This window comes from Onychostoma macrolepis, chromosome 23 (assembly GCF_012432095.1).
Source record: "Onychostoma macrolepis isolate SWU-2019 chromosome 23, ASM1243209v1, whole genome shotgun sequence".
Taxonomy (NCBI): domain Eukaryota; kingdom Metazoa; phylum Chordata; class Actinopteri; order Cypriniformes; family Cyprinidae; genus Onychostoma; species Onychostoma macrolepis.
Window position 1 is genome coordinate 28303044 of NC_081177.1, and position 72089 is coordinate 28375132.

A 72089-nucleotide genomic window follows, 5' to 3' on the forward strand; every position below is an offset into this window, starting at 1 on the left:
ACATTTTTAACAATATTTCAAGTGTAATTTATGAGATTTGTTGTATTTTGAATCCAATTTTTCTTTGTAAAAGGCAAAAAGTTGATCACACTGATTTCAAAGTTAAGGATTCATTAGTTTGGATATACATAGAACCAAAAACATCTTAGTTGATAATTCAGTATATTTATTTTTGACAAAACATCCCATGTTTCGTTAATGACAGCATATGTTTGGTAGTGACATGCTTTGGTAGCAATCACATCACATTACAGAATTTTAACTCGCAATCTAAAACACTACTAAAACATACTAAAATACTAAAAATGTGCATAACTGTACAAAAATTTTGTTTATTTCCCACAAATATGATGAAAATGTGTTCCCTTTTGTCACTACCGAAACAATGATGACATGTTTCGGTCGTGACAATTCTAAGGGATAACCCAACATTTATGGGTTTAGTTCAAATCAGTCTCAGCCAATGGACTAAAACATACACTGTTTTGGTAGTGACGAAAAAAGCAGGACACATTTTTTACATAAAGGTTCATAATTTACAAAGAAAATATAAAATAAATACTTTTTTTTACTTCACTTTTTAAAAGAAACAAAAATATATTTTTAAAAACAACAATGAAAAAAAAATACAAAAATTATTTCAATATCATTTTCATAAGTTGAAATTTAGGGGTTAGGGTTAGGGTTCAGGACAGCCACCTCCCAATTGAAAGTACCCAATAAATGCTGATTTCATATACAGGTGCATCTCAAATAATTAGAATATTGTGAAAAATTTCATTTTCATATATTCTAGATTCATAACATGTAAAGTAAAACATTTCAAAAGTTTTTTGTTTTAATTTTGATGATTAGAGCTTACAGCTCATGAAAGTCAAAAATCCAGTATCTCAAAATATTAGAATATTTCCTAAGATCAATCAAAAAAAGGATTTGCAAAACAGAAAAGTTAAAGTATGTTAATTTATGCACTCAATACTTGGTCGGGGCTTCTTTAGCACAAACTCCAGCATCAGTGATGTGTGGCATGGAAGCGATCAGTCTGTGGCACTGCTGTGGCACTATTGAGCCTTTAGCTCGTCTGTATTGTTGGATCGACTGTTTCTCATCTTTCTCTTGAAAATATCCCATAGATATGGGGTTCAGGTCAGGCATGTTGGTTGGCCAATCAAGCACAGTAATATTATGGTCAACAAACCACTTAGAAGTGGTTTTGGCACTGTGGGCAGGTGCTAAAGTCCTGCTGGAAAATGAAATCAGCATCTCCATAAAGCTTGTCAACAGATGGAAGCATGAAGTGCTCTAAAATTTCCTGGTAGATGGCTGCGTTGACTGGACATCAGAAAACGCAGTGGACCAACACCAGCAGATGACATGGCAGCCCAAATCATCACTGACTGTGGAAACTTCACACTGGACTTCAAGCAACATGGATTCTGTGCCTCTCCACTCTTCCTTCAGACTCTGGGACCTTGATTTCCAAATGAAATGTAAAATTTACTTTAATCTGAAAAGAGGACTTTGGACCACTGAGCAACAGTCCAGTTCTTTTTCTCCACAGCCCAGTTAAGATGCTTCTGACGTTGTCTCTGGTTCAGAAGTGGCTTGGTAGCCCTTTTCCTGAAGACATCTGAGCGTGGTGACTCTTGATGCACCGACTCCAGCTTCAGTTCTCTCCTTGTGAAGCTCTCCCAAGTGTTTGAATCGGCTTTGCTTGACTGTATTCTCAAGCTTGCGGTCATCCCTGTTGCTTGTGCACCTTTTCCTTCCCAAATTCTTCCTTCCAGTCAACTTTGCATTTAATATGCTTTGATACAGCACTCTGTGAACAGCCACACCTTTCAGTAATGACCTTCTGTGACTTACCCTCTTTGTGGAGGGTGTCAATGTTCGTCTTTTGGATCATTGCCAAGTCAGCAGTCTTTCCCATTATTGTGGTTTCAAAGAACAAGAGATACCCAGAATTTATACTGTAGGGATGGTCATTTATTCAAACTCAAATGTAAATATTCTAATATTTTGAGATACTGATTTTTGACTTTCATGAGCTGTAAGCTCTAATCATCAAAATTAAAAGAAATAAACATTTGAAATATATCAGTCTGTGTGTAATGAATGAATATAATATACAAGTTTCACTTTTTGAATGGAATTAGTTAAATAAATCAACTTTTTGATGATATTCTAATTATATGACCAGCACCTGTATTCTAATATTTAGAGATACTGGATTTTGGACTTTCATGAGCTGTAAGCTGTAATCATCAAAATCAAAACAAAACAAAACAAAAAAACTTTTGAAATGTTTTACGTTACATGTAATGAATCTAGAATATATGAAAGTTTCACTTTTTGAAATAAGTTACCAAAAACTTTTTCATGATATTCTAATTTTATATTATATATATATATATATATATATATATATATATATATATATATATATATATATATGTATGTATGTATGTATATATATATATATATATATATATATATATATATATATATGTGTGTGTGTGTGTGTGTTCATTTTAAGCTCTTAAACAAATAGTACAGTATGCATGTTTCGACAACAGCAGACTATGTTTTCACCTCCAGAAAAGTTCATGTCATTTTTGCATCTTATTCTTCTGGAGTCTTCAGGTTTTATTCTTATACTGAGAGTGTGAATGCAAGAGCATAGATGTTTTTGTGTGGATGGCTATATAAATATTTATGCATAATCATACACCCATGCCTGCCCTTCAGGTTTGCCAAACATTCAACAGTTATATAATCTTTGCTCAGAGGATATACATATTATGTAAAACACATTAAATGTGATGTCAGTAAGACTGACAAGTACTCTTTCACCTTATTGCATCTTACCTAAAAAGCGTTATATGAATCTGATTAAAATGTAATATTCCTCACACAAATACCTGTGTGGGAGTACAGCCAGGTGACGCATTGTATATTTCTCAGAAACTGAAGCTGTTACAATTCATGTTGTTGTTGTTGTTGACTTTTGTTGACTGACCAAGGAACATTTAAAAGAACAACCACAAGTTCAACTGTTATTAACCCACTGATGCACATGCTATGAAAACCCCTTCTAATACACAACATGGGTCTAAAATGACCCGTATTCATTTCCAATGTTAATTCATGCTTCACTGGGCATTTTTTTGTTTGTTTGTTTTATCTTTTGAAATCAGTTTATTTCAGCATTTAATATTTCCTGATCTATAAATTCCATGATCCATGAATATTTAAAATATATTTTTACAATGACCACAAATTAATATTTTGGTTTTTCCTAGGTTTTGTGTTGCAACTTCAAGTTTACACACACGGGTCAAAAATGACCCATCTATGCAAGCATGAAAAAACAAAAGAATAATTATTTTAGCAGTTATTTAGACCAACACAATTAACACTTTAAATATGTTTATTTGCCATTTTGTCACATATAACTTACACATATCACTGATAACTGATAACACTGAAAGTGAACTGTCTGTAGTGAATTGTAGTGAATGTGATCGAATAGATGAAAATAGAACTAACAAAATAGACGAATTGTTGAATAAAGTCATTATTTTAGTTTTCTTTGCATACAAAAAGTATTCTCGTAGCTTCGGAAAATTACGGTTGAACCCCTGATGTCACATGGATTATTTTACCGATCTCCTTGCTACGTTTTTGGACGTTGATCGTGTTGATTCCATTGCTGTCTATGGGAGGGTCAGAGAGCTGTCAGAATGTATCAAAAATATCGTAATTTGTGTTCCGAAGATGAACGGAGGTCTCATGGTTTGGACCTCATTCCCCTTTTCCTGTACAGGATATCCCTGGCATCTATTATACCTTGATATAACTGTCGTAGATTTGTCTGAGATTTTTCCTCTCCTCTGTCTGAGGGTCAGATGCTCACAAGCATTGTTAGTCCCTGACAGCCCAACTATTTGATCTCGGTTCAGAGCTGATCCTCTTCAAACTGGCAGTGAGCACACCACCTCCTGCTTGCTCATTATCTCTCTCTTTCAGACCTCATACCTTCATTCTGACCTGAGAACATCCTGTGCCAAATATTTAACCATGACCCATGAGGCCCAACAAAGCTATTCTCCAAGTTTACAAGAATAACTACGTCAAGAAACAGTGGTTGCAATTTATTTTTAACTCTGTTCCTGAGCATTATAACCCCATTCTGGTACTGTGTGCTTCGCATTTTACTGAGGACAGCTTCCACAACATGAGGGAGTACAGTGCTGGTTTCGCCAAAAAGCTTTTGCTGAAAGACGGAGTAGTTCCCACTTAAATAGCTGACAGTACAATACTGGACAATGATGTAATCTGCAGAATTTACTATGGTATAAATAAATTCAACTGTATAACAGTTTCACTGCAATTCATGTTAGAATTAAAGAACAATAAACATAATACATATTACCGTTGCACTTATCTGTACATAGTAAATGCAGTTATTTTAAGCGTATCTAAAACATGATTTAGCCAAAAAAAAAAACAATAACGTTACCACTCTAATGTGTCTTGAAATATCTGTGCGTGCAAAGGTTCTGCGCGATCCTCTTGTTCAATATTCTCGGGGTCTGAATCCGGCTAAATTGATATAGAAATATTGACGCCATCCTTAACTATACCGGAGCAGACAGAACTTGCTGCTTTGGCAAGGGGCGGGGCAGTACTGAAATGGCATCTAAGCTGTTCACCAATCACAACGCACTGGGACAGCTAACCAGAGGTGTAAAATACTTGAGTAATTTTACTTGATTACTTTACTTAAGTATTATTTTGGGAGATTTGTACTTTATTCAAGTACAATTTAAACTGACTACTTGTACTTTTACTTGATTACATTTCTGAAGAAAAAAACTGTACTTTTTACTCCTTACAATTTTATTTAATCTTGAAAAGTACATTACATTTTTATTTTATCTTATGCACATTAAATATGGTAAACGGAAGCTCAAACGTGTGTGCTTGACATGAGAAGCAATGATCATTGTTTCATGCATCAAGCACACATATTTCTACTTCATTTATGACTTTCATCAGGTAAATGTCTGGCTTCAAAGTTCACCATCAAATCCGAGGAAGCATATTGAGGTAGGAAAGTTGCATTTTCCCAAAAAATGTTTATTCATTATTTGTTCTGTATTGATAGAGCCATTAGCTGTGTAATATATTAGCTGAATGCACAAGATTGAGTGCAAATAAAATCAGTGATGAGAATTTAAATACCATTAACATTTTTGTGTAAATATTTTCTTAATTAATTAAAAATCTCCAAAAGTGTTTAAATAAGCATTGTTTGTTAAATTAATTGTAATTCATGTTTAGTGATGTTCTTACCAGGTAGTGGATAAGTTGTATTTATAATATGTCATTATATGACACATTGAGTAGGAATCAGGACTGTCAATGTTTTTTTGTTTTTTTTAAATCTTTTTAATTACATGATTTGCTCATTAATTAATCTAAATAGTAACAAATAATTATTTATCAATATTTGCTGAGAAAAAAAACTCTAAAAGCCCCAAATAAATAATTAAAAGATTAACAACACAAAAACGTTAATGTTGTATGTTTTAATTCTATGACTCTCCTCATTAATTCAACACATTCTAGTATTCTGTGTGGAATATGTTTCCATCCTCTGCATCACATCTTGCTCTTCAAAGGGATAGTTCACCCAAAAATTAAAATTCTCTCATCATTTACTCACCGTCATGTCTTCCCAGATGTTATGACTTTCTTTCTTAAGAAGAACACAAGCACATATTTTTAGTCCAGATAATGCAAAACAGAACCACTTCAGAACCCACACAAAGTGAACACGATGGTCAAATTTAAAATATTAGTATTTGTATCCTTCTTACATAAGCCTATCATTTCACTTAAGAAGACACTGATTCATTAACGGGTTGCATGCATTACTGTCATATTAACTTTGTGTAGTTTTTGAAGTGTCATTTTTGGATGTCCCATACACGTGATTTTTTTCCCCCTAAAACTCATCTGTTTGTGTTCATCTGATAAATGAAAGTCACATGGGATGGCATGAGGGTGGAAAGGATGGAGTTTCGTTTTAATCCCTTTCCCTATATTTTTTTTCCCGGTGTTCCGCTGTGCTGCATTTTAATTGTCGTTGCACTAGATATACATGTTTGACCTGTAGCATTGCATTTTGTTTCGTTTTCTCCCTTTAACCAAACTTCTGAATGTCTGTCAGAAAAGAAAGTACTTCTACTTTTTTAATACAGTACTTTAGTACAATTTAAAGTTGTACTTTTTTACTTTTACTCAAGTATGTTTTTGGCCAGATACTTGTACTTTTAATTGAGTAAAATGTTCACTGAGTATTTGTACTTTCACTTGAGTAAAATCTTTGAGTACTTTTTACACCTCTGCAGCTAACCAATCACAACACAATTTGTTTTTCGGAAGGCGGGCCTTCATCAAACCCAGAACTAATCGAGCCGTTTGTGCCAGGCTGGGGAGAAAGGTATTGTAATAAAGGAAATTATGTGAAAAATAATTAATTTTTCGAACCACCAAGCATGAGAGAGCATGTTCTAGTACACCCCCAAAACAAAATCAAGACTTTGTAAAAGAGCATAATAGGACCCCTTTAAATAGCCTAGTGCTTATATACACTTGTTTGTCATCCGAACTTCTCGAGATATTAGAATAAATATTTTAATAATGAAGTATCACATTTGCATGTTACGTTTCTCTGACATTGGGATATGGTCACATGGCATGCAGGTAAACAAATAAAATATTTAGTTTTTGTATTAAGTGTTTTATTTTGATTTTAAATTAGTTAATTATTAGCTTTTCATTAAACTCATGAACCCCCAGCACTTACTTCACGAATAATGTTTAGTAATGTTTAATCCACTTCATGTTGTTAATTACAACAAATGGAATATATTTTCTTACTCTTTGTATTTTTATATTAATATTTATACAAGATTGTCCTATTTAAAATGAGTTAAGTAATCTAAAAGTAGTCTGATTATATTAGCTAAAATGTGTATTGATTACATTTTTGCCATATATAGAATCAGTAACAGATTACAATTTGTAAGTCACTGTCAGTGGGAGTTTCTTTGGCCTGCCACTGATTCTACTGAACTGACAACAACTGCACCTGCAATTCATGATATGCACGTAGCATTTTTTTTGAGTTTTTATTCATAGCTTGTTGACACAACTGTTATACAATCTTGGGTCAAAATGTCTTTTCCCAATATCAGATACAGCAGAGTGATACAGGGTAAACAGTGTGCTTGAAGCGTTAGAAAAGGGCAACAACTGAGGAACGACATTGAGATTCTTGAAATGTTTTCAGTTTACTCAAGAAATAATCAATACTTTACACCAAAACATCTCGATCTACAACACCAACAATGTAGCAAGTGTAAAAACGCCAACATTTTTTTCTTTCAAATAATGTAGCATTTACAATTTAAGGACAAGTCTGTTATTAGACCTGCATAGAAGTGATATGCAAAGTGATTTGATCATTGCTTATTCACATTCCACTAATGATTGCAATAAATGTGTAGAGATTGATCACCATCCTCTGCCACGACCGCCATAGGTTTTGAGTTTACTACTGAAAAAGAAGCATTTTATACAAACATTGGAGGACCAGCTTTGGATTGGGTTTAGCTAACTAATCTTATTACAATAACACAGGCCATTTTTCCTGTTTTAGCCCATAGAGAACAATTTAGATTTGGTAATTTTAGAAGTTATCCACAATAAACTAACTTTTGTGCTTTCTGATTTAAGAGAAAAACATTGAAATACTGATAAGACAAGTTTTCTTGAGACCTAAACAATTCTCATTTGAAGTACATGCTTGTGACAATTTCATAAATCATAAACAAATTTAAAAAAAACCAAATGAAGCATTTTATAATTAGGACAGACTAAATTGTTTAAGACCTAGAAAAGTGCATTTCAAAAAAGAAATGACACCATTAACAGTCATCTATAACAAATGAACAGAGGTCAGTGAATATCCAGTGTCTGAACAGAAACTACAATCAAGCTGTAAACATTTCAAACGAAATCGGTCCTCTTCCATGAGAGGCAGATTATTAGGCAGACAGCTCACCTTGGCATCAAGTCCTTTGATTATTCACATTAATTCACACGTACAAACCCACATACTGTACACAGATCCACACACATACACAACTGGTTATAGTTTATGAGCGGACAGACAATAAACTGAGATTATCGCAACTAAAACTGAGAAATTGGTATATTGTTGCCATTGTGCTATGAATACTGGTGCAAAACCCTCAGATAAGAACGGTAAGAATGAAGAAGAATCAGACATCAACAGCTGCTGAGACGGTGCTGTGTTTGACCACTGACCGTGAGATTTATGATACTGATGTCCTAAACAGGCTCAGAATGTCCTTTCACATCCACACCTCTTACATTAAATCCTGTACCACAGCAAAACCAGTGCACTCAGTAAACTGGACTGCTTTAAGCCATTTATTTAAATGCTTTCTCACATCTGGGATTGCAGACCCAGAAAAACCACCACACTAGACGCCAAAGACGATCCTACACTCTCGATCAAAACCACCTTCAATGGTAAAAGCAGTGCACTACCAAACATTAGGACTAGCTCTATCAAACGATTAATCGTGATTAATTGCATCCAAAATAAAAGTTTTTGTTTACATAATATATGTGTGGGTTGAGTATATGTATATGTAAACACACACACATACATGTATACATTTAAGAAAATGTTATGTTTATATATTAATATATAAGATAAATTATATGAATGCAAATATATGCAAATATCTTCAAAAATACACTGTGTGTGTGTATTTATATATAAACAGTACACACGCATATATTATGTAAACAAAAACTTTTATTTCGGATGCGATGAATCGTTTGACAGCACTATTTAGAACATTTTGAAAATGTGCTCTTCACAACTAACTTGACAGTAGCTGCATTTGAGAAAAAATCCCAACATGAGTGTGTAATATTGGCAATAAGACTACGATTTCAACTACTTTGATCAATTTAAGACATAATCTCTCTTTTGTTTAGCAGTTTAAAGAACTAAGACTATGAATATGCGATTCATGCAAAAACTCAACCAACTCTATATAACAGCATATCCATAGAGGCTAAAGGCAAACACTGCAGAATGAAAGGGCCAAACGTTTACCACAACATCATTACAAACACTTCTGACAGCTTTCTCTTTAAACACTACTTATTTCAAGACACAAGAGTAAAGTGTAGTTGCATTCAGTAATCCTGGCATTAGGAAAAGAGAATCTCATGCAAGTATTCCTTAAAACGCAAGAAGAAACAGACAAACTGTCATTTGCAAAGACTTTTATGTCACATGTCCCCAGACCGTGATCTTCATCTGAACACTAAAAAAGGCTGGTAAGGCAATCAGCTTTCATGTGATGCAGCCATTAACGCGCTGAAATAAAAAAGACGTGATAGTAGTTGCAGTAGGAGTTCAGTTGGGTAGGAAAAGGTAGAAAATGATGGAGAATTTCGCCCGAGGCTTCTGTGTTTGTTGTGATAGTTATCTGATGCTGGACAGAGAGTTCTGATTAATGTTGTAAGTGGCCACCAGAGACGTGCCGTTGCTGGTCATGCAGTCCTGCTGAAGGGCTTCGAAGTAAGATGCTTGCACAGGTTTGTGACACTGCAGCACACGCCGGGCATCTTCTGTCTTAAACCACTCCCTCTTCCTACCTGAAAACAACAAGAGGCACCAGAAAACCAGTAAACATAACAGCACGACCGCACAGAATTACGGTAATTAGCAGCAGATTTTGAGATTGTGCTCGGAGCTGCTCTTATTTGTTTCTATGGCAATGCTTGCAACTGCACAAATGGATCCATGTGCATCTTTGACGTTGATTAGAGCAAACAAACAAAAAACTCAAGCAAGTACAATTGGATAAAACAAAATTGCAAAAACGTGCATATCTAAATTTCAACTGATGTGGTTGCTGCCACTTTCTAAATAAATTATGTAATTATGGGTTTTTGTTGTTGTTGTTGTCATATTCTTACCAATATTTACTGAATCCTCCCAGTCCTCCAGAACTTCAGTTACGATGAGAACATAGACATACGTTCTATGCTTCCTGTCTCTGTTCTGTAAAGAAGAACAACTTTTTTTAGCAGCCTCATGGGAAACACTAAATCACAAGCAATAACTGCAATGGTGTTTTAGTGACACATTTTTAAAAATATGGCTGCAACTAATGATTATTTTGATAAATCAATCTATTATTTCTTTGATCAATTGGATGTAAAATCAAATTATTACAAATTAATAATTGTAATTAAAATAAGATTTTAATTCTGCCCAATGTTGTTTCCCAACAAATAAACTTAGTGCTTGTATATATGTAAGCTATGTGCTACATAATGTGCAAAAGGGTGTTAAATGTAAACATTACATTCTAAACAATTATAAACATATCAATTGCTCATAGCTTAGCTCATATTTATTTTTATTTTTTTTAAAAAGCCTCAATTGCATTAAACAGCAGGCTTATGTGTCAAAGCACCTGACGAGGCAAACTATATGCATTTATTTGAAGTGCTGGATATAATGCATTCTCATGTTTAGCAACTCTGTCATCTGCTCCATTTTAGATGCTTTGCCCACAGCAGTGGTGGAGCCAGGATATTTTCATAGGGGTGGCCAGGGAGGGGCCAGCAACCTTCAATAATGAAATCTTCATTATTTTAATACAAAAATGTGTTTGACCATAAAGTACTGGACTGTTTAGCGCCTACAACACAACCGAATACAATTCATTTCTACTTAATTGTAATTGAGATATTTGTGAATTAGACCGAGTAATGCTGAGTGAATATGACAATTTTTGTATTATTCCTCAACTCCAGGTATTTTAATAAAGGGGCTCACTAGCTTTATTGCTCAGTCAGTTTGGTTCTGGTTCTCAAAACCCCAAAAGCTTGTTCTCTAACATTGCATACTCATGGATGAGAAATGCAGACAGTGATAAGATTGTGAAAAAGGCCGGAAGTCAAAAGCACATAAATGCCAGAATGTAAAATGAGTTATTTTATGCATTTAAATGGTTTCATTTTTGTTTGTACTTCACAAATTAACATTAAAAAAAAAAAAAGTGTTTTCTAGTATAAGTGCACTGTGCTCACATTTACTTGTGCATTAAATTACAAATAAAAAAATTCATATCAGCTTGCACCTTATATTGTGATCTCGAATATTTTAGAATATGCATTTGAGAGACGTTCTGAAATGTAATGCATACATATATGCACCGTTTGCAGCTTTTATTGCCTTTTAACTACACTGGATGCTAGTTTCTTGTGTGCTTTATTTATGATGAAGCAATATAGAGCATGCGCCTCATATTCGCGTAAAATTAAAGGGGTCATATGACGTTGCTAAAATGAACATTATTTTGTTTATTTGGTGTAATGCAGTGTGTTTACGTGGTTTAAGGTTAAAAAAAACACATTATTTTCCACATACTGTACATTATTGTTGCTCCTCTATGCTCTGCCTTTCTGAAACGTGTCGATTTTTACAAAGCTCATCGTTCTGAGAAGCGAGGTGTGCTCTGATTGCAGGGTTGCTGCAGGATTTTTAAGCTCACATTTAAGAATTTTAAGACCTTTTTTTAAGACCTGCACAAATAAAATTAATACCATATGAACAGAGTAGGGCAATGTCTATGGTAAACTGTAAAATGACTGTAAAAAGCATGATTTACAGTTCAGATAGAAGTTTTCACAAAAATGAAATTTTTATAAAATTATACACTTCACATTTCAGCCTTTAAACCATTTTTTAAGAAAATGGATGAGTCAAAAGTATTAATTATTATATTAATTTAAACAATTATCAATAAATTATTATATTAATTAAATTACATATACACACACTTTACTGTTTAGATTTTTATAATGAATTATCTCCGTATCGATCCACCAGTTCACATTTACAGCTCTGTGTTTGCAGGGTAAAAACATGGGTCGATTTTTGCATTGGTCTGAACAAAAACAACCCAATGTTCCTGCAATACTGGAGACTGCAGTTCTAGGACTGCATAGGACCCTATTTATCTATTCCAACAGAGGAGATCTGGGGCCTGTTTCATAAAACAAGTTTACCAAATAAGCCAGGCTTATTTCAGTTAGTCTGATTTATTTTGAATCAAATAAACTGACAATAAGTCAGACTAACTGAAATAAACCTGGCTTATTTGGTAAACGTGTTTTATGAAACAACCCCCTGATTCAAACATCAAACAAACAGCGCATCAGACGTGAAGCTCTGCGGCACAGACAAGTCTTCTTTCCAAGAAAACTGAATTTTAAACCAGAATATATTGAAATAAATTAGGTTAAATATTTCAAGAGGGTTACCAACGGGTATGTTTAGGGTTAGGAGTTGGTCAATTAAATAACTACATAATTCCTTAAAAATAATAATATACAGAATTGAATAGAAAGTGCTATAAAATAGTATGAGCCACTAATATTCAGTTATTTAGTAGACGCTTTCATCCAAAGCGACTTATAAATGAGGACAATGTAAGCAATCAAAATCAACGAAAGAGCAATGATATGCAAGTGCTATAACAAGTCTCATTTAGCCTAACGTAGTACATGTAGCAAGAGATTTAAAAGAAATATATATATATATAATAAATAAAAAGAAAACATAGAACAGAAAAAGAATAGAGCAAGCTAGTGTTAGAGGCCTTTTTTGCTTTTGTTAATTGTATAATAAATAAAAAGAAAACAGATAGAATACAAAAAGATTAGAAAAGCTAGTGTTAGTTAGTTTTTTTTTTTTTTTTTTAGAAAACAAGCAGTAAATGAATAGAGTGCAAGTCTAAAAGGACAAGTTTTTTTTTTTTAAATAGAATTAGAATAGAGAGAGGTGTGACGTTCTTCATTCTCTCTTACATTCTTTTTGGCTCATTAAACATTAATCTTGCTGCCGCGTTCTGGATTAATTGTAAAGGTTTGATAGAACTGGCTGGAAGACCTGACATAATACATACATACAAAAAATAATAATAAATTAATTAAATTAATTAAAAAAAACAAACAAACAAACAAAAAACCCTAGAAATCCAGTTCTGAAACTACAGCCTCCGGTATTGCAGGAATACCCTACTCACAACAACAACCTAATAGAACATGCTCATTCATTCTCTGCCAGCAGGAGGCGCTTTCGGAACAGTTTCCCCGGTAACGGCAGAACACAAAGTAGCACATCACCAGACTTTGAAACTTGCAGCGCTCACATTAAGCTGTATCGCGATTCTGGTCTGTTCCCAAATTTAAGACCTCTTGAAATCATAATTAAGACTTTCTTGTACAATTTAAGACTTTTTAAGGACCTGCGGGAACCCTGTGATTGGCCAGCTACCCAGTGCGTTGTGATTGGCCGAATATCTCAAGAGTGAGACAGAAATGTTATGCCCCTTACCGTATTGTGATGCTGTGTCCCGGCGCGACAAGACTAAAACAATGAAACCCATTATAAACGAGGCATTTGTTGCATCCAGTGAGGACATAATTACTGATTATAATGACTTATACTGTCTTTTTAGGCGTCACGTTGCATCGCGCCGTGTTAACATTACCACGTCTGCATTTGTGATCGGAGAAATGACAAACAACAAGCGCTACTGCTCAAAACTCGCGTTTGAATAGTCAGTGGCAAATTCTTTAAATATGAAAACATACTTACAGGCTGTGAGTCAGAAGCGCCAGACTGTCCTTGCAAAGTTGGAATTGCCCCACTTTATAGAAACAGCCTTTGAGCAGAGCTGGCATTGTAGGCTACTCTATCAGGTTCAGGAAATAGTCCTCCGAAAATGTGCTGCACACACTTGAATATTTGGGTTGAACTGTTCTGGAACAGTGTTGTAAATACAACTTAACCACTGATTTCTAGTTGTGTCCTCTTTTGGAAGCCCAAACAAAGTAGTTTCACTTTCACAACGAAACACAGCATCTCCAGGACATGGCGCCGGCAGCAACAATACTACAGCGAGAATAAACATTATGCCCTCTTTCTTTGCATATACATTTGGGCGGTGTTATGCAAATCTTCCCACACAGTGACGTAGACATGTGGGGGCATGTTTGAATGAACCATTTTAGGAAGGCGTGGCAGAGACTTAACTTTTATAAAGAATATCTCTTTGGGTTTTGAGACTTTAGTCTTTGTAACTTCAGGGATCTTATCTATGCACAAACCGCTTGTAACACTCCAAAGAGAAAGGACAACTTGAAATCGCATCATACGACCCCTTTAAAGCACACACTGATAAAAATTATTTTGTGGTGAAGTAAATAATACAGAAAAACAAATGTAATTTCTACATTAAATAATTTAGTTCAGGCAAGAATGAAAAAAAAATTAAATAAAATAAAAAATTCAATATTAGTACTCAATTTAAGCTTGTAGAATTTAAACTTTGAACTTATAAGTATATTTTACTTGGAATTGTTTGTTATTTTTACAAAGATTGTTTAAGTAAATATCAAAGTCATGATCCCACTGTTCCCATCATGCACTTGGGCATGAATAATTAATAGGGTTAATATTTTTGCTGTTTTCGAGGTGTATTTACACTGTTTTATGTTGCTTTTGTTGTTAGGTTAAGTAACTTGCTGTTTTGTGACATCTAGAGTTCATTTTGTACACTATTCAACTATTCACTGATTTTTGCCGTCTTTGTGTATCATGTGCCAAGTATTGAGGTCTCTGTGTTCATTTGGATACCTATAGTAACTATACTGAGTCAACATATTACCTTATAGAATAAGGATAAGGAATAAGGAGCTATATAAATAAAGAATAAAGAATAAGGAGCTGAGTACTTGCTTACATACATGTTTGTAAGTGAACCACATGCTTTAACTGAATTTCTTCAGTGCTTACAAACCGTGATTGAAATGTACTTGAGTTTTGCAGGGTAACCTTAAAATAATTACTCGTCAAACTCTAACTGGACACGTTAAATTTACTTATTTCCTTTGCTAATTTTACTTAACTTAGTTAAGTAGATTATACTTAATTCCATACTTAAATTTTACTTAAAAATATGCATGCAAAAACTTGCAAAATAAAAATTAAGTAAATGTTACTTATTGCACTTAGTTTTTTTCAGTGCAGTAAAACAGCTGACAGATCGCATTTCTCCGTTGTTCTACTGAAGCTCATCTGGCACTGTTTCCACATCATTTGATTCGCGCCTGGCGCTGAGGTGAAGTTGAAGTAGGCTATAATGGTCTCCCATTTGATGTGGTCGTAAAGAGATAAAGCGGATCCGAGTCTTAATGAATGCATTTCTTGTCAAAACAAAAGGGTTGTGAGTACAGTAGTGAGTGGGGTGGCCAAAGGGGCAACCTCCTGGCTCCGCCCCTGGACCATAGAAATTCATAATTCAGTGTAATGTATTATATTGTCATACTCTAAAGTGATGTGACTGAAGTTTTCCCATTTAATCAATAATCAAATTTGTCATTTTCATTATTGCTTATTATTGATTAGTGTTTTTTTCTTAATAAATCAAGCAATCTATAAAGCTGCAACTTTATTTACTTTATTCTCTTACTTTACTCTACTTGCCTACTTTATTCTCAAAATTTTGACTGTTCATGTAAAGATACCTATTATAAAATAATTCTCAAAACATTATGAATTTATTCTTGAAATTTTTTTGTACCGCTAATACATTGTTGTGGAGTCAATTTCTATTTAACTTTGTTGATTACCATCAGAAAACACTCACCTCAAAAACGCCAACCAATCGTCCTAATGTACCTTTTACTCCTGCCTGCGGGAATAAAACAAAAGTGTGAAAAACTGAATTCAGGACATTTATAACATCCTGCAACATTTTAAAACATCTTGAAACCTCTTATTTCAGCATAACCAGTTCTCTGCAGATAAATATGAAATAAGGTGGCACAGAAATCTGTGGAGTGGAGGATGGGAAGAGAACAACTGTCTGATCAAGCCCAGTTTTAATTCGCTGTAAAAGGCTGGAATAACCTCCAAGAAAGAATAACACACATACAGAAAATATTCAGAAATGATCTCCACATCCCAGTGAGTGGAGGTTCTTTGTCATCTTCCTGTACTCCACATGTATCCCTGATCTCTGTCATGTTTGCTAGGGCTGAGTGCTGATATGCTCGCAGGCTAAATCAGAGCGCCATATAGACCCAACACATAATAAGAGTTTCTGAGGAATGCTTACCTCCTCGCACACCTCCCTGACAGCAGCAACACTGGGCTCCTCCTCCGGCTCCATGCCTCCTCCAGGAACGATCCATCTGTCCGGATGACTGCTGCTGCTCACCAGCAGCACCTGACACAGACACAGCCGTCACAACACTGGACGTCACACACGTGAGCATCAGGGGAATCTCTAGCCACCTTTCTCCTACGCCTCATACGACGCTTTGTGCAAGTTAAGGGAGCAACTTCTGTTTACACTGTAAACAATCAGCAAAAGGCTTGCTCTATGAACGCAATAAGTATTTTAAAAAACTGGGTAAAATGAGGTGACGTTACTTTACTCAGCCTTCAACCATCGAGCATTAAAAGGAAATTTAAAAGTGTAAAAGCATTAACAAATAACTTTCAGCACACCATGAATAACTCCTAAAGATCCTCCTTCAATATTACAGATGTGTTAATATCATTATAGTAATATATGTCTATATTTTCGCAAAAATTACATTTTAAAGCATCCATGTGAAAACACACCTGGAAAGAGACATGAGGATTCTTAGTGCATTCCAGGGAATTATGCATGGTTTATATTGTAAATTAATTCAGGAGAGCAGACCACAAATGCACAGTAGCCTATAAGTTGTCTTTTTTCATTTTCTTACAGCGGAATACAAAGGAAACATGAAAATAATCAGGAGGAAAATAATGCAGCGGGCTGAAAAGAGCTATTCTATAGATATCGTTGTTAATATCATGTCGCATTAATATACACGTAAAGTTATTCTCCTGACTTCTGAAAAAAGAAAATGAATGGAAATTTACAGCCCATTCAGTCAAAATGATGGATAAGGATTATTTGTAGTGCAATCTTATGATTTAAACTATTTGTTACAGTCTTTTTGGGTGGAAAACTTCCCCAAACCGGAAGTGCCTCCCATAATTTAAAACGCAGTAGGCTCATTAGACAAAAGGTGGATTTGAGAGGAGTCAAATCCTGCTCCTGGAGGACCAGCGTCCTGCAGTTTCTAGTGAGCTCGGAGACCGTGATTAGCTTGTTCTCGTGTGTTTAATCCAGATTGGAGTTAACTCTGCAGGACTGTGGGCCTCCAGGAACAGGTTTGGACACTCCTGCTCTATTACAGCAATGGTTTTCAACTGGGTTTTTGGTTACACTTTATATTAGGTGGCTTTAACTACTTACATCAAAAAATAAGTACAATGTACTTATTGTGTTCATATTGTATTGCAAAACACTTTTGCAGCTATTGAGGTGGGATACGGGTGAGGTTAGGGACAGGTTAAGTGGTGTGGGTGGGTCAAGAGTGTAATTATAAATGTAATTACAGAAATTAATTACAGATGTAAGTACATATAGGTATTTTTAAAAATATAAGTACACAAGTACACAATAAGTGCATTGTATCAAATTATTAATTTAAATGTAAGTACATAGTAGTTAAGGCCACCTAATATAAAGTGGGACCAGGTTTTCTTTAAGACCCAGATTTTACAAATGGCAATCTGACAAGGCACCAAAATATTTTATCATATACCATATTAAACACTTTTTTTTTTTTAATCTTATAATTGTCAAGAGTAAACACAAATACAAATTTTAAATTTGAACCTGAGAAATATCTTTTGGTTTAGTGGCTTTGACTTAAATGCTACATAAATGGAATGAAAAAAAATTAAATAAAAACAAGATTAAAAATGATTTTAAATAACTTTGCTACTGTTAGCAATAAGCTTTAGTTTGTGGATATACACAGGTCATAACCTGCCTACATGGTCTGGGAAACATCCAACCAACTATGCATGACTTTCTGACTTAATTCAATTTCCATTTCAGTGTATTAGTAAAGCAAATGTCAAATATAACAAAATGAGTAACGAACCCTTATAATGAGTAAGAATTATGATTAAAGGCACAGAAATATAAATTAATTAAACAGAGTGAAACAAACAGTGTGCCTGAATTCTATAACATTTTAACATTGCGGAAAACAGAACAAAAATAAATAAATAAATAAGATCCACTTATACTAAATGGCAATACTGTAGCTACTTTAGTGATCGTTACTGTAGCATGATATTAGCCAGCACGGTTGTTGTTGTTTTTATGTCAATGTCATGATACAGTGAGGGTATCAGATTTAGATAATAAATGCATGATGATGATAGCCAATTATCACGTATTTGATATTTGCATGATACTGCAAGATAAAAGCATGGCATTGGTTACACATGTACGTTAAAATGTCCGACAAATTCAAGTTAAGACCACTTTATGAGTTGGTAAATATTTGAATGAGATCACAAATTCACTTTGTTTTTAAAGTAGTGGCAATAACGATGTCATACTGGCGTAAATTAGCACAACGGGCTAAGTTTTACTAAACAGGTGACTTACTCTATCGAAAACAAAACAGATGTGAGCAAATATCGTTTAGTGGCCTTACAATACCAATAACGTATCCCTCATACAGACACGTACAACTGTACCTGTACCTCTCTCTGGACGTATTTCTAAGTGTATTTGGCGATATGTTTATTAGTTTGAAGTGAATAAAGGCAGCAGTGATTGCTGGGGTCACCTCCTCCTCGCGCTCGCTCCTGAAGCATAGGCAGGCCGCGCGCTTCTTGTAGCCGTCTCTGTCGTAAGTGCGCGTCTGGTTGGACTTGAGCTTTATCATCGCGCTGAACCGATCAAAGTCCTCAACTGCTGCCAAGTCTGCGCCTCTCGCTGCGATCCCGCGCCCGCAAACCCTTCTAAAAGCCCTCTGCTAACATAAATATTCCCTCCGTCGCTTCATTTTGTGAGTCTTGTGAGCTCGCCTCGCACAGACGCCATTACTCTGAGCTCTGCGCAAATTGCGTTGCATTATACACACAACCCCGAAGCGCGTTTCCTCGTCGTGAATATCACGTTGCGCAGGAGAAGTGGAACTGGTTCAAAGCGCACTAACGTTTACATATTGATAAATTCACTCCGGAATATATATAGTATGTATGTATGCATATACTATATATATCCCGGAGTGAATTCATCAATATGTATATATATGTAATGTATGTATATGCATGCGTATGTGTGTATTTATATATATATATATATATATATATATATATATATATATATATAATTCTGCACAAAAAATATTATTAAGATTATTGGATTTTTAAAATATAATATTAGAAAAACTAATGTTATTATTGTAATTAATGTATATATTAATGTATTAATGTGTGTGTGTGTGTGTGTGTGTGTGTGTGTGTGTGTGTGTGTGTGTGTGTACATACAATACATACAAGCAACCGTCATTGTGGCATGAATAGATACTTTATAACTTGTCACAGAAACGTTCCTCTGTGAAATCTCCAGACTACAAACAAAGAGTCAGGGGGCGGCCCGCACTTTTTAACCAATCAGAGAACGCACTCTGCCTGTCAATCACTTTGGACATTTTTAGAAGGCGTGGTTTTAAACTATTTTGTATACGTATATACTACGTATATTAGGTGGCCTTAACTACTGTGTACTTACATTTAAATAAATCATCTGATATATTTTTTATTAAAATACCTATATGTAATTGCATATGTAATTAATTTCTGTAATGACATTTATAATTACACTGTAGACCCATCCCTTACACCTTAACCCACCCTTAAACCTACCCATATCACCAAACCTGTCCCTAACATTACCCATATATATATATATATATATATATATATATATATATATATATATAAATAGAAAAGAAAACAATTAGAATAGGATATGATGTGATGTGATATGATATGATATGATATGATATGATATGATATGATATGATATGATATGATATGCTATGCTATGGTATGGTATGATATGATATGATATGATATGATATGATATGATATGATATGATATGATATGATATGCTATGATATGATATGGTATGGTATGATATGATATGATATGATATGATATGATATGATATGATATGCTATGGTATGGTATGGTATGGTATGGTATGGTATGGTATGGTATGATATGATATGATATGATATGATATGATATGATATGCTATGGTATGCTATGGTATGGTATGATATGATATGATATGATATGATATGCTATGCTATGCTATGCTATGCTATGGTATGGTATGGTATGATATGATATGATATGATATGATATGATATGATATGATATGATATGATATGATATGATATGCTATGCTATGGTATGATATGATATGATGATATGATATGATATGATATGATATGATATGCTATGGTATGGTATGGTATGGTATGATATGCTATGATATGCTATGCTATGCTATAGTATGATATGATATGATATGATATGATATGATATGCTATGATATGCTATGCTATGCTATGGTATGGTATGGTATGATATGCTATGCTATGCTATGCTATGCTATGATATGATATGCTACGGTATGATATGATATGATATGATATGCTATGCTATGCTATGCTATGCTATGATATGATATGATATGATATGATATGATATGATATGCTATGCTATGCTATGATAATGCAGTGGCGTCATCTGCTGTTCGTGGAGTTCATTGGGAAGCTTAGCTCCTCCTCCAGCTCCACCATCATCGTTTCGTTTTCACTGCAGGACTTGCTTTCCGTAAACACTGACAGTGGAGCTTTAATGTCATACAAACTCATGACTTGTGTTATAATAACTGGATTTGGAGTCTCCTTATAGTGAAGCGACACTCCTCCGGCTGTTTTGACTGAATCAGGTGGGTTTGCTTCAGAGGCTCGATGGTGAAGTTTGACTGGTCATGATGCTTTCACGTGAGTCAGCAGACGCAGCGGTGTTATTAGCGCTCATAATTAACATGATGACATGATAACAAGCTATCATTACTGCTCACCATAGTAATGCAACTAAAGTAAACAAATGGTGGCAGATAGTGTCACTGAATGCGGTTTTTCCCCGCATCATAGTCGCTTTCTCGTTATATTAGCCCTTAGCTGGACGTTTTGTTTTAAATAAAAAATATTATCTTTCCTTAATATAAATGTAAGTTAGTATGTTAAATGACTGATGTTGTGTCAACAGCTTTAGAAAACACGCTGTTTTGATGTACGACGGTGCAAAATGATTATGAAGATTATGGTAATAAAGATTAAAGAGGGGAATTATTGTAAAGAAATTGGCATAATAATAAATAATCTTTTAATTTCAAAGTGACCTGAACCTGTTTTGTGAGATTCTCCCGGCACAGTTAAAATGTGTAAAAAGGGAAAGTATAGGCCCAAGTAAATAATCTATAAAAAATCTACAAAGTGCACACAAGTCTGAAATAAAATGATTAACACTTTCTAGCTGTTTTCCAGCATTCCTGTCTGCGTCCTATTCCATAAATAAGTGTATTCTATTGGATTTGACAGTCATTAATGAGGGCAGAGAGACCATGTGGGAGTCACATGCGTGCAGAAGATGAGCAGTAAACAGATGCCAGGAGCACAGCCCACGTCTGAGTGTGTTACACCATGAACAGCACCACTAACCCCCCTCACACCATCAGCGGAGACTCGGCCGTCAGCTACGTGCTGGTCCCCTTCTTCCTCATCACTGCCCTTGGCATTGTTGCCGCAGTGGTAGGTGGCATATATAACAGCAAAGCAGCAGTGTTTACTAGGTAGCATGCATGTGTTTCTAACAGTGTCTGTCTGTGTGCTCACTTAGGGAAGAATGTGAAGTCGCATGATGGAGTAATTTGATTGAGCAGTACATCCAGAAAGACAAAGAGCCTTTATTATTTTATGAATGTGTCTTGACTGCGTGCGCAAAACGCTTATCAGCTGCATCTTTGCTTACTTCCACGGCTGAAGTAGCCTTACAGACATTATAAAGTGTTGTAACTGGTTTATATGTGTTCTAGGAATTATGTTACTATAGTAAAATGCTAATGTGTCTTCTTGTTTTATAGGTGATGTACATAAGGAGGAAACGGAGGTAAATAATTATACTCCAGCACTCTTTGAAAGATATCAAATGTTTGGAATTATTACGTTTAAGTATATTATGAGTATATTATGTTTTTTTTTTTGTGGAAATAAATCTCTTTTGCACGCCAAGACTACATTTATTTGATCAAAAATGCAGTAAAAAAATTAATTAGCAGCATTTAATTGAAATATAAATCTTTTGTAACATTATGAATGTCTTTACTGTCACTTTTGATCAATTTAACGCATCCTTGCAGAATAAAAGTATTCATTTCTTTTAATTAAAAATTAGTAAACTAATAAAATAAAAATTTGCTTTCTTTCTTTCTTTCTTTCTTTTAATCTTATACTTACATCAAACTATTGAATGGTAGTGTATCATAATTTCCACAAAATAATAATAATAATGTTAATGATAGTAATATAATAATGTTGATTACAATTTGAAATATTTCTTGAGCAGCAAATCAGCATATTAGAAAGATCATGTGACACTGAAGACTGGAGAAATGATGCTGCAAATTCAGAAATAAATTACATTAGAAAATGGTATATTACTGTATTACTGTGTTTAATAAATACAGCCTTTGAGAGTCTTTGTTTTCTTCTTTGAAACGCAGAAGCACAATGTCCGTCCCTCTGTTTTCCATACGATGTAAGTGGATGATGAAGGAAATAAGACAGGGACAGAATGACTTCTTTTTTTTTTGCCTGTGTGTCTGTGCACTTTTAGGATTGATAGACTGCGGCATCAGCTGCTTCCAGTTTACACTTATGACCCAACTGAAGAGCTGAACGAGGCAGAACAGGAAATTCTTTGGAAAGAGGAAGACACAAAGGTAATCCATCCTGTTATGAAATGAAAAATGCTAATGTCTAATGCTGACTCCCAGTGCAATACTGAAAGCAAATGTCAATATGTACTCTACCAATATAAATACTTTTATTCAGCGAGGACACATTAAATTGATCAAAAGTGACAGTGAAGACATTTATAATGTTACAGTACATTTCTATTTTAAATAAATGCTATTCTTTTGAACTTTCTATTTATTAAAAAAAAAAAAAAAACTCCACAAAAATATGAAGCAGTAGTTTTCAATATTGATAATATTCAGAAATTATTCTAGAGACTGGAGAAATTCAGATATTTTCACAGCAATAAATTACATTTCAAGATACACTATATTGCCAAAAGTATTGGAACACCCCCTTCTAATGAACAGATTTGACTACTTTAGTAATTCCATGAGTACAAATCTTAATGTTTAAGCATATAATGATATTCTAGGGAATTGTGTGCTTGTAATTTTATACCAACGGTTTGGACAGGACCCTTTTCTATTCTAACATGACAATGTCTCTGTTTAACTTTAAAAAATAAATGTTAGAATAGAAAGGGTCCTGTCCAAACTGTTGCTATAAAATTACAAGCATACAATTCCCTAGAAAATCAAAAAATTACTCGGAAGTAGTCAAACCTGTTTATTAGGAGGGGGTTCCAATACTTTTGGCATGTAATTGTCAACTTTATACAAAATACAAAAACTTTCTCTCTCAAGAAACACAGTAAAATCCTTCGCTTGCTTTGAACAACAGTGATAATGTCCCACGCAGAAAGGCAGCTCTTGTATGTTTATGTTTATGTTTAATTTGGTGTGAAAAGTATATTTTAGCGACAGACATTTGAGAAGCTTTGGGGAGAAGCAGTGAAAGTGTAGGTCTTATTTCTTGGTTTCATGTGAATATTTAGATGAGGTGATTTTGTTCATACATTCTTTGTTTAGCTCACAGGAAGTATTTAAAATAGCATGGTAGTGGGAAATCTACTCACCCTCCGATAAAAGTTGATCTAGTTCACATATTTACACACGTTGGAGGGGACTTGCCTGTTTAAAAAGCTGTTATCCAGCATTAGCTTTTTAGCTAATGCTTACATTTTTTTGTAATCTGTCTCTAAATGTTTGTATCTCAGGGGATACGTCGCCCTTTTAGGGGTATAAATCAAGATATTAAAACATAGACTGATTTTGTGGCTTGTGTCTTCTGTGTTTTAGAAAATTAAATCTTTTTGTAACACATATCGTTGGAAAGGTCTGACAGTGAAGGTTCCATATTTTGTAATAGAAGTGATATTGTGACATAAAATTATTGATTTGTGACAGAAAACTGCATCAGAAAAATTCAATAGATTTTGGGTGTAACCCAGTGGTTATTTTTGGTATAGTGCCCAAACAAAATCTCACAGGAACCACAATTTTTGTGATATCAACTTCAAATTTGGATCGTAACTTGCGTAGACATATGGCTTTGATTTTATAGCAATTTTAGAGTGCAACATATTTTATAAAATATTTATTTTATATAAAATAAAAACAAATTCGTATACTACATTATCTTTACTGCAAACATTTTTATACTTTATTATTTTTATTTTTTTTATGCGTTCACTGTATTCCAAAGTGTTCAGGAATTACAACCATGTTGTTACAAGCATTGATAAACAAGTGTTGTGTTTTCAGTGAATTTATACCCCCAAAGAGGCAACGTATCCTGGGGGATACAAACATTAAAACACTAAAATAAGAGTCAAGCTTTGAAAACAATCATGAAATTGTATTATTTGAGTCCTAATAAGATGGGACATAGCAATAAATTAATTTTCTGGTGTCTCTTTATGGTTTTGCCCTTTTTAGGGTTAAGAAATGGGAATTTAAAATGTTTCAGACCTATGACAACAACCTATGAGTGGATTTACACACATCTCCACATATTTACAACCAGTTGCTTGCGTGTCGTAACGAGCCTGTGTGGAAAAGCCGTTCAGCATTGTAACAAACCACGTCAAAATATGAAACTTTTTTTTTTTGCATTTCCAGGTGGTCCAGGGTTGGATGAGGACGTATCAGCAGCGCAGACCCCTGCTCTCGAAGGATCCTGATGCATGAAAATCAGCTTTAACTCTTGGTGATTCTGCACATAATCTGCGAACCTGGTCAATAACTCAACACTGTCTCATCGTCCTGTATTGCAGATTCCCAAGATGAACATTTTTGAGCAATAAGCTACTGATTTTTCCACTGTTTGAAGCGCTGAGTCTGGACGAGCTTTAGTGACATGAGAACTCTACAGTGAAGCGATGGGATCATATTGTTCACCTCAGGTCTCTTCTCACAAATATGGTCCAGCTGAAGCAATCTGAATAGTGAGACTCAAGAAGGATGTTAATACGCCACTGTGTTACAGTTTTTTATTTATTTTAGCTGTATGTATTCTGCTGATGTTCTGTGCTATTAAATCCTCACGAGAGCTGTTCGTTTTACTGAGTGTGCATGAAAGTGATCTGCTAAAATGGCACTCAAGCGCTCAAGAATCTGTTTTAACTAGTTTGTCAGGTGACTCGCCTTTTTAACGGCACTCGTTTCCTGAACGCCGGATGTGCTCATGCACTGGGAATGTCATGAGAAACTAAAGGGTTAAAGAGATACCGCATAATTTACTCTCATGTCGTTCCAAAACTTTATCTAAGATACATTGGAGTCCAATCAACACTGGAAGCAAGTGAATTTAATGGTACAGAAAAAAAAAACAGGTTTAGAGATGGCGTGAGTAAATGATGACAGAATTTTCATTTTTGGGTGAACTATCCCTTTAAAGTCGGCGTGAAATGAAAATTCACCCCATATATTTTCTAAATGTATGTTACAGATGCTATTGTGAAAATTTGTCAAGTAATAAGCCATTTTCTGTAAATGTGGAAATAATGAGAATAGTAACAACATGCAGTAAATCCTAAAACGGTTTGTGCTACAAACTAGTGTGTTCATAATTAAGATAATACATTAAAATAATATGGCAAGACACACCCGTTTGAAATATCAAGCAGCAAAATGAGCTGTTTTGTATAGCAAAAAAAAATAGCTGGATGCAGATGAAACTGGAGGCTAAAATTTTTTATTATTTTTTATAATTTTTTTACATAATTTCAGTATCAAAAGGTCATAACTGGATCTTCCAGTGAAAACAACAGACTTCTCTCTGGTGACTTTTGTAGGACCTCTGCAATCATTTATTCCCCTTGAACTCATTCATCCCTATAAGCTCACCTTCAACTGCTTTTGATCTTTTGACTTTTTTTACAGGCTTTATTAACAGCCAAAAGTAGCTGTGCGTCCTGAGTATATGTATTGTTTTGCCAATAACACAGACATTTCAATCAAACAATCAAAAACTGGCAAGTAATTGTCAACAGTGTGTTCAAATACAGAATTCACCCTATTTTTAGCATAAGCTCTTAAAAATAAAGGTGCTTCACGATGCCATAGAAGAAACATCTGAAGAACCTTTCTGTTTCACAAAAGGTTATTTGTGGTGAAAGAAGGTTCTTCAGATTATAAAAAGGTAAGAAAGAGATGGTTCTTTAAAGAACCTTTAACTGAATGTTTTTTTGTGGAACCAAAAAAAAAATAAAAAAATGGTTCTTCTATGGCATCGCTGTGAAGAACCTTTTAAGCACCTTTATTTTTAACAGTGCAATATCAGCTGCAACCATTTGTAACTTAAATCTGTGCAAAAACTGTTATGCTGCTTGAAACTGCAAACTGGCATTTGGTATCATCATATCACATTAAAGCAGTAGTTCACCCAAAAATGAAAATTTGCTGAAAATGAACCACACAGTGAATGGGTGCCGTCAGAATGAGAGTCCAAACAGCTGATAAAAACATCACAAACATCCACACCGCTTCAATCCAGCGATTAATATGGTGTGCATTATATCCTTTAAGTAATTATTGTAGTCATAAACAACACATATTTTCACCGTTTAATGCACTTTTCTTTTTCTTTTGCACTAATTTGTCCTGTCTGCTGCTGACGTCACAGGATAGTAGCTGGTGTCAGTCAGTGTCAGGACTTAATTTCCCAACTCCTCCAGAGTCATTAGTCACATGGCATATGGCTTAGATTATTGGCTCAAAAATTAAATTTGGGAATGGACCGCAGGGCTGTCAGTGAAGTGAATGAGAAAGCAAAGGCAAACCTTTTTGCTGGTATTACAGACCTGCTTGTCCTAAAATGTGTTATTTATTCACTGTTTTATTGGATGTCAAAAATTGCGGTTGTTTATGAAAGTGAAGCCCACATAATTTGATTTCTTGGTCAGCAGAGCTGAAAATGCATTCTGCTTTTAGAAATCATTGTGCCAGATGGCAAAAAGTCTTATAGGTTGTGTATAGTCTTATCAGTTCCTGAAAGGCAGAGTTCACCAAAAATGAAAATCATTTACACGCATGTCATTCCAAACAGGTATGATATTTTGAGAAATGGTCAAGCGGTCAATGCTAACCAAAACGGATCACTAAAGTGCACTATCACTTTAAATAGCCAGTAGCCTTTGGTTAGCCCAGCAGCATATCATGCCTAGCAAATTACTGCTTGCTCTTGCTAGTCGGAAGCAGGTGATATTTACAATTTCTGGGAGGTGACATTCTCATTCTAGAGATAATTTTATTGGACAAAAATGTATATATATATATAGTGCAAGATGAGTCACAAATATTTTGGACCTGTTTTGCTGGAAAAGAAAAACTGTGAATGTTAAATGTGCAACACTGATTGTGTAACTTGGCAAAATGTAAGTTTATTTCATAACTTTTGCAAATACTAATAGAGCATAGAGACTTGGAGAAAGCCACAACATTTTTATGTAATACTATCTTCATAGCCTCAGTGTTAAAACTTTTGATTTTTCAGGTTTTCCTGAAAGAAGTACCAGCCCAGAGTTAGTTAATTCTCCAGAAATCCAGTCCTGACTGGTGTTTAGTCCCACTGAAATGAACAGATATTATTGAAGAGTTTACAGTCTGGTGTTTGGTTGGTAATTACTTTAGAAGGTTTGTGAATGATCACAAATTGAGCTGGTTTGCTGTATGGAAAGCTGAGTTGAAATCAGGGAAAAGTGAATGAAGATGCAGAAATAGGTGTGAAATGATTTTTGGTTTGTCGAATGCAGTGCAGAACCAGGTTTACAGCATTTTATCAGACCTGCTTGGCAAATTATATCAGCAGCTAAACAATCACGTTTCCTGATCTCAGATACTCTTAATATGCCATCTGCCCATTAAATTAATACACGCAACCATTACAATCTTATCTTTTAAAAGGGTTCACACACACCTTATGATCAAAGAATTTCCATCTAGTCCTTGATGAATCATCTTATCAAATGAGTTATTATACACAACTCCCTGATATGAAAGCTTTCATTTGGACTGTTTTAATCATTCAAGCTGCTACCATGCTGATGTGCTTAAACTACTTTTTTTTTTGTTATACATCTATTAAAACTGCTGTGTGAAATCTGCTTTAATTGGCAAGTCGGAAATGCTGTGTGAACTGACAGCAACGTGCAGCATGAGCAATTGAAATGGGAGGAGCTTGACCTAATTATGTTTAGCTGTTCAACAAGCTCCGCCCATCAGCTCCGCAGCAAGTACCAAGAGGAAAAGTTTATCATCCCATTCTAGCAGTATATTACTTTTTTTTTTTAATGTTTTGAGTTACAGAATTAGAACAAATTATATCAATTTCACATTTGAAAGTTTAAAAATTAAAATAGTTTTCTAGATTAAAGCAGAAATGCATCAAACTGCGAAAAGAGTCCATACAACCATATAGTTTGAGATTTTGGACCAAGCCGAGTTGTCTGTGGTCAGGGCCAAAAAAGGGAAACCAAGGGAAGGACAAAACAGCTATGTAGAAGAGAAAAGTTAACCCATTTAATCACACAATAGTAACCGTAAACAGATTTTCGTTTATAAAGCTCTAAAAACCTTACTGATGTTTTAGTGCACTTCCTACAAATATGGAAAAAGTAAATTGTCTCAATTAAATGTGCAGTTTCACATGATTAGTGCAAATTGTCACATGACCAGAGCAGTTTATTTCCTGTTGTATTGGTTAAAAGTAATACAAAAAAAAATACAAAATACAGCCACACAAAGATATGTATGAATTCTTAACTTTATTACCATTTTGAATATAAATTCCTGCAGTCCACAATAGAAAATGCAGAGTGTATACATTGAAAAGACTGATCCCAAACCAGTTTGTGTGTGTACGGGCACATAAAAACAAGACATCAGTATTGAAGGGGCATGTTAAAATCCACTGCGTCAAACAGCCATAGTACCATCATGATCTACTAAATGGGGGCTCAGAGCTAAGCAACTAGCAGGATGTAATTTATTATAAAGAGGAAAAAAAAAAAAGCCCTAACCTTCAGGTGCCACACTAAATCATTTTGTCCATGATATAACAAAATCAAAGTCAGTTCAGTGCACCAAACGAGTATGTATAGAAAAATAAACTAAAAACACACAAACCTATATCTCTACCACAGTCTGTGAACATGTTATGCATCTCTGACTCAATGCAGTCATTCCTGTGGTGTGTCCAGACGTTTATATGAAAAAAACTGTTTCTGTTCATTGATGCACACTGCTGTAAGCGAAATCAGTTTAAAACGAAACGAAAACGCAACAAAAAACCCACACCGGAGACAGCTGTAAATGGATCAGAAACAAACACGCTTGCCAAAGGCTGCACTGAGACCAGTTGAACATCGTCAGGAAAGAGAAGAGTAATCCGTCATAGGCTGTTGTAAAGTGAGGTATGAACGTGACGGTCAAGTCCAGAGTAGAACTGACCTGGTTGCAGTATTCCGGGTTTAATTAACCATGTTTGTAGCAGCATTAAGTTCTGAGAGGAGACCCAGTCACTGGACCGATCAGCGTTCCCTGACATGGAATTTAACACGTCAAAAAAAAAAAAAACAACATGAAAACAAAACAAAAACCCAAAACACATCAAGCGAAAGTTGTCCGAGTGGACTGTAATGGGACAGAAGTAGTGACACGGCTGGGAAGTTCACAAGGAAATTGCGAGCAAATGGAATGATCTAGCATTTTCTAGTTAAAAAACAAAACAAAAAGGATTTAATGTTCGCACGTGTAATTCATGGATTTCGGGCCGATAAAATTAAAAGCACTGCTAGTGTCTAATCATTTGCGGTGCCTTTTTTTGGAGCAAGAATCAGTTGGTGGTAAAATATTTAAGTCATTTCCACAATTAAAACCAATCGCCGTCCTCCAAAAATAACGTTTCAAACACAGCCAGACGAGCAAACTGTTCCTTGGCACATCCAGAAAGCTGAACTACACTGAAAACGGACTGAAACTGACTACGTAGCTTTCGCATGCCAGTAAATTTAAAAATCGCAGGAATCAGCGAAATCATGATGGTGGCGAGTCGGCGGAGGGCATTATCAAAAAAAAAAAAAAAATTTATAATCAAGTCAAAATTCACGACAAAGCATTCAATGATATGTTGATTACTAGTTAAAAGTCCTCTAGATTATGATCACTCAAAAAAAAAAAAAAAGCTCATTTTATTTCTAGCTCGAATCACGGAGTAGCTAAAAAGTATAACTGGAGACATCGAGTTACCACACACGCACACACAACCCAAGTAAAAACAAACGAGTAGGTCAATTCACCTTTGTCCAGTACACAACGACATGAATTTCACACAACCTACCATATTTTAGATTTAGACGTGTAAAAATAAACTTGAATTCTCAAGGCCTGAAACTGTTGTTTGCGAAAAGAGAAAACTTCAGTATTTTGCAAATCGCTTTGTGTCAAGCCGCCATCAGAGCATATCTTTGTCCAGTATAATGACAGACACTTTCGACCAATTATCCATTGAGTGCGAGACATATACGTACACGCATACACGTGTGCATGCATCCATGAATGGACATACAGTATTTTGAGTCTTTTTCCAGTGGTGTTACACAGAGAAGGCGCATGAAGTGTGCAAGCCTCCCTGACGCTAGGGGGCGCTAGAGCGTAAAGGTGAATTGGAGGGTGAGGGTGGCACTAGTGTAAGGGGAAGAGGGGGAATGGGGGGGTGGGGAGGGTCAGTCCAGCTCTGGTCAACAGGAAGAAATAACGTTGGATTGTGAGGTAGCACGAGTTGCTAGTTACTGTTCCTCTTCTTCCTCCTCCTCCTCCTCCTCCTCCTCTTCTTCCTCAGAGGACTTAGATGGCTGCTCCTCCTTCTCCTGAAGAAACAGACGGCAACAAACGGTCAGATGAGGAAGTGACATTTGCATTACGGCATGCAAAATAAAACGAATGCAACGGACCTTTAAATTGGGTTGGACGTCATATTGAATTTAACAGATGTACAGTTTTTATAATGGCACGCACTGTATAAAGGTCCTAGATCACGTCATTTTTACAACTTTCAAAGCTGTATTAAGGACTTTTTGCTTAAGTTTTCAGAAAGATAGTCAGAGCAATCTGTATATTAAACACTACAACCTACTGAAAGTACTGTACTTCAGTCCCTCACAGCCTCAATTTCATTCTTGTCAATTTAATAAGGATAGGGCCATTATTAAATATGGCCCTATCCTGACTACAGGCATCACTTGTATTTGTGCAAGTATTTTCTTTCATTTTTCAAAAATTGTAATTTTTGGGGTCAAGTGTGACAACTGCAGTCTATCATCTCAAATCTGAAAGAACAAAAAATTAAAATAAACACGAACAGAGAGTGACTGACTTGCTCACTCACAACCTGCACCATTAACTTACAACAATCCTCTAGGTAACTATGGGTTCACAGTGACACTAAGCATTTCCACAAAGTGATGAAGTTGCCATCAAAGCGGACATATACGGAAACACTCCTCTTAAAAGGATAGCTCACCCAAAAGTGAAAATTGTCATTAATTACTCACCCTCATGTCGTTTCAAACCCTTAAGACCTTCGTTCATCTTCGGAACACAAATTAAGATTTTTTTGATCAAATCCAAGAGCATTCAGACTCTCTATAGACAGCAAGGGAACTACCGCCATCGTTAAAACAGTCCATGTGACATCAGGGGTTCAATCATAATTTTACAAAGCTAGGAGAAAACTTTGTGCACAAAAGAAAAAAAAATAACGGCTTTATTCAACAAACACGAAAAGCATTCTCGTTGCTTCGTAAAATTATTTGAACCCATGGACTATTTTAATGATGCCCATGCTACATTTCTGGACCTTGATCGTGGTAATAGCCTTGCTGTCTATGGAGGATCAGAGAGCTCTGAGTTCATCAAAAATCTTAATTTGTGTTAAAAAACAAAAGGTCTTATGGTTTAGGAACAATATGAAGGCGAGTAATTAATGACAGAATTTTCATTTTTAGGTGAACTATCCCTTTAAGACATTAAACAAAGGTCACAAAGTATATTTAACATTTTGCATGTAGCATCCACTCTACTAAATCAAATCAGAGCCTCCTGTTTTCAAAGTTTAAATGACTAAGTGGAGGAAACGTCCCCGCATGGCCACAATAACTAGTAGTGACTCAAGGTTTGTGTGACTCAACTCACCGGATTCCTGCAGACATGTTTGAATGAGGAAAACTAAACTCCAGCGCCAGAACCGTGCCTCATGTGAGAGGAATGCAGCACAAAGACACGGGGCTGATGACTACACAGTGAGCTGTCGAGGAAATGGGGGGGCGGCACTGGGCTCTGCCTGATTACATGCCAAACTGACTTAACTGCAAAATAAAAGGCTTCGAGATATTTGATCTGTTCTTATAAACAAGACCTACAAGAGAAACGAAAGGGGAGAAAGAACTGCAAGAAATCCCCCGTGAGGAGCAGCCAAATATTTTTGTTGTTGCCCATGGCAACTTCCCACCACACAAACACCCGTTCAGCCTTGCGGTTTTCACTATAAATGCACACGAAATGCGCTAAACGGAAGACAAACAAAAACTCACTGCTTTCTTGGGCCGTCCTCGGCGTTTCGTCCCTGCAGGTGCCGAAGCAGTTGCTGTTTTCTGAAAGAGAAAGAGAGAATAAACACGGTGCTACACATGCAGTTGAGCACCAGAGGGCGCTGTTGGGCTTATGCTGGCGGGCGGCCCAGGGGCAGCGAGTTCATTGGCTATTATATTGGAAACGGACATGAGCAGCACGCAGTGCACTTCAGTTCGCCAGCCACCTGGTCCGGAGCTGAGAGACAGCTGGTACAAGCGGGCGAGAGAAACGGCAACACGCGCACACACAAACAAAGAGAGAGGCGATGTGCATATGGGGTGGGGGGGTTTTGGTTGGGGAGGGTTGGTGGGTCAGCTGTCGTCATAACAATAGATGGAGGGGAAGGAAGGGTAGAAGCAGGGGGTGGGGTTATCGACTCAGAGACTGCACTGCTGCCTGTGCACCTGCAACGCACAGCGCCTGCTACGCCACAGGAAGCCAGCAGGAAGTCAGCCGGAATTGAGCAACTGGTTTTATCTGCAGGCTCTAACAAAAACAGAAGACTGTTCTGGTCGCACATATACATATATATATATATATACACACACACACACACACACACACATGAGCAGCCAAGAAATGGACTGTAAACAAGCATGTTTACATTTAAACAAAAAAGCAAATTGGGCAGAATCACTTTTAAAATTAAAGGTTCCAAAAGTGGGGATTTTCATTCATTCCATAGAACCACCGTTTTAGGTTCCACAAAGAACCTTTCACTAAAGAGTTCTTAGAAGAATCTTTGGTTACACTGTTTTAAGGTGTCTTTGTTACAGTGTAATTATGCATTTAAGTACAGATTAATATTAATTACCTACATGTACTTACTATATGGCTAGGATTAGGGTGTGGCTTAGGGTTATTTGTATGTAATAATGCACAATTAAGCGTTATAATAATAGGAAGTACATGTAACGTGTAACAATGACACCTTAAAATAAAGTGTCTCTATGTGATGACCTAAAAAAACCTTCCTCTATAAAAGAACTTTGTGCAATAAAAAGGTTCCGTGAGAATGTTCTTTATGGAAACACAGACACCAACAACAAGTTTTGATTGTTACCGTGCAAACTCAGAGGGCCGGAAGACAGACGCAGTTTTGTCGGTTTCTTGTCTTTGATGGTAATATTGTAGAGATAGTTGTGTACAAAACCACAGAGATTTCTACTCACTTTGCCCCGCGATGCTGTGGAGCTTGGCTTGTTCTTGCTGCCCTTTGGTCTTCCTCTAGGTCTCTTCGGTGTGGGAGATCCACTTGCCTCCTGTTGCTAAGGATTGAAAAAGATAAGTAATCAGAATCACAAAAATCTGTGCACAAACTTGAGTCAACTGTGGGTTTCCACATACTACTGGTGGATAACTTATAAAGCATCTGCTGTTCATAGTTAACACAACTGGTTGCTACTTTAAGACCAACAGGTGGCATGCAGTCATTGGTTGCCAAAAGAGAACCAAATACACTGCAGACCACCACAGCCCAACTATCAGTGTTATACCAGTTAAATGAGCTGCTCATGGTCAGTGTAAAGAATATTTCCTGTCAGACATATGCACATGGATAGTGTAAGCCAACTGCAAATAATGCATACCAAGTCTGCTTCTGTCTTCTCAAGGACAGGAAACCAAGTTTACGTCAATGTAGACTAACATCTACGTCATTTGATTTACAGAGAAGAGAGTGTGAAAGAACAGTACTTGTTAACATTTATAGTCTTTCAATCATTTGACAATTTTACAACTACACAACACAAAACAGCCTGAAGAAAAAAAAAAAAAAATGGAGATTTGGACGAAAAACTTAAAACCAAACTTGAAAAAGCAGTAGCATCCTACTAATTTCTGAAACTAACCACTTACAAACTGAATCTGCTACTTTGCTGCTGTCTTCTTAAGCATGTGATCCACTTGGATAAAAATCAGAATGAAACTTAAATGCACATGATATGCGTGTTTGTTTGTTTTCTGTAGCACATTATTAGTGTACTTGTAGTGTAGAAAGGAGCTATGGCTTTATATAAATTATATACACATACTAAAGAAGCTAAGACAGTGGTGCCTAATAAGCAATCCATCTTGTTGTATGATGGTGGCCATGGATTACTACTCAAAGGCTCTGATTACATGGGTGAGTAATAGAAACTTTAAACCCAATGCACTCTTGAGGCCCTATGAATGACAGCGGGATGAACCAATCAGATGCTGGCTTTTCCCAGCAGCCAATCAGCGCGCAGCTGAAGCAGTAAGTGGGTTACTGCTGGTTTAAAGAGATCATGTTACAGGCCTTGGTCATTCTGCCACTACAGATGACCATTGCACATGTTAAGCGTGTGCAGTTGAGTTGAAGATGCACCAAAACAAAGATTAATATAGCCTATCTGTTAAGAGCTTTAGGAGATTAAGTAGCACACAAAAAAAAAAAAAAAGGTTTGGTTCTCCTCAGCCCATGTGCAAGACCTCAAAAAAAAAATAAAAAAAATAACGCACGCATCATTTTAGCCCGAAACACAAAATAAAGGCAGTGTTTTGGTCTCGTCAATATGAAATATACCGGCCCACTGAAAATCAGAACGCCCCATATAAAGCAATGCAATACCTGTGGTGGGTGTTTTCGTGGTCTTCCACGTCCTCTCTTCTCGGCTCCGTCTTTCTCTTTAGGAGCCACTGTGTCCTTGCCAGAATCACTCATTTTGCTTTACTGGAAAGCTGCATGCAAAGAGAGTCGCTAGATAAGCACAATCGATCAACAAACACGATATCTGGTAATAGTACAGAAACTTTAAATAAATTGTAACGCGCTCGTTTGGTAAAAAGTAGAAATTAACTTTACAGGGAGCGTAATGAACGAGCGCGCGGAATGACCGGCTTCCCGTTTGTTTACAACACGCGCTAGGCCTGAGCTCGCGCGAATTCAAACAGGACACAATGTCCGCTATAAACAAAAAATATTTGAGTAGCGGCTTGTCCGTTTAAAAAAATTGATTTTAGTACCTTCTCAAATCCGTCGGAAGTTCGCGGTGCTGCGGCGGAGGTTTAAAAGAGAAAGCTAAGAGGCGAACGGTTTCTACGGATACCCCGCGGTTCCAGTGCGAACCGGAACACGAACACAGCGCGCGATTCGCGCCCTTTTAAATCCCCGAGCGCGTGAAAACACGATTCTGTTGTTTACACTGCGAAGAACTTTAATCGATTAAAAAAATAAACAAATAAACAAAAACGAAGCGTAACACCATTGCTTTGTGTAGAACGTCTTCTGAACGATTTTAAACATCCGATATTAGCCCTTTGTTTCGAAACCCCCAAAAGTTGAAGTTTAAAAGAATCGCGATGTTTGCTGTAAATAAAAAAAAAATTAAAAATGAAAAAAAAAAAAAAAAAAAAAGTTTCTTCGAGAAAGGAGTGGACTGCGTTAACTTACTATAACTTTGCGTAAGTAATAAGTTACAACGAAAAACGCGCCACAGGAGCCCGCCAATCTGTTTAACGTTAGTGTTTGTTAATCTCGTTCAAATGTGCCTTAACACAAACAAATCACTCCTATTTTTGTTTTCTTATTTTTGTTCTTGCAGAGAATGAAAATTACTAGAGCTAGCTTTGAAATAAATGAGAGAGATTTAAAACGTACCCTTTTAAAAGGAGCGGTCGGGACGGCGTCCAAAGCGTGTAAAGCCGCGCGGTCTGAGAGCTGCGAATGAATGAAACAACAATCGCCTTCGGGAGTTTCAGGGGCATTTCACTGGGTCTCCCACACCGGAAATACACGAGGGGGCGGAGACCACGAGGAGGACGTGCGTTTGAATTGTAACTAGCCAATCAGCTGCGTCGGTGGCAGAGTCCTGCCAATCACGATCGCGTCGGCGCCAGACACAGCCAACCGTTTTGTAATGTAGTTACAGGTAGGTTTTTGTTATTACCCGACCCCCTCTTTTTTTTTTTTTTTTTTAAAGATTGGTCTTAAATCTATTGTTACCCTCTTTGTGTTAGCGCTAGTTTAGAATCACACGCAAAATGTGCACATTTACAGCAGGCAGATTTTTTCTTTTTAGAGTTTAAAAACATTTTCATTTTGAAGACTCTTAAACAATAAAAAGAAAAAGAGTTTTGTATAACAAAATGTGTTTCCAAGTTTCCCGTGAGACTGTTTTATTTTTATTATTATTATTATTATGTTGTGTTTGTTTGTTTTTTGCAGCACACTTAAAAAAAATAGGCATCTAAAAATCAAGCTGCTTTGATGCAACTGATTATGTACAGTTGTCTGCGGTTTCCTACATTTTCATTTGCTAATATCATGTTGCTCAAAATGTATTATACAGTTCTCTGTGCTATAGTCTTACCCCTCAAAACATCTAGTTATTAGTTCATCATATAAGTCATTAAATGCAAAATGGTTGATCTAGTTGTCATAAACTGTCAAGCATATTTTCTACACATTTCTATTAGACTTTTTGTAAATTTGCCATGAATTGTGAAAGTGAATCTTGACTTTCACTAGTGAGGAGAATATAGATCAACCAATTATAAACCAGTAAATAGCTCAAAGGTGCATCTCATGAACCTTCAATTGGAAAGCATATATAGACAGAGGATAACACAAGAGTTACACATTCTGATGATGGATGAACATCCAGAAAACCATCAGGGTCAACAGCCGAGAGGAAGAAGAGGAGTAAGGATACAGAGGCAAAACAGAGGAAGAAGCAGAAGAGGCCAAGGACAGAGGCGCATATCAGATGAAACAAGGGCCACTGTTGTGGACCGTGTTGTCAATCATGGCTTGCAATGGCTGAAGGGTGCAGCTAAATATTGGGAGATCAACCATATCATCAATTACTCAAACATTTTGAAACAGTCTCTTTCAATCAATATCCCACATACAGTAATGTGTAAATGTGTACATTTGAATGGATATATGGCATACATAAGAAGCGCAGCCTTCTGCACTTCAGTACAGTAACTGTCATCCAAACTGTTGTCATAGTTTACATCAGGTAACACTAACAGAGTGCACTGTTATATTGACAACATGACTAAGCATTTTGACTAGTTTGATCTAGTTTGTGAACAATCAGGACCTTTCATTCTGATGGCACTGATATGTTCATTGACATAAATACTTACTTTTGAGAGATGAACTAAAGATTTTGAGTAAGTTACAGGCTTTTGCAGGAAATCCATTGTGGGGTGCTGTTTGTATGAATTGTTTTGAGAAATGCCTATACTCCTTTGCAAATATTAAGGATGATTTGAGAAATGCACCAAAGCGACTGAGAAAAACTGTAATGAATCATCTTTTAGTTCCCTACAATATTTCATTGACTAGAATTTGCGTTTTGTGGGTGCAATTGCTGTATCATTATTTAAAGCAAAATTCTGTAATAATTTAGTTACCTGCCTGTTCTTCCAAACATGTCTTACTGTGCAAGATGAAGGTATTTTGAAGAACATCTAGACCAGTTGGATAAACATAGTGACTATATTAAGACTGTATTAAGAACTAGTTTGACCAACTAGCAGTTAACCAAGTGGAAATCAAGCTTGAGCTACTTTTTTTTATATTCAAATTTAGACCAGTCTACCTTTTTTTATGTAACTGCCAAAGTTATGACCAGTCTATAGACAAACAGATAGATCGACAGATAGATAGATAGATAGATGACTTTATAACTATAAGCAGTTTATGCAACCGGCACCTGGTTCCAGAAGACATTAGACACAACTGGCTTTCATTGTGGAGATATGAATAAATATATAAGTTTTGTGTTCCACACAACAATAAACTATATGAGTTTATAACAACACTGGGGTAAATAAATTATGGGGTGAATAATTCTTATCGAAATTGGGTGAATTAACCCTTAATTCTTAGTAATGACAAACGATTGGAAGTTATTGAAATTCATTGATCAGATGTGAGAGCCAAAGAACGTATTCATCATCAAGACCAACATTACTCACATGATGCACTTAAAGTGACATTCACATGTAGTACATACATTTAATATAGCAGAGCAACAGGTAAATGAACAGCAGCATGGATTCAAATGCCTTCCACAGACACACGGCAGATCATCTCTGAATGTCCTGGGATGTTGATTCACATCTCCCTTAAATGACTGAAGACCTGTCTTCCTGAAGAACTGCTGTGTTTCACCAATTAAAGTTATGTCGGTTTGTCATCATAAAATCATAACCTTTTGCAGAAAGTTGCAAATTCAGTTTCAACAATATGTTTATAAGTTACATAGAAACGGCCTTTTAACTCTTGTCTGATATAGCAAACATCACTGCATGCATTTAAAGAGATAAAGTACTGTGACTTGTGAAAGGCTGGTCTTTTCCTGTTGAAGGCTGTAGGCTAAAATTGCTTGACATTTACAACACAAAGCAAGGTGTGATACTGCAGCTATCGGCACCCTGCTTTGGTCAATATGCATATTGTGTTGCAAATAGGAGTAAAAGCACAGCCTCTGGCGCATTTCACTGACCTGTGTTTTCACAATGGGCCATTTGGTCTACTGAGACATCTTTTAAATGCGAAACCATGCCACTTATATAGCACGCAAATAACATGACTAATTCCCCCATTCTTGCTGTTTACAGACGAGTCACTGTGAGTCAGTGAGTATCCTCTAATCAAATGATTATTATTTTTTTCCTGTATTAAAGAAAGAGTCGTCGTTCTGGAATTCGAAACTGAAAGAATTTTGTAAATCAAAGACGGAGAGTTTTGATGACAAACAGACAAAATATTCATCAGCTTCCTGTCTAACTAACTATTAAACTTGTTTGAGGTTGTTTTTCATGGGCACTGAGGCTGTTCTTTCTGAGACATTTGTCATGTTCACAAATATACCTCGAGCAATACGCAGAGGAAGAAGTATGAATGAACAGCTGTAATGTTTTTTTTTTTTCTGCACAGCATGTGCTCTTCTGGCACTCTGACTACTCGCTTATTTTCTCCATGCACTTCCTGCTTTTCCTGCCGTGTCGTCCACCCCCTACGCCCCTCACACACACACGGTCTATGAGCAATTCACAAATATTCACCCTCTTGCATTACGCCTTAAACCAACATATGGTAAAACTTATATAAGAGTAATAATAATAAATAATAACAATGTCTTGACTTAAAGGGACTTAACTTTTATTATTGGGCTTTTACAAAAGAAGGTAAAAGTAGATAATAATAACATACTCAAACACTTTATAAAATAAAAGCAGTGAAAATAAAATACAGTCTGCTTGCTCCTACACTCAACCAATAAAAGCTTATTACAAACATTTTTATACTGTATATATATATATATATATATATATATATATAAGGTGTTTTGCCTTCATTTATAGAGGACAGGATGTGAAGTGAAATAATTCAGATATTTGTTTGTAAAAAAAAAAATAATGGCATCAAATACATTTAGAAACACAGCAGAATGGTTATTAATCTTTATCATTTATAATAATGTATCCTTTCTGAAGATGCTGTGGTTTAGCAAAGATGTATATAATGTGTGTTTATAAAATATCAAAAATCGCACATTGTAGTTGGTATACACCTTGTTTATGATATTGCAAGTTAAACTGTTAATGTAATGCAGTTTGAGTAGTATTTCTTTTACAGTTTTCCAGGGCAACTTGTCCCATCTGGAATCTACCTAAAGCTGGTTTCTGAAAGATAACATTTCCAAAATGCAGATTGATTGAAGACATGATGTTTGATGTCAACAACAAGCAACACTGTTAGCATTTCTCCTCCACTATGAAAAAATGAATGAATGAAATGGAAAAGCTATTAGTCATTTTAAACCTACAAAACACAGTGCAATGTATTCAATACAGAAAATTCCTTATTAACACATTAGCACACTATTTAACAGACTTTTCAGTGTTTTCTTTTATAAAGCTGATGGTAAATATGTTATTGCTCTCATATCCTATAGGCTATGCATGAATAGTTAGTTACATTTCATTACATTGTTGTTTCCTGCTGTCCACAACTCAGAACTAGGAAACATTTGATTGCTATCTTGTCTTCAGAAGACTTTAAATTTATTGCACAAGTTTATAGACCACATTTAAAGTACTTTTATAACATTTTCAGCGCTCGACGGTCACAGTCGCCATGTATCTGTGTAACACACAGCAGTCTCTGGACATTCTGCAAAAGAAAGTCGTACATGAGCGTATAAACAATAGAAATATGCCAACAGTGAAACTTCAACAGTTTCGCTTTTCCATAATCGATTCTTAAACGTTCACGGATATTTTCTCTTATAGTTTGTAGTGTTCTTTCTGTTCATGTAGCAGTCGGAGTTAATCACAGACAGACGGCTGCAGCGGTCACGAACCCGCATCTCCGCCGGTTCTGTGTGGGCTTCTCAGGGGGTTGAGTCACACACACATGAACAGTACCATTCGTACACGAACACGGTGGGCTGGCCCGCGGACAGAGGGCGCACATTTATTTTCTGAATGAAGGCAGAGGAAGGAAGCGGAGCAATCCCCCGCCATTTTTCAAATCTGATTCACTATATTACTCAGTCAACTCTGAGTCAGGCGAGCACAGGAAACTGTGATTCTCACCGAGCAAATGAACCACATGTTTACACAAAATCACAGTACACAGATGCGAATCAAAGAACAGCGATGTAAATAAATATCTTAAAGCTGCTCCCTCATTTTATTGTAATGTATCATCGGCAATTGCTCTCAACTGATTGCATGATATATGACACGCATCCGCTGTTTAGAACGGTAAAGTTAAGCACGATGGGCTTTTGAGTTACCTGCGATACAAACTGGCTTATAAGAGGTTCAAATCAGGGCAGGCACGTGCAGAAGGGGGGGCTTTGGGGGCTCGAGCCCCTGCCCTTTTTCAAAATTATTCAAAAGCGCCCTTCTCGGACAATAGCAATGATATTGTGGTCAATAAAACAAAATGCATTTGAATTCTAATTAACATGACAATTTGTACAAAACAGTAACTAATCGCTCAAAAGTCGGAAAATTCCTGTTTATTTGTACATCTGTCAATCTGAGGCGTAGCTGGGTTGTGTGCGTTTTGCTCGACTGATATTCCAGTCTGTTCAGAATCAGAAACCGTCTCTCAAGCCATGGTTCTTTCAGTGAGTGGGTCAACGGAAGGAAAAAATAAATAAACCAAACAATATTTTAAAATTTGTCCATCAATAATTAAAGCTGTGTCGATTATTAAAAATCCACACATTAGGGCTATTTAGAATACTACATAATTCATCAGGTAAGGAATAATTGACGACGGGCCGGGTGTGCATTGTTTTTCTAATAATTCAACCGACCGAAGTCAATTATTCCGCTTATACTATGGTTGCCACACCTCAAGACATCGATCAGATGATATATTTCATGGCATTCGTCCGGTATTTCTACTTAAATCGATATTGTGAGTAGGATTATTTCTTCCGCATTTCATCCAACGCCTACATTGCTAATTCCTAAACGTCATTTTAAACCTAGTAATGGAGGCTTGAGCCGTTGTTAACAGATTAATGCAGTTAATACAGTTAATAACTAAGTTATGAGACAACATTTAGCACGATGTATGTTAGTGTGTGTGCAAACTGTGTTATGTATGTGCGGTCTGTGAGGGAGAGAGAGCGGGAGAGATAGAGTATGCTTTCCGTACATAATAAAGCCTAATTTTGTGGCAAAAACATGGACATGATCTGTCGTTTTTATCATATTGTTTACTATATTTATTTGTTTGGCCAGTGTCATTGTGGGTCTTGGTTATTTTGCCGTTGTAAGACCTTTGAAATAACAGAAATCATTTGGCGAAGTGATATGGTCATGTAATGCGGTCAAGATCTGCCTGGAACTACGTTCGCAGTGCGTTTCCCTGAAAAAAATTGCACACCTCAGAACGTTCGGCAGCCAATCAGATTCAAGCATTCAACGGCCCCGTAGTATAATGTTCATTAATCAATCATGATCTGGCGCAAGAAGTTCAAATTTCATTGGACAATATGTGAAGTGGAGCAGTTATGTTCCGTTCTTATTCATAAATCGATTGAAAATTACTTGGACAGACGAGTTTATTTGTGGAGCAATCTGGATCTGCGATTTGTCTCATTTTATAAATCAAATTGCATTGCTTGGAAAACAGATGCTATAAGCTCTGCACAAAACCGTGCAGCGCCAAAAGTCGCAATAATGGTAATCAGTAGGCTATTCAATTCACTTTATGTATGATATACACCGTTTACTATTTGATGAAACTATCATAGTTGTTTAAGCCCAAGTGCCACCTACAGGCCTATTATGTGAAGTGTAGGCTGGCGAAATGGTGACGTGAAAGGACTTTATATACCATTTTTGATAATTATGCAGCATTATGAAAGTGTCTTATGCGCATCAAGCCTGCATTTATTTGATCAAAAATACAAAAAACTGTAGCCTAATATTGTGAATTATTATTACAATTTTGAATAATGATTTTCTATTTTAATATGCATTTATACTATTTTAATAAATTATCATTTATTTCTGTGATTCAAAGCTGAATTTTCAGCATCATTACTCCATTCTTCAGTGCATGGTCCTTCAGAAATCATTCTAATATGCTGATTTATTATCAATGTTGGAAACAGCTGTGCTGCTTAATTTTATTTATTTATTGGAACCTGTGATACTGTTTCGGGGTTTATTGATAAATAAAAAGTTAAAAAGAACAGCATTTATTCAAAATAGAGATGTTCTCTAATAATATCAATCTTTACTATCACTGTTTCTATCAATTAGAAAAATCTTTGCTGAATAAAAACTAATTTCTTAAAAAAAAAAATAATAATTATATATACTGTATATATATATATATATATATATACATACATACATGTACATACCTCAAGCTTTTGAACGTTAGTGTAGGCTATGTTGTTACAAAAGTTACATTTTAAATAAATGCTGTTCTTATTTAACTTTTTATTCATCAAAGAATCCTGAAAAAATTATCACAGGTTTTCAACATTGCTAATAAATCAGCATTGCATAAAATGCATTAAGTAAATAAAGTAAATTAATAAAGTATATTACAATTTTGATCAAATAAATGCAGGCTTGATAACTATAAGTGACTTCTTGCAGAAATATAAAATAGTAATGTATCCAATCTATAATTTTAAATTTTTTCCCCTTTTTTACATTTGAGCCCCTGCCCCTGAGGAACTCTCTGCACGGCCCTGTCAAATATTGTCGAGTAATTTACCTGTTCAGTGGCAAAAGAAGTCTCTATTTAATGAGTTTAATAAGTCAACAAGTTTTCACTCTGTAATAAAACGCTTTTAAAGGCTAAATCTTAGTGAGGCGACTGCTGATAGCACGCTCCTCATTTGAGCATCAGTATTATTTGGTTGTTTGTGCTAGATCTCTTAAACTTGGATAAACGCTAGCTACATATCTGCTATAAATGAAACTCACTTGGAGGTATGCTACACAATCACAGATTATGCAAGTTAATGTCACAATGTAACAAAGAGAGGTAATTTTCTGAAATAAAATTCACACTCTCCAACTTATGAAAGAACTTTATTGAAGAACAAATAGGCTAATACTCAGTTTTGAATAACGTGAACAATTTAAAGTGACAAAACATAGTGTATTTCTTTTAGGACTTTAAGATATTGTAGATATAACCTATAGAAAGTGTATATCTAAATTAGAAGTAAATATTATTAGAAGTGTATTAGAAGTAAATTTTAATAATGAAAATAGTACATAATAGTATATCGCCCCGGTGTACATTTTTCTGATGGTGTGCATTTATTTTAATGCAAAGAAAATAGACCAGGGTCATCATAAATAATCAACTGTGAAACATAACCCAAATGTACCAAATCATCCCAAGGAAATACCCTGAAAATGCTGAATTAATGAGTCCAGAAATTCATAATGAGTGACTTGTGCAGCCTCATTATATAATAAAGTGAAAGGTCACGGCAAAGATACACAAGATGATTTACACTAAATTCAGGAGCGGAGCCAGAAATTGTAAACATCCAGGAATTAGCTCAAATCTAATCCGGGGTCCGGGAGCAGTCTTCTTCGTCTTCTTCTTTTTAACCTTACTGAATGGATCATCTTTTGCCAATTTGTTAAACGTAATCAGTAGATACAATTAGAATAATAACAATCCGTTACCAATCTTATGAAACCAGTAGGCTATAAGCAAAATCCATCTGTGCACCGCAGAAGAGTATAGAGCAAATTTTTTGACAGTAGTCATCAAACAAATTCAGCGTTTTGCAAATAAACACAATCTGCTTTGCCAAGAAAAACTCAACTTCCAAACAAATGCAAAGCGATTTGCAAATACAAAACTCTATTTGAGAGAAAATGCAGAGGTATGGACAAATATATGTATTGTGTGTTACAACTATTAGACTCATTTATGAGGACACTTGGCTTGATTTTCTCACAAATGTGTGCTGGCAGACTTTCTCACAAATACAATTGAGCAACTTCCTTTTCCAAAAACAGCAGATGCCACTGTTGGTCAATTTACGCTAGTCTCTCAAGACGCCTGTTTACCTTTTCAAGGAATACAGCAGACCAACATGAGTTTCTGTCTTACTATATCTAAAATTAACCATTTAGATGTTTTCACAAAGCGACCCTACTAGAATGTCAGTGAAATTCACAATAAGTGCTGTAAAGCTGTTAACATGATTGATTAGTTCAAAAATCAGTAGTGACAATGGCTAAACATTTAACTAGGCAGTCTTTCCCTATAAAAACAGATCCATTTTCTGTACCTCTTATCCTCTGTTGGATCGCAGGATATAGAAGATATAGGCTATATATGTTGATGCAGTTGTTCAACATTCAAAACAATGCAGGGGTATAACAGTATATTATGTCACAATATATTGTAATACTGAAATGCAAATGTATTGTGGATAGCGACAACTGTGTACCAAAAATGAAAGTGGTTTGAATTTTATTTTTACATTAGGTCAAGTAAGATTTATTGTCATTCTGCTATATATGTTGAGACATAGCCTACAGTGGAGAGAAATGTTGCAGGCTACCTCTGCAGTAAAAGTTTAAACAAATATATAAAACTACACATAGACAACCTACTGAAAGGAGTAGGCTAATCTAATTATACAAATAGGCTACTATAATCAAACTAGTTTAAGTTTAGGTGAGCTTTATTGTGATTCAGCTATATAAATGTACCGAAATATAATCTAAACATTAAAATTCCCTTATGAAAATTAACCATGGTTTTGATAAATAAATGCCATGGTATTTGTTGTACAACCGGCATTATAGAAATGGTGACCTGCAAAAAAACATGGTTACCACACATAAGGGATAGGATATCATAGTTTATTATCATATTTATGTTTATATATACTGTAGCATAGTTTATATACACGCCTTGTACAACATTTAAAACTAAAAGTGGCCTGTAAGGAGATATTTCATATTTCAACCAATATTTTACTCTGAATACTGGCAGATTTTAGTCTGACAATAGCCTGTTTGGAAAAATCCATCTAAAAATATGTAGCTTTTTGTATATAGCTGAGCAACATTTTAACTCATGAAGTTAAGAATAAAAGGCTACTGTCAGGAATTATATTAGTGGCTCTTCAAAATGCAAACGTTCATCATCTGAGTCACTCCAAGAAGAGTCCTCGCTGTCCAGAGTGTGTCTTTGCCTGTGTAGCGCGCCATCATATTACACACAGAAAAAGAAAGTAGGCTAAATTCTATGATGAAGCTTGACGTTTTGATGCCATTTTTCGGGGGTATCTACATGTTTACCTGGCTGACCTCAGATCATTAACATTTGAACAGAGTGCTCAGTGTGAGGCGGGATCACATTAGCGATAATGAGGTGAGACAGGAGAAACTGTATCTCTCATTACTTCCATACGGATTACATAATCAGAGTAGACATTTCAAGCTTTCTATACATATATGTATTATGTATGTGAGGCATATATTCACTGAGATTCAGGCTGTTTTATTCATGTGCTTGTGAAGAAAGATCCCGGAGACCGAGACGGCAGAGAGCACACCCTGTTAGTTTTCTTTATTTTACTTTATTTTGTTTTGTTGTTATTATGACTATATACACACAAAAGTAGACCCTTTGCACTTTCAAAAAATGCCATACTCGTATCTGTATTTTTATTTATTTTCGTGGTCATCAAGAAAACGTGACAAAACGCGCCAGCGCAGTCTTCGATCCCAAATATTATTTTCTTGTTACATTGTTAAAATCATTCTGAAATACTGGTAAACCACTGTTTATTAAAATGCTGAATTTAGTATTATATCAGCGTGAACTTTATCCCTTTCCCCAATTCACAGGACAAGAGTTACACCAGAAGAGAAATATTCATCATTTTGCTTAGCTAAAAATACATAATTATTTTAGACACAAATTATTTCACAGTGTTACAACATTTAAAAAGTTTAAGATATTGTAATTGTACTAAATAATGTGATTTGTTTTCAATTTTTTTTATTAATAATTAATGACGTCTTGGGTGATATTACTATATCTGATACTAAATTAAATTGTCTAAGCTTTAATTTTTGGTACACAATATTGTCACTATCCATAATACATTTTGTATACTAGTATTACAATATATTGTGACACGATATATTGTTATACACCTGCATTGTTTTGAATGTCGAACAATTGTATAAACATATGTAGCCTATATATTCTATATCCCGCGATCCAACAGAGGATAAGAGGTACAGAGAATGGATCTGTTTTTATAGGGAAAGACTGTTTTTGGAAAAGGAAGTTACTCAGTTGTATTTGTGAGAAAATCAAGCCAAGTTTCCTCATAAAAAGGCAAATGAGTCTCACAGTTGTAACACACAATACATATATTTGTCCATACCTCTGCATATTCTCTTAAATAGTGTTTTGTATTTGCAAATAACTTTGCGTTTGTTTGAAAGTTGAATTTTTCTTTGCAAAGCAGATTGTGTTTATTTGCAAAACGCTGGATTTGTTTGATGAATATTGTTACAAAATCCGCTCCATAGAAGTGGCACAGAAGCTGAGAGGTGACGTCAGCACATTTACACTGCATTCACAAGTGCTAAATAATGCAATGAGATTGTTTGTAATAGAATATTTATTTATTTAATCCTGTGGTATTGTTTGGTCATTTTAGACCAATAAATAAATAAATAAATAAAATAATGCTTTATATTTTTAAAAATTGCTACTGCATCAAAATTGTACAAAATTCTATGACTTTTATGGCAGTTGCTAAGTGACCACAAACAAATAAATAAATAAATAAAAATTGTGCACTGGATTCAAAAAAGCTAAATGGTTGTTAAAAAAAATAGTGTTAGCGGTCAAAAATGACCGTCATTGGAAATGAATGGGAAATATGCGAAAATGTGAAAATACAGATAATTATTTGAGTGTACAATCTACAAATCATTCACAATGCAAAAAAGGCACAGCAATAAAGGGGTGAAACTCTAAAATGATCAAAAGTGCAAAATAGGCACACTTCACCCACCCCTCCACAGACACACATATGTGCACTACTGTAACATAAAGCATGTTTCTGCAAATGCATGAAATAAAATCAATAATTTAGCCACATTGCAGTAAAAACACAGACAACCAAGAAAGGTGTTACACTCTAAAACATCAGTACAAAACAGAAACACACTCAAACACACACACTCACAGCACATTATTATATACACACAAATAGGTGTGGCTGTAACAATATGTCAAAATTGAGTCAGAAGATTGAAATAAGAGGTAGAAATCAGATCGATTAACTTCTGACTAAGAATTTCTGCTCTTTTTTTAAATATTTAGTTGAATTTCAATGTGTAACAAATGTATTTTTCTGTGTTCAGGTTTGACTGTAGTAGAATTAATGCAAAAATTGACATTTCAAACCAACATTTAAAAAATAAATAAATAATAATAATAAAACCTTTACAGTCAAAACCTGTAAAGCTGTATTTGAGAATATCTCTATATCAGAGGCCTAATTATTTGAGTAAATGTAATTAATCACTGTACTTGAGTTTAAAATATTTTTGGTATCTATCAGAAGTAGTTCTGCACAAAAGAGGGCTTTCAAAGACACTCCGTTGTTTTTTTTCTTTTATGAACTTACACTCATGCCGTCAGACTGTTGCATAAACGCAATATCACACTCATAGACGTGAGATATGGCTGTATATTTGTACGCTGTGATTACCTACGTGATTAGATTACTAGTTACATTTCAGGTGTTCAGTGATTTTGACCATGAACAACACAAGTGTGAACAGGGTGGGGGCTTATTGATTAATTAATTAATTAAATGGAATTAAAGTATGTAAATTAAACTGCCAGTATGTGGCAGCAAGTCATTGTCCTTTCAACATGAGAATAGAAGTGTCAGCAAATAAAAATGCTGCATTACAACAAGATATTTGTACCAAAAGAGATTAAAGTTCAGCAATATATAGAGCAAGAATACATGACATACATTTACAGACAGTTCCAAGGATTGTGTTTCGGGTCAAACAGCTGCAGCTATGATTTGTCAGTGTTCACTACAGTAGCCATTATTTTAGCCCTTCGGTGGACTGAGAAAGTGAAACGGATGATGTTGTCATATACTCTGATTCATCTTCAGCTTTATCAAGCATTTTAAGTGGACATTTTCTGAATTAGACATGATGGAAATGGAAATGGAAGAAAATTGAAATATTAAACAGGATAAGTAATAATGAGTACACTGTAAAAAAAAAATAAAATAAAAAATCTGTTAAATAACAGAAAAAGTACTGGCAGCTCATTACTCACATGATCCATTAATATTATTCATATTTCTGTTAACTTTAAAACACAATGCAATGAAGTGTAAAATTCTAAATACTGGTAAAACACCTGTAAAAAATAAATACGGAAAAAATGTTACAGATTTTTTTGTTAGAGTGTACGGAGGAGGTAAAAGGGAACATATAGACTTTTGTGAATAAAAAATAGCAGGAAATATGGGTTAAGGAAACAAAAGAAAGTTTTATAATGCCCAAAAAACAAGTACGCATAGGAGGAATTGTAATTAACAAAGAAAAAAAAAAAAAAAAAAAAATTGAATCACTCATCTCTGAATTAGACATGGTTTAAATCAGTCGTTACTCACATAAATGGAAACATTAAATAGGACTGTGTGCCTACTGTGATTAAGAAGAGGAAGTTGAGCATGTAATATTACATCGCATGGCATGTGAAGAAACTAAACGATAAATGTGATAGTCAGGACAAGCAAAAATATACAGGATATTATAAGATAACTGGTTTCAGATGGAAGGATTTGAATAAATATTATAATTGGATAATGCCCCCCCCCCTCCTCCTCCTCCCCTTCCTCCTCCTCCTCCTCCTCCTCTCTCTGTCAGTGCTTCACACTCCTGTCCAGTTGGTGGTGGTAATGCACCATTTTAGCTGGTTTGCCAAGCGCCATAAATCCTCAAAGAAGAAGAGTCATTCTGTCAAATAGCTGATGAATACCATGAACCATGCAACGTGTGTCGTGCAACACTGTCGTTCAAAAGATTTTTAATGTTTTTTTAAAAAATGTAATTTATTTCTGTGCTGCAAATCAGTATATTAGAATTATTTCTGAAGGATCGTGACTCTGAAAACTGGAGTAACAGCTAACGGAAATTCTGATTTGCGTCACTGAATTAAATAATATTTCAAAGTATATTAATTATATATATATATAATATCTGACATGGAAAAAAGTGAAAACTCCTCACCTCACGAAACAAATGCACATAATTGACGGATCTTCTTCCGTCTGTTCTGCAAAATGTAAACAAATGTAGCCTATATTTCTGCAAGCGTAAATATTGTGAAAATATCAATATTAATTGTGTCTAGACAAAGGCATTCCTCCTGGAACATGTCGCGCGCCGCTGCGCTAAACTTTCTGTTACAACTCTGAGAGAGAACCGCTTCAGATGCCTCAGCGCGTGCGGAAGGGAACTGAACGAATCATTCAAATTGATTTGTGAACCGATTCACTTGTTTGCAAAGTGGTTTGATCAAGCCTTTGAACAGAATTGACTCAAAAGAATGAATCATTCGCGTATGGGCATCGCTCATTGCCCAGAGAAAACTAGACGGCGCGTTTGGAGTAAATTAAAGCATTTTTAACTTGTATTGCATTAAGATAAAGTAACGAGAGGAGCATCAGTAACGAAGTAAAAGTACCGTTTTTTCACTAAAAATATATTTGAGTGAGAGTAAAAGTACCCATTTTTAAATATACTCTAAAAGTATTAGTTACCCAAAACATTTACTCAAGTAAATGGAACGAAGTAAATGGAGCTCGTACTACCCACCTCTGACCATGAATGGAACCAATTTGTTTAAACACAGATTCATTCAGTAATGAATCACTCCTGCTTGTGGCTTGGAGATGCAAAACAGTTCCGCTGTGATTTCATTTGGAAATGTTCATTACAGAAAGTAAAACAGACATTGTTAGATACACTGTTGTCTCTAAAATATAAGTGACAATAGTAACTGTTTATTGAGCTGTTTTATAAAATCAATATGACATTTGCAGTCGTGCTGATATTCAGGGTAAAATAACACTTTTGTCTGTGTGATATGCTATTGCTTTTCATTTGGTATAAATATAAAACAAAAACTGGAAAATATGGCCCTGTAAATCATCCTTGACAATTTTAGAATGGAACAATAGACACAAACCTAAAAGATTAGGAGCTACAGTTCCTAAAACAGCCCTGTTTATTATTATAGACAGGGTTGTATTAACCTTTGGGCTAGGCGGGGCTGAAGCCCCGGGGCCCGAGCAAGGAGGGGGCCCATGATTGGCTGTGGAGTAGATTGACTGGCCATCTGTAGCGCAGATTGCCAAAGCCCCACCATGCCCCCCTATTAGCGGTGTTTGTGTTGGGTTTATGTCCCAACCAATGTCAAAAACAAACCTACGCCCTTGTATGAGGCTATATGAGATCCTGCATTATATGACGAGATCTTAAAAGGTTAGTTCACCCACTGTCATCATATAAGTTACTTACCCTCAAATTGTTCTAAACCCATATGAATTTCTTTGTTCTCCTCAACATAAAAATGTATTTTGAAGAATGATAATAACCAGTTTCTGGTCCCCATTTTTTTTTTTATATTTAAGTCATCGGGGCCCAGCAACTGTTTGGTTACCAGTTTTGTTCCAAATATATTATTTTGTATTCAACAGCAGAAGCAAACTCAGAAAGGGTTAGAACAACAACATAAATTTCATTTTTGGGTGAACTACTCCTCTAAAGCAGCCTAATATAGCTGCTGTTGTCATTTGTGTCAATAATGCAAATCAAACATCAGAAAGAAAATCACATACTGTCCTTGACTGAATCACTTTTGTCAAATAAATATGGATGAATGTATATTGAATTTATACAGTGAAGACTATTCAGTCTATTAGTACATTTACTTTATATTTTATTATTCATTGCTTTAAGTTTTTCAAGGAGATTGATTTCTTATGATCTTTGTTCTGTTGTAGCCTAATTTGTGACTCTGTACTTGTCTTCAGTAAGCTTATTTTTACTTAGGCTAGTGTTATTTTTTTTTATGATATTGAAATTGGCAACAAAAATAATGAAATTTAAGTGCATCAAGAATTTTCATTTAAGATAAAAATCCTATTTATATATATATATATATATATATATATATATATATATATAAACTTATTATGATGGGGGCCCTGCAGTAAGTCATAGCCCCGGAGCCCAGTGTGGTCTTAATGCGGCCCTGATTATATGATCAATAAATAAAACTTGCTTTAAGTTATGCATAGTATTGTGGAAGCTAGAAATGTAAGCATTTACAGAATTAAATATGAGCTATTTTAACTATTGCTCCCTCAATGCCTTTAGCTTTGATGGGTCTTCAGTCATATCAGACGTGGAAATTTTTGCGGGTGATTTACTGACAACAAAGTAACTTTCAGGGAAACTATAAATTTAATCTTACCATATCCAAAAACTCACTCACTGTGCTGTTATTTAATTGATTAAATGCACCTACTACGTAAAGTCACATTTTTTAATTAAAATATTCATATTATTATTGTTTTTTGTTATCAACTTTTTAAAATGTATTTTCTCACATACATCAACACACAACATCATAACATAACATCCATTCAAAACAAACAAAAACAACACAACAGACATATAATCAATACTTTAAAAGTCTAGTCAAAAAGGAGAGAGAGAGGGATGAAAAAAAAAAAAAAATCATTCCTTTATATAATCGAGTATGTTAAAGAAAAAACCCTTCCAAGCATCAATAGTAGAAGGCTTGGCTCCATTAATTTGTGCTGTTGTACATTCACATGCCACTATTTTCAGGAGGCTATGTATTCAATATGTTTTTGAATGTTAACGTAATTGAAGAAAGACAAAATATGCGGATGCTGATAAACAAAATGTAGTTCTTAATGTCTGAAATGAACAGAGGCCCTGGTTATCATATATATCACCGCACGTGTTTACGCCTAAAGAAGACCAAGAGGGTTGGACAAATGGACGATTTGGTTTAAACTTGTCAGCTTCAATCACTCTCCATGAAACTTTCGATTGAGGATCAACCCAATTATAAAGAGCCTTAAGTTGGAACGACCAATAATACAATTCTAAATTTGGTACAGCCAGTCCTCCTGCGTGTATAGGATGTTGTGTTGTGGTAAGTTTGATTCTGGGGCATTTATCATTTCAGAATGTGAGCGACCATGGTGTAGTTCGTTTATAGTTTAGCTTTTTAGTTCTGGCTCTTGCATTTAGGCTTCAAAATTCATAAAAGTTATATTATTTTGGGATGATTATCTCGATGGACAAAATGTGTATGTTTCATGAAGTATGGATGAACACAGAGCTTATTTTTTTTGCGATAATCCAAAAGCCTATGGAAAAATCCTATTGACTTTTGTCGAGGGAACCACTGTGATGCTAACAGCCAATCTGCCTACGAAGTGATGTCACAGATGCAAATTAGTATAAGGATATGTTCGAATTTGGATAATGTGTTCTTCTGGAATTCCAAATAAATTAATATATGTAGAAAAAAATCTTCTCCCTTCTACCACGCACTCTCAACAAATGCAGCCATTTCAAGCGCAAAATAGTTTAAGGGCCAGATTTACTAACAGCTTGCACCAGCGCAAACCATCTTTTGACGTTAAAATAGTACTGTCAGGATTTACTAAAGATGTGCAAAAAACAGTAATTTGACGAGCGCAAATCGTAGTAAATTGCATTGCGTGATTCTGGGGCTGTCCCCCGTCTCCCTTGGTAGAAATCACGGTACGGGGGGTTGTTCCCCCTCCGTATACGCCTTTTCAGCGCTAATTCTTCACTGCGTGTCTTTAGTAAATCCTGACAGTACTAACACCAAACTAGAAAGTCTTAGCCAGAGTGGGCTCAGAGTACTGTTAAAAATGCAGTTTTCCTATTAGATATGAACACAGATTATACCCTATGACAACGTAATTTGAAGAAAAAGTTCAGAAAAAGAAAAAGACCCGCGGCGATCCCACTGCACAGACGGTGGGCTGAGGGTGAGCTGAGGGGCTGCCATGAGACAGCGATGCAGGAGCTGAAGAGGCAGAGATGACAGGAGGAGGCAGGAGAGGGAGGGTGGGTGGGAGTTTGTGAGCACCAGGGTTTTCAGAGACAGTTTGGGCTCTGGGTCGAGCAGCATTCTGGATCGGGGCCGGACGTTCTCTAGACACTGGATGATCACCTCCCTCCAGTTCAGTCCCATGGTGTCTGGGAGGTCAACAGTTTGCCCCAATCTTGATCTCATCATCCAAGGTGGTGGTGATGGTGAGAAGGCTGAAGTCCCTCGCAAAACTTGCAAGATCCTGGCTCCTCCGAGCCACAGCTGTGAATCTCGCGGCCAGCTCCGTAACAAAAAACAGAAACATTCAAAAACAAAAAACAAAATGCGGGGTAATATACCGTGCACTTTCACTTCTTTGTCGGGTATTCTGTCACAGTACATGGTCTATCAACACACACGACGAATAAGATATAGTTAAACAGTCTTTAATCCACACAGAGGGTAAAACAAGGCAGGCACGTAGGGGCAACATTCACAATACCGGACAAATACAGAATGAACGGACTTGAACTTAAGTAGGTGGGCAAATAAAGCTAATTAATAAAACACAGGAGAACAGAATGACACAATCAGTCACAAAGGAAAACTAGGTCACAGGCACATGAGGGAGTCTGACAGATAGACAGGAAGTTCTGTGAGAATTTTCTTTATTTCCAGTTTAATGATTATTTATTTTTTTCACATTGGCCTTTAAACATCACAATCTGAGTTTATAGGCTATTTGTCATACATTAAAAAAAAAAAAAAAATTACTTGGTTGATTACAGTCTGCAATTGAACTTCTTGCTACACTTACACATAAGCTATTAAATTGTTAAAGTGTGTATAGTAGAACATTTCCTTTCTGCTTTCTATTGAGACAAACCAAATGTTAGCACAAGAGGGCGCTCTGAAACTGTTTTATTTGTCCAGAACTAATTGAAAGGGAACACACCAGAACAGACTTCATTACAAACACAGAACAAACTCAAAAAACTGTGAATCTTGCCTTCTGCCATTGCAACACTGTAGTTTCTGTGACAAAACGTGTGTCACACAAACACAATAATCATACTATAGGACATAGAGATACTGTGCAAATGTTATGCTTCACAGAAACACGCATGTATTCCTATCATCTGCTTTAGTGCTGTTCATGGAGCCCATTCAACAGTGCATATTTATATAAATGTCTCCCTAATTAAACAACCTAACTCAAGTCTATTATTATTGAATAGCACTTTTCACAATACACATTGTTTCAAAGCAGAAAGTTAAGATGGCAATACCTTAATGCCTAATTGCCCACATTCAACAATTTAGAGCTGCACAATAGGATAGTTTACATATGGTGACAATATGAATTACTAAGCAGCTGAGATGTATATTGCTTTATCTGTGTACTTTATGCATGCTGATATTTGCTGGTTATTTATAGCAGCTAAAGTAATTAACTCATTACGTGATATAGAAATCTGTGACATGGAAGGTTTGAAAAGTACAAAATCTGTAAGGTTTTGATCAGTGCATAACAGTTTGGTGTAGTGACAAGTCTAATTATTATTTGATGATCACTTCTGTGAGGTTCATTTAGTATTATACAGACAGATATATTCAGCCTATTCAGAAGCAGCAGTTTATCCTATGGTTGAAACACTCATGTCTCATGGCGATTTCTGTTTTAACTTTTGACCTAAAGCCTTTTAGTTTTTGTTCATCACTTGTCAACGAACCACCCAATAGGCAAGGTGCAGTATTTGTATGAGGCAGAGGCGTCCTGTCAGGAAGAGGAACACTAACACCATGCAGCATGTGCACCACGGGTAAGTTAACTCTTCTTATTTTTAACATACAAATTAAAAAATCAATAAAATAGCTGTATGAAGGTGTCTAAAAGGATAAGCGTTGTAATTTTTTCTCTACAAAGAGCACTTTTAAACATTACTCTAAAAACATCTGAACAAATCGGTATTCTAAACCAAAACATCAACTATCCATGAAAGGACAAAACAAACAAACAAACAAAAAACACTTCACTAAAAAAAGCATATGCTTTATCAAAGCCAAACTTCTACAAAACCTTTGCAAATAGGAATTATTTTACTGGTTAACCTAGGCTACCGTATGTAATGCAAACACATTAAAATGCTGTAAAGCCATTTTTTAAATGTTTATTTGTAGTGGGTAGTATTGTGATGCTGAAAGTAAGCTACTGTTAAAAAACTAAATAATTTGTGTACAACAGTGTAAAACAGAATAGTTTGTTTAAAACAAGGAATATTGCATACTGTAAAACTACAACAAAAAGCTGGCACAAAAAAAAAAAAACTAAACAAAAAAACAAACATACTATGTGTTGTTAGCCCAATTCTGAAAAAAAAAAAAACATATGTAAGTCTACCTTTTGGGCTAGACATCTATTTTCAGTAGGCTTTATATTTATGAAAACATTTTCAAGCATTTGACCCTTGTAAGGCAATTTAGCAGCCTTTCATTAAGAAGATTACTCAGAGTTTAATGTTCTGCATTTATTTTATTGAATATCTTATATGAAGTCAAAGGTCTGAAAACATCAAGCATACAGTTCACTATTGCCACTGTTTCTGACTCATTCGATCATGTTTTCAGAATTAAATAACCTGTTAACATTTGTCTTCTCTCTCACAAGCCTTCGGATGCATCTCCTTAAATGGATCGTCGGGCTTCTAATTGTCCTGGTAATCTTTACACGCCTGTATTTGCCCTACTGTGGAAAACATGAGATGATGGGGTGAGAAATGGATTCAGTCTTAATTTTTTATTTTTATGTTTAATCTATCCACACTTCTCAAACTACGTCAACATTAATCCAGATACATTTGAATATGCCATTATCGTTTCAAAATATTACACTAGCATTTCCAAGCATTTTCCAAAAGTTTCTGATCTACACTGAAACACAGGAAAATGCTAAAATGATCTTACCGTGCATGCGTAAAATGTAATTAAAGCTTGCTGAGATGATACCCTGAGACCCGCTCTCACACTACACTCATGTTCTCACGTAGTAAAAAATACATCGCGGAGCAAAGAGGAAACTGACAACACCCTGACAGACAAGCCCCCCACATGAAAAAATACTATAGTAATTTATAATAAATACTATAGTGTTTTTGAACCATACTATAGCAAAGTCCCTTCCAAGGAAAGTCCGTTCACTTGGCCGCCATATTTGCAACGCCTCCGGGCAGCTTAAACAAGATGGATACATGGATAACAGTATACTTATTGAACACTTCGTTATTTCGTTATTAAACGAAATTATCGGCCAATATCCACCTTACCATTTATTTCAAAAGTAATGGAAAAAATAGTGCTCCTACAACTTCAGTCTTTTTTAACTGATAATCATATCTTTGAAAAATTCCAATCTGGGTTCAAGTCACTTGTCAAGAGTTTTAAATGATATTTTAGTGACTACTGACACTGGCGCTTCTGCAATCTTAGTGATGTTGGACTTGTCATCTGCCTTTGATACTGTTGACCACGAAATTCTCATATCTCGTTTGGCGTCTCATGTGGGAATTGGGGAGGGTGGTTTTAAACTGGTTTAAATCATTTCTAACAAATAGGAGATTTGTGATAAAATCTGAAATTTTCTCTAGACCCCAGGCAATCTAACCTGTGGAGTTCCTCAGGGCTCTATTCTATCTCCCGCTCTCTTCTCTCTTTCTTCTTCCTCTGGGCTCTGTTTTTAGGAATCACAACTTCTCATTTCACTGTTACGCCGATGATCTACAAATGTACTTGCCTTTGACTAAGAAAACAAATTTTGCCATTGATACTCTTTCTGCTTGTCTTGCGGATGTCAAATCATGGCTCTCCAAAAACGTTCTGTTCTTGAACCCAAATAAAACCGAAGCTATTCTTTTCAGTCCCTCAGTCAAGTATCAATCTTGGGACCTTAAATTCTAAAATTAAGTCATTTCTCTGAAAAGCTTGCTAGAGGTTACTATCCATGCCTTTATCATGTCTCGGCTGGATTACTGCAACTCACTCTATTTTGGTATATCAAAGTCCCAAATCTCTCGGTTACAAGTAGTTTAAAATGCAGAAGCTAGATTCTTGAAGGGGTGCAAAACGTTTGATCATGCCACTCCCCTCTTGCGATCGCTGCATTGGCTGCCAGTTCACTGAATTGAATTTAAAATCTTGCTACTTGTCTATAAATCACTTAACAATCAAGCTCCGTCTTATTTGACTGATTTACTCCACCCCTACACTCCGGCGAGGGGACTAAGATCACAGGGCAAACTTCTCCAGACCCCTAGAACACGCTTAAAAACCAGGGGACCTAGAGCCTTTGAAGTGGCTGGTCCCACTCTCTGGAACAACTTACCTGTTCACATCAGAACGGCTTCCACATTATCCGAGTTCAAGTCATATCTTAAAACACATCTTTTCACTCTGGCTTTTAATATGTAGTAATGCTGTGCCTTTGAATGGTTTTTATCTGCTTTTGTTGTTGTTGTATTGGTATCTGAATGGTTTTAATCTGTTTACTGATTTTCTCCTCGTTATATATTATTGTTTGTTGTGTAGCACTTTGGTCGGCCTTGTTTCGTGTGTAAATGTGCTCTAAAAATAAAACTGAACTTGAACTTGAACTTAAAATTAGTTGGCTTTGTTGTCCTTTTCTTGCCAAAAAACATTTGTGAAAAAAATAAATAAATAAAAAATTAAATAATAATCTCAATATTATGTTTTTTTCATCCTGTTTATACTTGTAATTTTTTTTAAATGTTGCATTATCTCAAATTTTCATGATGATTTTACAATTTTATTAGAAACCACATTGGATGTTCATCAAAGTTTAACTTTTTTGGTGTTGTCTTTTTCTTGCCAAAAAAACTTTTGCGAAAAATGAAATAAAATAAATTAATCTCAATATTTTGTTGTTGGTTTTTTCATCCTGTTTATACTTGTGTTTTTTTTTTTTTTTTTATATGTTGCATTCTCACATTTTCATGATGATTTTACAATAACAATAATGATTATTATTATTATTATTATAAACCACGTTGGATGTACATCAAAGTTTAACTTTTTTGGCTTTGTTGTCTTTTTCTTGCCAAAAAAACTTTGGTGATAAATGAAAAAAAAATAAATAAAAAATTAAATAATAATCTCAATATGTTTATATTTGTTTATACTTGTAATTTTTTTAAATGTTGCATTATCTCAAATTTTCATGATGATTTTACAATTTTATTAGAAACCACATTGGATGTTCATCAAAGTTTAACTTTTTGGTGTTGTCTTTTCTTGCCAAAAACTTTTGCGAAAAATGAAATAAAATAAATTAATCTCAATATTTTGTTGTTGGTTTTTTCATCCTGTTTATACTTGTGTTTTTTTTTTTTTTTTTTTTATATGTTGCATTCTCACATTTTCATGATGATTTTACAATAACAATAATGATTATTATTATTATTATTATAAACCACGTTGGATGTACATCAAAGTTTAACTTTTTTGGCTTTGTTGTCTTTTTCTTGCCAAAAAAACTTTGGTGATAAATGAAAAAATAAATAAATAAATAAATACTCTCAATATTATGTTTTTTTTCATCCTGTTATGTTTGTTTGTTTGTTTTGTTTTTTTAATGTTGAATTATCACACATTTTCATGATGATTTTACAAAAATACTACTACTATTACTAATAATAATAATTATTATTATACATCCCTCTTGCTTCATTGACCAGCTAGGGAGTAATAACTGTATTTTTTTTACAAAGCACATACCACAGTTGATTTGGGACAGAGACATTGTAGACCCTTCGTTGAATAGCCCTTCGTCCTCTTAAGGCTCTTACCACTGGATCTACTATTCTTAAACGCTCTCGCACTCGCCATCGCTGAACTCTGATCCCTCTTCCTCTCAAACTACCAATGATGTAGGTCTCTCCCGATCCAGGGGTTTGTTGAAGAACCTCAGTAATAAGACGATCAAGATCATCATTTGAAATGTTGGTGAAAGTCCCATAGTCCACTAAACCAAGTTGTCTCCTGTGGTTGTACAGTGTTCGAATATTTACAGACGACATTTGCGATATGGCCGTCCAGCTAAATCCTAAGTCCCGCTTAGGATGATAAAGTTGATTATTTCAGTAATTCAACTCAAATTGTGAATCAACAGAGCAGCTGGTATGTTGTTCCTCAAATGAGAAAAAATAAGATAAAAATATGCTAATTCACAAAGTGTTAATGCATAACTTGTATTAATTATTTTGTGTGCAACTTGCAAAAGGGTTACAGTACAATTCATTATCATCACTTACCTCAGCCTTCCTCTCTGTGATGCAGAATGTGGACCTATACCATGCACTTGTATATCAGCTTCTACCTGGAGCACTATTTCAGCCAACATTTCCCTAAGAGATTCATAAATTCCTTCGAGAATGATGCATAATGCTCTTTCAGCAACATTTTGTTGAACATGATTGCCCATAAGCACTAAAGAATGTTGCAATAATGGAAATATGATCCTCAAGATGACGTGATGTAGACTCCAAACTGTTTGTGTTGTTTGGAGTATGACCAGCTGTTGCAAAAAAGTCTTGTAGCTCAACAAAGTATTGGAAAATTTCAGGGAATGACATTTTTAAATGAATCACAATTCAAAAGGCTATTGCTCTGATAATGAGGCTAAAACAAGCAATACATTTATTCAGTGAGAATTGTCAAATTTACATATTCCACATATTCATACTTTCCATATATTCACACTTTCAGATGCATTCAGACATTCCTTCCATATATTCTTTTATTCTATATATTCAGACTTTTATTCTATATATTCAGACTTTCATTCCATATATTCAGACATTCATTTTATATATTCAGACTTTTATTCTATATATTCAGATTTTCATCCCATATATTCAGACTTTTATTCTATGTATTCAAACTTCCATTCAATATATTCAAGTTTCATTCCATATATTCAAATTTCATTCCATATATTCAAACTTTTATTCCATCTATTCATATTTTCATTTCATATATTCATACTTTCATTCCATATATTTATACTTTCATTCAATATATTCAATCTTCATATTATACAGGTGCATCTCAATAAATTAGAATGTCGTGGAAAAATTAATTTATTTCAGTAATTCAACTCAAATTGTGAAACTCGTGTATTAAATAAATTCAATGCACACAGACTGAAGTAGTTTAAGTCTTTGGTTCTTTTAATTGTGATGATTTTGGCTCACATTTAACAAAAACCCACCAATTCACTATCTCAACAAATTAGAATACTTCATAAGACCAATAAAAATAATAAAAAAAAACATTTTTAGTGAATTGTTGGCCTTCTGGAAAGTATGTTCATTTACTGTATATGCACTCAATACTTGGTAGGGGCTCCTTTTGCTTTAATTACTGCCTCAATTCGGCGTGGCATGGAGGTGATCAGTTTGTGGCACTGCTGAGGTGGTGTGGAAGCCCAGGTTTCTTTGACAGTGGCCTTCAGCTCATCTGCATTTTTTGGTCTCTTGTTTCTCATTTTCCTCTTGACTCAGATTCTCTATGGGGTTCAGGTCTGGTGAGTTTGCTGGCCAGTCAAGCACACCAACACCATGGTCATTTAACCAACTTTTGGTGCTTTTGGCAGTGTTGGCAGGTGCCAAATCCTGCTGGAAAATTAAATCAGCATCTTTAAAAAGCTGGTCAGCAGAAGGAAGCATGAAGTGCTCCAAAATTTCTTGGTAAACAGGTGCAGTGACTTTGGTTTTCATAAAACACAATGGATCAACACCAGCAGATGACATTGCACCCCAAATCATCACAGACTGTGGAAACTTAACACTGGACTTCAAGCAACTTGTGCTATGAGCCTCTCCACCCTTCCTCCAGACTCTAGGACCTTGGTTTCCAAATGAAATACAAAACTTGCTCTCATCTGAAAAGAGGAGACTTTGGACTTTGGACCACTGGGCAACAGTCCAGTTCTTCTTCTCCTTAGCCCAGGTAAGACGCCTCTGACGTTGTCTGTGGTTCAGGAGTGGCTTAACAAAAGGAATACGACATCTGTAGCCAAATTTCTTGACACGTCTGTGTGTGGTGGCTCTTGATGCCTTGACCCCAGCCTCAGTCCATTCCTTGTGAAGTTCACCCAAATTCTTCAATCGATTTTGCTTGACAATCCTCATAAGGCTGCGGTTCTCTCGGTTGGTTGTGCATCTTTTTCTTCCACACTTTTTCCTTCCTCTCAACTTTCTGTTAAAATGCTTGGATACAGCACTCTGTAAACAGCCAGCTTCTTTGGAAATGAATGTTTGTGGCTTACCCTCCTTGTGAAGGGTGTCAATGATTGTCTTCTGGACAACTGTCAGATCAGCAGTCTTCCCCATGATTGTGTAGCCTAGTGAACCAAACTGAGAGACCATTTTGAAGGCTCAGGAAACCTTTGCAGGTGTTTTGAGTCGATTAGCTGATTGGCATGTCACCATATTCTAATTTGTTGAATTGGTGGGTTTTTGTTAAATGTGAGCCAAAATCATCACAATTAAAAGGACCAAAATCTTAAACTACTCCAGTCTGTGTGCATTGTAATTTATTGAGATTGCCCTTGTAAATACTATATATTCAGCCTTTCATTTCATATATTCAAACTTTCATTCCATATATTCATACTTTCATTCCATTTATACAAGTTTCATTCCATATATTTATACTTTCATTCAATATATTCAATCTTCATATTATAAATACCATAATTTCCTGAACGGCATGCCATAATATATACAGTATAAAATAAAATAAAAATACTTTAAATGTGACATTAATACTGCCAGTAGGTGTCAGCAAGTCACTGTTAATAAGTGAGTCATTGCGATTGAACTGAATCATTTAAACAGCTTATTAATTCAGGAACGAAACACTGTCATTGCTCAAAGCAAAACTGTGCTATGGTGGCTGTGTTTGGAATTATCTTTGTTGTCGAAATAGAGAAAAAAACAGTCAATATAGTGTCTAAAACGCAAGTCTCTTAATTAATTTTTTGTTTTTTGAACTGTTGAAAAAATCTATATGTAATCATGCTGATTTTTGGAGAGAAAACGGCACTCTTCGTGTGATATTGATTTACTATATGAAATGATATAAATATACATTTTCTGTACCTATATCTTAAATTTTGTGGTCATTCTAAATGCATTTTAACAAACTGAATCACGCAGTGAAAGAACACGCTCTAAATGCACGCGCGCACCACTCTAATCTACTAGACTTCACGGCACTCTAGGAGAGTTTTGTTTGGTTTTTGGCAAAATACTGATAATGTCAAATCGCACTTCGTTAAAACAACAATTACGATATTATCGCACACCCTGCACCACAGTCAATTTGTGCAAAACCTTTTGCTAAATTGTCAAAGCTTCATTTTAACCACCAATATAACGATGCAAGTATTTACCTTTCCTCTACATGCTTGCGAAGGGGTGATGTCGAGATTTTATAAGCTGCTAGTTTGGTGTCCCCAGGCAAACACAGCTTACACTGCATAATATAGCATAAATATGGCAAGGGGTAAGAGTTCAACTTCAGCCGAATACGACGGGGTTTCGTTTTCAGCTGGGTCTGCACATAACGCCTGTCTTGTCCGTCTGCATCTTTCTTGTGATTTTAGTGCCAGTTTGTTCTCCTGCCTATTATTTACTGCAGTAGTTTCCAGGGAGCGATTTTTTTTTAATTTAATTTTTTATTTTACTCAGTAATTAATGTGTTTTAAAATGTAGCGAAGTACAATACTTCAAACTAAATATACTTAAGTAAAAGTAAAATCACAGATTTAAAAATTACTTTAAAAAGTAGAAGTACACAAAAAAGCTACTCAATTACAGTAACGCCAGTAAATGTAATTCGTTACTTTCCACCTCTGGTTTCTGTGTAATCTCTGCCTGCCCAGTAGTTTGTAGCCTGCCTTGGATCTCTCTCCTGTCTTGTCGTTTGGACTCTGTTTGCTCCTGCCTGGACCATTGCTCGTGTACCTGGATTATCTCTCTTTGTTTTGCCCCCTGGATCACGTTCGCTGCCGATCGACCCCGTCTATTCACTGGACTACTCTTGTATCTTGCCCGTGCCATAACCGTTTGTGGTTGTTCGACCCTGCCTGTGTTGACCATGTTTATTAACAGAGGCGGACAAAGTACACAACTTCCTTACTTGAGTGAAAGTACAGATACTACTGGTCAAATACTACTCCACTACAAGTGAAAGTTGTAAAGACAGATTTTCACTTAAGTGAAAGTACGGAAGTATATGTTTTTAAAAGTACTTAAGTATCAAAAGTAAAAAATAAATGCATTGTCGTATTGTTGTATATTTACAATACCATATGCCACTAATGCAACCTACTGAATACACTGATTAGCTTGTATTATGTTTGGAATTAAGAGCTTTTATGTTACAAAACATATTAAAAGGGAACAACTGAATGAAGATAATCATCTTTATTTTTATCTAACACTCCTACAGCTACATTGAACTCATTTTAATACTTGTTTAAAAGTTACAAAGTTCTTTTTCAAAGAGATATTGAAGTCTATGATATGGTTCATTTTAGGCAAACAAAGCAAACATTGAAAAGAAAAACTATAGGTTACTATAGTGAGATAATAGTAAATTTGTGGATACTGTGATTTTACTGCAAATACCATAGTTATGGTTTCTATAGTAAAAACATGGTTTAACTACAAAGGGCTTTAATGAGCTAACGCATGCCTTTTTAGAGCGCTTTTAGCTGTGCAGCAGTGCCAGACGTTTACATTAGTTTAGTGGGAAGATCCCGAGTTTGCCAGATTTGCATAAAAAATATCAGCCAAATGTCCATTCAAAGCTGTAGGCTTAGAAATACTGTAACACTTGGCAACACAGGAAGGTCCTGACAGATCGCAGGCAGGATTTTCGCAGAAGAAAAGGGTTCAGTGAATCTGAAAATGCACTCATTGTAAAAACTGCTACATATAACGACTTTCTACTTGGGGACCTTGATATAAATGTAGTTGAGTAAAAAGTACGATATTTGTCTTTCAAATGTAGTGAAGTTAAAGTTGCAAGTTTCCAGAAAAAATAATACTCGAGTAAAGTACAGATACTCAAAAAGTGTACTTAAGTACAATACTCAAGTAAATTTACTTCGTTACTATCCACCTCTGTTTATTAATAAAAGCTTGCATATGGATCCGCACGCCTCTCGTCTTGTCGGCTCCGTTACACAAGCAAATATTTTTTTATTTTTTGTAAAAAGATTTTTGTAAATCATTTTCCAGTGATTCATTTTCCTAAAAGCAAATGATGTACAGCATAAATTGCATAAATAACGATTTTAAATTGTGTTGGTTGATTTGTTTTTTTCTCATTGTGCATAAAAGTTGTACATTTTGTATGAGACTGATTGTTTTCTTTATCATATACCGTATATCTTTGGATTCATAAATAAAGGGTAAATTGCTGGATATCATAAAATGTTGTCCCACATACATCTATAAGCTTTAATTCTGTCAACCAAATATAATTGTGTGTTTTCAGTTCCATTCACAAGTGGAAACAACAGATTCCATCATAAATTGACAGTGTAATCCATAATATATTATTTGCATTTGAGGCTTGATTTAAATAAATAAATAAATACATAAATAAATGCATAGACAGTACTGAGCACATGCACTGACAACCAATGTCTCACTAGAAGAGAAGTCATGGGATTTGAGGTTTTCATCAGTAGTCCAAGAGGAATTGGACAGCTAAAACTCTCACTAAAAAAATAATTTAAAAAAATCAATAAAACCTTTTTAAACCAGTTACAAAAAAGCCTGAATGAAAGGTTGCCAAGTTGCTTAAAGTTTAAAAATGTAAAAAAGTTTAAAAGTTTAAAAAAAGTAACATTCTGTTCCTTCCAAACATGTATGCTGATATATTTTTAAGGAGAATTTGAGGAATCTTCATGCAACTCTTTTTCATAGTTCATGGCAACCATGTCCACTGTATCTAAGCTCCAAAAAAAAAAAAAAAATCAAATAGCTCTATACATATAGTACAACATGTAACTTGTGCACTGCAAGTCTACCACAGCCACATGGCAGTTTTGTGAAAAATGGCAAGAAAAATGGCAATACTGAAATCATTATTGACTAATAATCTGTAGCTCAAGTCTAATATGGCTCCTTTCAAGGCATCTGTCATGTTGGACCTCAATAACATTATGAAACATTAATGATTATTGTGCATCATTGATAAATAATTGTAAACTTATGCATACAGGTGTGGAAGGAATGGAAAAAGAACACATAATAACAGAATTTTCATTTTGGATTAATATTATTTGAGAGTGGCATGTCAAGTACAAATTTGGCATGTAATTTTGCTATCCGATTTCATGACAAAAACATACCTGTGGGAACTTTTCACAAGACACAAAATATGTAACAATAAGCACAAATTACTGCAGTTGCCAACAGAAATTAACACTAGAGGTGGTAAAACATCGAGCACATGTTTTCGTACACAGTTATGATTACAGCTCCATATGTTTCACTTTCTGAACATAACAAGCTTGTTCGGTGACTCAAGCAGCAAGGAATTGGATACGGAATTCTTGGGTACAAATCCTGTGAAAAACATGACTCACGATGAAAGAGCTGAAAGATGAGAGATCGAAAAACAAGCTAAAATGGCATGGTTGCGATTGCGTTTTCACACCACATTCGCTATTGTTCATACTATTGGGTAGGTTTAGGTGTAGTGCAGATGGTACGTTACTTTAAAACGTCACAGATCATTAGAGTTATAGCGTCACCCAATGGACATTTCAAGTCAGAACTGTGGTGACATGTACAAAACTAATGTCACATTAAATGTACCATATGTACATTCACCTGCTCCGGGGAAAGAAGAAAAAAAAAAACTAACACTCTTTTAGTGGACATTTCACATTGAATATGTCACAAAACGTACATGGCGGTATATATTTTGCTTCTTGCAAAAAAGGTACAGGTACATTTTCATCATGAAATCAGGTTGTAATTTTGCTACCAAATCAAATACTCTGAGTTACCAGGTAGCCAAAAAGTCTTTTTTGCTTAGTTAACAAGTCAAGTGGTGTAATATCCTCTTGCAAACGGAATACTAGTTAGTATGAGACTTTAAGGCATATTTATTACCACCTCTCTTTGTTTTTGCTACGATCAGTTTCTCATCATCTAAAGGAAGTCGCTGTTGATTTCATTGGAGAGTTGGCTGACTGCCACCTCACTGTGAGTGGAGCCAATGAGGATGCGTGCTGTCCTTTGGGGTGTGATGTCCAGGTAATGCCCTGTTTGTCCTTCTGGACAATGTCTGCACGACTGGTGGCTCTCGTTCAGTCCATTAGAGACCCACGTGAGGTTACACTTATTCTTTGTGTTCAGTTTTGAAAGGCTTGTTGTGCTTTTTTGTTGGCTGTCTGTCTGGCATATGCAGGTACAGAGTGTTCTCTTGCATCTTGTGGCGTCCCGGCACAGGGATTTTCGGAAGCTGGGCTTAAAGACGAGGTAGACCATCGGATTGTAGAGGGTGGATGACTTGGCAAACATGGCCGCCAGGGCAAACGCTATTGGAGGTACCAAGTCTGGTTCAGTAAAGGCTGCCCACATGGATACCACAGCGTACGGGCTCCACGCCATCAGAAATCCAATACATACTGCCACCGACAGCTACATAAGGCGAAATAAGAACACAGACAAAAATATCAACACACATATATTTGCAAAGGGTCAATGATATGATTGATTGATTTATGGATTACCAAGTGTATTCAAAAGGGCATTGAAAACCAGTTCATAAACAATGAATACACATTTGAATTCTAAAGTGAACATTAATATTTAATATCTGAACACAATTAATTTGGTCATTGGATCAAATATACTCAAAAAGGTACATTAGCTTATTTCCACTGCAGAATGAATGAATGAATGAGTGATTGTAATTCTGACTTTTTATCTCACAATTCTGACTTGATATAAATTTAGAATATTGAGCTCCGAATAAGATCAGAATAATAAAAAAGGTAATTTTTTTCTTCTTCTCAGAATTGAAAGGAAAATGTCAGAATTGTGAACTTATGAACTCATAATTTTGACGAGTTGCATACGCCAGTGGAGGCTGTTTGTGTAATGGTGTGAAGACTTAGCTCCATTTGTTTCATCTATTTTATTGTCCTATTAGTTCAGTGTTGCACTATTTGCAACACTTGCTGTCCACAGTCTCAGGACTCATCTCTGCTTGCTTTTCAGACATTTGATCAACACTTTGAAGAAAAGACTGAACTCACTGTCATCCCGCCAGACAGCCCATCAGTCCATCTCTACTGCCCTGATCTTCTGTTCAGCTTTGCCATTGAAACTAGCTGCTGCACCACTGCTAACATTGCTGGTAATATCACTGTGATAAATTACTTTGTCCTCTGTTAGTTAATTTCTATTAATGTAAACATCTGCTAAATAAATAAAATAAGAAGTGTATGACTATATCTAGTTTATGCACATTTTTTTTTTCTTTAAGCATGCACTGCAGTTTATCATCAGCCAATAAATGTTTGAGTTCATTAAAATCGGGTGGATTCTGATTAACTGTCTATATTTTTATTGTTCATCAGCTAAAAAAATAAAAAATAAAATAAAATCTAAAAGTGATTCCAATTATATCATTTTTCTTTGTTGTTAACATTATAACTGTGGTGTAGAATTTTCTATTTTCACAGAAGGATAATTATTCAAACCTCATGGGTAATGTTGTAGTTATCATTCTTGGAGTGAAAGGAATGCTTGACTTGATAATCACTACTAATTGACATCACAAATATTGCAAAGAATGAAAATCAGAACAAAACACCCACAACAGTCCACACATTTTCCATTGTTTCATCTCAAAAAAGAAATAGTATTTTAGTGGATTTATTATTTTTTTTCAAACATAAATATAACAATGATAAGTTAAAAAAAATTATGTGTACCCTGATAAGATTTCAGGAGAATTTGTTATCAATGTACCACTTTACAATAAAGTGTTAGTGTTAGTTAATGCATTAACTTTTTAGTAAAACTACCAATGAGCAATGTATTTGTTGCATTGTTAACGATATGAAATGATACGATATCATACGATATTTATTGGTAATGAAATTGACATGTACCAAAGTTACTTTTCATTAATTATATGTCTAAATTAGACTCAAAATATCAAAACAAAGTATCAAAATAAAGTGTTACCAAAACCTTATTGTAAAGTGTTACTATTATCACTTTTAACCTGGTTAATTATACCGCTTGACATTTCAGTTATTTGGAAAGTTATTAAATGTCTTATTCATTATAGTATTTATCTATACTATTTGAGCTACTCTTTCCTGTAGCTCAAATAGTAGAGCATGGCGCTAGCAACGCCAAGATCATGGGTTCGATTCCCAGGGAAAGCAAGAGCTGATAAAATGTAAAAACTGTAACTTGAATGCAATGTAAGTCGCTTTGGATAAAAGCGTCTGCCAAATGCATAAATGTAAATGTAAATCTATACTACTTACAGTATTTCCACCACTACCTCCAACAAGTTCAAACGAAATGGAATATCTATTCTCCTTCAACTCTTACCTTGACGAGAAGTGTCTGCACGTTGGAGATTTTGTTCTGAGGAGAGACGTGCTGCTGCACTGCATGCTGGGCCCCCCGGACCGTCACCAGGATGAGCGTGTAGGAGAGGAAGATGATGGTGCAGGGGACGATGTAGCAAAATAAGAAGAGGCAGACGATGTAGATCATGGCAGGTGTGTTGTAGCTGGGTGCGTGCCAGTCGATGCAGCAGGCTGTGCCGTAAGGCTCTGAGCCATACTGACCCCAGCCTGAGAGCGGACCTACTGCAAACAATGCAGCGTAACACCACACCCCAACCACCAGCAGACGTGCGTGGGACGAGGATAACTTATTACCTGAACAAACAAAAAACAGAGCATGGCAGATTGATAATTTTCAAAATAGCATTCTAGCATACTATTCCTGCAGTGCATAGTATTTCTGCTGTACATCAGGTACACTTTAGTAGACAGTGTGAGCAAATAAATGCAACCACAGGCAGAAAACATTTGGAGTGAATGTCTTTTAATAAATTTCTCTCTGTCACTGACACACAGAACGAACTCAACAATCATAATTTAACTGCTCGTCTATGTAGTTATAATGTAACCTTGGGGGGGGGGGTGGCTTAATTACATACTGTATGTTCATTTGCAAGTTCATTTGCAAAAACAGATAACAGGTTTAGGGTTAGTAGAATATGTTGACATATACTTGCAAAGTTTCTCATAGTCAGTATGTTGTGGACCCATCAAAATAAAGTATTAGAAGTTAGAAGTTGTCAGGCAGACAGTCTACAAATACTCTAATGCCTGCTAGTTGACATGTAGTTGCAAAGTTACGTACTGTTAGTTGAATGCCAAAAGTGGACTAACTAAAAAAATACAGCTAACTAACACAAAAACATGATAACATAAAAAAACAAAACATTATTTGGTTTCACTTTATTTTGATGGTCCCTTTAACACATTCTATTGACTATAAGTAATGTTGCACCAACATTTCTACTAACTCTCATTAGAGTGTTAGTAGTGTATTAGTTGACTGGTAGGGTTAGGGTTAGATTAAGTTGATACGTTCTTGCTAAGTTACTTATAGTGAGTAGAATATCTGTTGGGAGACCAACACAATAAGGAGTTAGTAGATATGAAGCAGACAGTCTACTAATACTCTAATGAGAGTTTGTTGACATGTAGTTGCAACATTACTTACTGTCAACAGAATGTTCAAAAGGGACCATCAGAATAAAGTGTTACCCATTATTTTTCTAATTTAAAAAACTGAGTTATCTGTTTTTGTAAATAAACTCTTCATATGTAAATATAGTTATGTGTTCTATAGTAGCCTACATAGCAAAATGCATTCAACTCTCTTAATGCGGTGTAGGAGAAACGCACGAATACGAAGAAGATAACGGTAAACAGTCTTTAATACATCCATGTAAAGGTAATCCACATCAGGTAGGCAGGATATACACACACATAGGTAGCGTTAACAAGACCAGACAAACTAACACTGAACAGAATACAACTAATAAGAGGAACGTAAAGTCAAGTCAA

At 35.4% G+C, this 72089-nt stretch overlaps 4 protein-coding genes across 7 annotated transcripts in view; 1 reads left to right on the forward strand and 3 right to left on the reverse strand.

Moving 5' to 3' along the window:
• Positions 1-7168: 7168 nt before the first annotated feature.
• Positions 7169-19189, reverse strand: nudt3a (nudix (nucleoside diphosphate linked moiety X)-type motif 3a). The gene is made up of 5 exons (XM_058764081.1): positions 18898-19189; positions 16323-16433; positions 15852-15896; positions 10102-10186; positions 7169-9777 (listed from the first exon to the last, which is right to left on the reverse strand). Exons 1-5 carry the CDS (start codon positions 18994-18996, stop codon positions 9605-9607), a joined length of 513 nt encoding a protein of 170 aa, XP_058620064.1. The 5' UTR covers positions 18997-19189; the 3' UTR covers positions 7169-9604.
• Positions 19190-20900: 1711 nt separating this feature from the next.
• Positions 20901-25619, forward strand: smim29 (small integral membrane protein 29). Of its 2 annotated transcripts, none has more exons than XM_058763650.1 (5): positions 20901-21136; positions 21737-21946; positions 22279-22304; positions 23031-23136; positions 25177-25619. In XM_058763650.1, the coding sequence occupies exons 2-5, from the start codon at positions 21839-21841 to the stop codon at positions 25243-25245; spliced, it is 309 nt and encodes a 102-aa protein (XP_058619633.1). In that variant the 5' UTR covers positions 20901-21136; positions 21737-21838; the 3' UTR covers positions 25246-25619. The 2 variants fall into 2 exon arrangements, with proteins under 2 accessions (XP_058619633.1, XP_058619632.1); XM_058763649.1 differs by having other exon boundaries at positions 20903-21081.
• Positions 25620-29304: 3685 nt separating this feature from the next.
• hmga1a (high mobility group AT-hook 1a) lies at positions 29305-36965 on the reverse strand. Of its 2 annotated transcripts, none has more exons than XM_058764324.1 (5): positions 36809-36965; positions 35780-35889; positions 34359-34454; positions 33147-33206; positions 29305-31424 (listed from the first exon to the last, which is right to left on the reverse strand). In XM_058764324.1, the coding sequence occupies exons 2-5, from the start codon at positions 35870-35872 to the stop codon at positions 31344-31346; spliced, it is 330 nt and encodes a 109-aa protein (XP_058620307.1). In that variant the 5' UTR covers positions 35873-35889; positions 36809-36965; the 3' UTR covers positions 29305-31343. The 2 variants fall into 2 exon arrangements, with proteins under 2 accessions (XP_058620307.1, XP_058620308.1); XM_058764325.1 differs by lacking the exon at positions 36809-36965 and adding an exon at positions 36175-36316.
• Positions 36966-66938: 29973 nt separating this feature from the next.
• The window catches only part of opn7b (opsin 7, group member b), a 72392-nt gene continuing 67241 nt past the window's right edge, over positions 66939-72089 (reverse strand). For both annotated transcript variants that reach the window (XM_058762320.1, XM_058762321.1), the window contains exons 4-5: positions 70552-70886; positions 66939-68616 (exon numbers count right to left, since the gene is read on the reverse strand). In XM_058762320.1, coding sequence (XP_058618303.1) covers positions 68125-68616; positions 70552-70886 — 827 coding nt within the window. In that variant the 3' untranslated portion in view covers positions 66939-68124. The remainder of the gene's footprint in view (positions 68617-70551; positions 70887-72089) is intronic.

Excerpts from the sequence above, each read along its gene's own strand:
- nudt3a (XM_058764081.1), bottom strand. The coding sequence starts at position 18,996 with ATGATAAAGCTCAAGTCCAACCAGACGCGCACTTACGACAGAGACGGC. Across the intron at positions 15,897-16,322 it reads TCAGGGAGGTGTGCGAGGAG|GCAGGAGTAAAAGGTACATT; the intron begins GTAAGCATTCCT and ends TTATTCCCGCAG. Across the intron at positions 9,778-10,101 it reads GGAGGATTCAGTAAATATTG|GTAGGAAGAGGGAGTGGTTT; the intron begins GTAAGAATATGA and ends TGTTGTTTTCAG.
- hmga1a (XM_058764324.1), bottom strand. The coding sequence starts at position 35,872 with ATGAGTGATTCTGGCAAGGACACAGTGGCTCCTAAAGAGAAAGACGGA. Across the intron at positions 34,455-35,779 it reads CACGAAAACACCCACCACAG|CAACAGGAGGCAAGTGGATC; the intron begins GTATTGCATTGC and ends TTCAATCCTTAG. Across the intron at positions 31,425-33,146 it reads GAGGACGGCCCAAGAAAGCA|GAGAAGGAGGAGCAGCCATC; the intron begins GTGAGTTTTTGT and ends CTGTTTCTTCAG.
- smim29 (XM_058763650.1), top strand. The coding sequence starts at position 21,839 with ATGAACAGCACCACTAACCCCCCTCACACCATCAGCGGAGACTCGGCC. Across the intron at positions 21,947-22,278 it reads TTGGCATTGTTGCCGCAGTG|GTGATGTACATAAGGAGGAA; the intron begins GTAGGTGGCATA and ends CTTGTTTTATAG. Across the intron at positions 22,305-23,030 it reads TACATAAGGAGGAAACGGAG|GATTGATAGACTGCGGCATC; the intron begins GTAAATAATTAT and ends GTGCACTTTTAG.